The 72,089-nt window shown below is 43.3% G+C and overlaps 3 protein-coding genes across 7 annotated transcripts; 2 read left to right on the plus strand and 1 right to left on the minus strand.

The window, feature by feature from the left end:
• Positions 1-4,897: 4,897 nt before the first annotated feature.
• Positions 4,898-27,081, plus strand: LOC133136807 (beta-galactoside-binding lectin-like). 5 transcript variants are annotated; one of them, XM_061254559.1, is made up of 6 exons: positions 4,898-5,344; positions 7,986-8,046; positions 10,356-10,464; positions 25,962-26,041; positions 26,153-26,324; positions 26,707-27,081. In XM_061254559.1, the coding sequence occupies exons 3-6, from the start codon at positions 10,462-10,464 to the stop codon at positions 26,851-26,853; spliced, it is 402 nt and encodes a 133-aa protein (XP_061110543.1). In that variant the 5' UTR covers positions 4,898-5,344; positions 7,986-8,046; positions 10,356-10,461; the 3' UTR covers positions 26,854-27,081. The 5 variants fall into 5 exon arrangements, with proteins under 5 accessions (XP_061110543.1, XP_061110541.1, XP_061110544.1 ...); XM_061254557.1 differs by lacking the exon at positions 7,986-8,046; XM_061254561.1 differs by lacking the exon at positions 10,356-10,464 and having other exon boundaries at positions 5,330-5,344.
• A 6,573-nt stretch (positions 27,082-33,654) lies between these two features.
• On the plus strand, positions 33,655-34,790 carry LOC133136714 (galactose-binding lectin l-1-like). Its single transcript, XM_061254376.1, has 4 exons — positions 33,655-33,660; positions 33,760-33,830; positions 33,949-34,120; positions 34,647-34,790. The coding sequence occupies exons 1-4, from the start codon at positions 33,655-33,657 to the stop codon at positions 34,788-34,790; spliced, it is 393 nt and encodes a 130-aa protein (XP_061110360.1).
• Positions 34,791-59,384: 24,594 nt separating this feature from the next.
• Positions 59,385-65,421, minus strand: LOC133136715 (NXPE family member 2-like). The gene is made up of 3 exons (XM_061254377.1): positions 64,814-65,421; positions 60,618-60,757; positions 59,385-59,917 (listed from the first exon to the last, which is right to left on the minus strand). The coding sequence occupies exons 1-3, from the start codon at positions 65,419-65,421 to the stop codon at positions 59,385-59,387; spliced, it is 1,281 nt and encodes a 426-aa protein (XP_061110361.1).
• Positions 65,422-72,089: the final 6,668 nt, after the last annotated feature.

The following is a 72,089-nucleotide window of genomic DNA, read 5'->3' on the forward strand; positions in this document are numbered from 1 at the left end:
TAGTTGCAGTAGAGGGGACTGCAAGAATTATTTTTTCGGGTACTGTTCTGATTAAAAATGACAGGTATGTGTTTATAATGGAATCATTTAGCCAATTGTTTCCAGGATTTCACAGAAAGGACTGTAGAATATTAAAGATATGGGTATATAGAGTAAATGTATACCCCCTTTCATTTTGAAACAATGTATAGTTTTTGAGTTATCAGCTATGCAAATGAGCTGCTTGTGAATTGACAGTCAATAGCAATGTATTACATTATTGGCATTTAGCAGACGCTCTTATCCAGAGCGACGTACAACAAAGTGCAAACCCATAACCAGGGATAAGTTCGCTGAAAGACCCTAGAGGGAAGTACAATTTCAACTGCTACCTGTACAACAAAGATAAGGACGAGGGCCTTTTATTTTTATTTATTTTTATTTTGAGAACAAATTAACAAACAAACAGAGCAAAAGTGACCAAAGTGAACTATCCAAACACTGCTTACCTAGCCAACTAAAAATACCGATACACAAAGCACATCATAGAGACAACAATTAAGGTTCACAGGGAGGTAGGGAGGGATGGGGAGAGGTGCTGCTTGAAGAGGTGCGTCTTCAGCTTGCGCTTGAAGGTGGGGAGAGATTCTACAGTTCTGACCTCAACGGGGAGTTCGTTCCACCACCGTGGAGCCAGAACAGACAGTAGTCGTGAGCGTGAGGTGGAGGTTCGGAGAGGGGGAGGTGCCAAGCGGCCTGTGGAGGCTGAACGAAGAGGTCTGGCAGGGGTGTAGGGTCTGATGATTTTTTGTAGATAAGCTGGGGAAGACCCTTTAACTGCTTGGAAGGCTAGCACCAATGTTTTGAATTTGATGCGAGCCATGACAGGCAGCCAGTGGAGGGAAGTAAGCAGGGGGGTGACGTGTGAGTATTTGGGAAGGTTGAAGACCAGATGAGCTGCTGCATTCTGGATGAGTTGGAGGGGTCTGATGGCAGACGCTGGGAGGCCAGCCAAGAGGGAATTGCAGTAGTCCAGGCGGGACAGAACCATCGCTTGGACCAGGAGCTGGGTCGAGTAGGGGGTGAGAAAGGGGCGGATTCTCTGTATGTTGTATAGGAAGAACCTGCAAGACCGGGTCACCGCTGCAATGTTCTCGGAAAGGGACTGTCTGCTGTCCATCACCACGCCGAGGTTCCTTGCACTGGGTGACGGCGTGAGTGTGGTATCCCCGAGGGAAATGGAGAGATCCAGATGGGGAGAGGTTTTAGCAGGGATGAATATCATTTCAGTCTTGCCTGGGTTGAGCTTTAGATGGTGGTTGTCCATCCAGCTCTGGATGTCCCTCAGGCAAGCAGAGATACGGGCTGAAACCTGCGTATCAGACGGCGAGAACGAGGCGAAGAGTTAGGTATCGTCCGCGTAGCAGTGGTAGGATAGCCCATGTGCAGTGATCACAGGGCCAAGGGAGTGAGTGTAAAGAGAAAAAAGAAGCGGGCCTAGGACTGAGCCCTGGGGAACTCCTGTGGCGAGGGGCCGAGGTGTCGATACCGAACCAGCCCAGGCAACCTGGAAGGAGCGACCAGAGAGGTAGGACTCAATCCAGTCCAGGGCTGTGCCACAGATGCCGGTTGCTGAGAGGGCAGATAGGAGGATGGAGTGATCCAGAGTGTCGAAGGCAGCAGAGAGATCTAGGAGAATGAGGACAGAGGAGAGGGAGGCTGCTCGTGCGGCATGGAGTGACTCACTGACGGAGAGCAGCGCGGTCTCTGTCGAGTGGCCCGATCTGAAGCCAGACTGATGGGGGTCTAGAACGTATGGCCACCCCACACTAGAAACACAGCAACAATTGCTCGGACCAGGATTTCACAGAAAGGACTGTAGAATATTAAAGATAAGGGTATATAGAGTAAATGTATACCCCCTTTCATTTTGAAACAATTTATAGTTTTTGAGTTATCAGCTATGCAAATGAGCTGGGTGGCAACTATACGTAAGTCGCTTTTGATTCAAATGACTAAAATGTAAATGTAAATGTACCTTCTACTGGCTAATTCCAGCATGATAATGTCACAAAGCAAAAGGCATGTGAAACTGGTTTAATGAACTTGACAATGAGTCCAATTGTGAGGGAGGGGCTGGGTGGAGAGCCAGAAGCGACCGAGGGTGAAACCCTCCTAAACGCGGGCGTGCTCGTCACTAAATACCCGGGGTAACAGGAAATGAGGAATACGCAGACACTAGAAGGATTTTTTAAGGAAACAGAAAAGAAGCCAAAAACGGCTAAGCGAAAATTAAACTACCCTTTAACAAACAGGGCGAATGACCCAACCAAAAGCAGTGCCAAACAATTATGCACCGGCGGTCACAGACCAAGGAGAGAAAATAAAAATACAACCTAGCGATTAACTAGGCAAGAAAATAAAACCTCGAGTCGCAGCTCGGGACCAAAACACAAACCAAAATACATACCGGAGGACAACGTCCTCCAACCACCGGCTCACATGAGCCCAAAAGAAACAAAACCCTTGAGGAACCCAGCGAAAGAAACACCAGCTGAACACCTTCCTTACCTTCTCTGAATTTCTCTCTAGTTATAGAGACTAGAGACCACACACTAACACGATACCTGACTCTCAGTGGCAGAGTCTACCTGTGCGTTACCGGCTTAGCGCAATCGCGAACGGTTGAACACCAAAGCACTGAAGAATAGTCAGTGCCGGTCTTAAATACCCTTAAGGGAGATAATTCCCCTGGCGCTAACGAGGAACAGGTAGAGCCAATGATCTCAGGCCCTCTGGTGGTCACAGTGGGAATAACCTCCCACCATGACACCAATGTTCTTCAGTGAGGCAAAATCTCAAAGGGATGTTTTCAACACCTTGTGGAATCCAAAAAAGCAAAACAGGAATCTAGGGGGTGGAAATATAGGTTGAGAGACTTATAATAAAATAAGAATCATGAGCTATATTGGCAACTCTCAGTTCCAACCAGTAAGGGGTGGTGTAGTACCCTCAACACCCCTACTTCCAGCACCTAGTAGCACCTAGTTTTGGTGGCCACAACTAGAGCACAACTAGAGCACCAGAATAAATAAAGAGGACAAGGGGCCATGTAGGCCATAAGAACATAAGAATGAGAATAGGCCTTTTAGCACATCTAGGTGTACAGAGTATTTGTCTAAGTGACAACCCTTGGACTCTTCACCTAGTGAACGTTTACAACACCATACGTCAGATTTCTGTCTCAATTATCAGGATTTACTCATAATTTAACATAATGTCAACACCATAATTACTTTTTGATGGATTCACTTGTTTTACAGAAAACATTCTATGGCAACGTATGGCCTCCCCACACTAGAAACACAGCAACAATTGCTCGGAACAGGATTTTGCAGAAAGGACTGTAGAATATTAAAGATATGGGTCCAGCTAACAAATGTATACCCCCTTTCATTTTGAAACAATTTGTAGTTTTTGAGTTATCAGCTATGCAAATGAGCTGGGTGGCTACTGACAGTCAATAGCAACGTATGGCCTCCCCACACTAGAAACACAGCAACAATTGCTCGGAACAGGATTTTGCAGAAAGGACTGTTTCATATTAAAGATATGGGTCCAGCTAACAAATGTATACCCCCTTTCATTTTGAAACAATTTCTAGTTTTTGAGTTATGAGCTATGCAAATGAGCTGGGTGGCAACTGACAGTCATTAGCAACGTATGGCCACCCCACACTAGAAACACAGCAAAAATTGCTCGGAACAGGATTTTGCAGAAAGGACTGTAGAATATTAAAGACAAGGGTCCAGCTAACAAATGTATACCCCCTTTCATTTTGAAACAATTTATAGTTTTTGAGTTATCAGCTATGCAAATGAGCTGCTTGTGAATTGACAGTCAATAGCAACGTATGGCCACCCCACACTAGAAACACAGCAACAATTGCTCGGAACAGGATTTTGCAGAAAGGACTGTAGAATATTAAAGATATGGGTCCAACTAACAAATGTATACCCCCTTTCATTTTGAAACAATTTATAGTTTTTGAGTTATCAGCTATGCAAATGAGCTGCTTGTGAATTGACAGTCAATAGCAACGTATGGCCACCCCACACTAGAAACACAGCAACAATTGCTCGGAACAGGATTTTGCAGAAAGGACTGTTTCATATTAAAGATATGGGTCCAGCTAACAAATGTATACCCCCTTTCATTTTGAAACAATTCATAGTTTTTGAGTTATGAGCTATGCAAATGAGCTGGGTGGCAACTGACAGTCAATAGCAACGTATGGCCACCCCACACTAGAAACACAGCAACAATTGCTCGGAACAGGATTTTGCAGAAAGGACTGTTTCATATTAAAGATATGGGTCCAGCTAACAAATGTATACCCCCTTTCATTTTGAAACAATTTATAGTTTTTGAGTTATGGGCTATGCAAATGAGCTGGTCGTGAATTGACAGTCAATGGCATTGCATGCCCTTACCACACTGTAAATACAGCAACAATTGCTCGGAACATGATTTTAGATAATAAATGTATAATTTTATATATATTATACATAGATTTAATGTATGCCCCTTCATATTTGGCTACATTTTTTTCAAACAGTAAGCAGGTATGCAAATGAGCAGTTATTGAACCGACAGGGTCAAGCAATTTATGCTTGGCCTACAATATAGTCACTAGTCAAATAGCAAGCTAGTTGCTTGCTGACTTTTATAAGTTCTATCAGCAATGAATTTAAACAATGGTAATCATGTGAGGAAGCGCAGCAAACGCGGTAACTATGTTCTCATTATTTAACGTTACTCAGCAGCTCTTATTTTGACGGAAAATCACAGAAAGTTGAAACCGGAACTTCTGTACAGGAAGTCTAATTGTTGCCAACTTCACGGAGCTGTCATCTGTCACTGCGCCGGAAGATGCTGAGACGAAAATGCTAAATCGTGACGCCACAACTTCAATAATAGTTACTTTTATTGTATTTTGTTTTGTATGTGTATAATGATACACGGCACTATTTTATGTTAGTAGCATGATCCGCCATGCAAGATATGTTGTACATGCGCATTGATATGTATGTGTGCTGTTGCCCTTGAACCAGTAAATGGTTAAAGTGATGTCCATGGTTCCTGCGTCTTTTTATTTTAATATATAACTGTTGTAGTGTTGGCAGAACACAACAGAACTGGCGACGAGATTAGTAACGTGCCCCGACAGTGCAATATCACACAGAAACGTGTAGTGTTATCTCCTGAAAATCACGTTGTTGTCCACCCCGCATCGGTGCTAGCTAGCTAGCCTAACGTTACGCCACGGATTGGAAAAGCCAGCTACGGTCGGAGGAAGGAGCACGTGAGTTAAGTTGGAAACTGAATAAAGTGATAACATTAAAAGTGTGGAAATGGCTGGACGTCTAGGACAAATGGACTGTTTTGACAGTACTGTAGAGGATTGGTCTACTTACATTGAGACACTTGAGCAATACTGTGTAGCCAATGATGTGACGGCTGAAAAGAAAGTCGCTGTGCATTTAAGTGTAATGGGGGCTAAAACTCATAATTTGCTCCGTAGCCTTACAGCTCCGGCAAAGCCATCAGAAATGACTTTAACGCAGAATGTAGAGTTACTAAAGGGGCATTTGAATCCGAAACCGCTTGTGATTGCCGAACGTTTCCGATTTCATAAGAGAGATCAGCACAAGAATGAGTCTATTGCGGAGTATATTGCAGAGCTACGCAGGCTGGCTGAACATTGTGAATTCGGAGCGGGGTTATCGGATGCGCTCAGGGATAGACTCGTCTGCGGGCTGCACAACGAGAACACACAGAAACGGCTCTTGACAAAGAAAGATCTTACGCTAGAGGTCGCGTGCGACATTGCCGTGTCAATGGAAACGGTCGCAAAAGATACAGTCAAATTGCAAAAGAAAAATGTGGGGGAATGCTCTTTGAATAAGGTGGAGAGAGATTCTGTCACAGCCAGGACCGCTGTCTTACACCGTGCGTGTAGGGCCCGACATTGTCTGGCGCAGCATTGACTGGATGCGACAACTAAGGCTACCACAGCTAAGTCAGTCGCACACCAAGACACCAAGACACCATGAGTATACTCTTAGAACACCAGAGGAACTTGGTGCTGATGACACTGATCCTGCAGAGACTGTTGAACCTCATCTGAGGGCCGCTGGCTCTGGTTCTGAAGAACCCGTACGTTACCTTGAGAGAAATTGTAGAGCACCTCAGAGGCTTGATTTGTAGCTGGTTATGATTGACTAACTTACCTTTGGCAGGATCCACAGTTCATCAAAAAAAAAAAAAACAATGTTAAAGAAGGACAATGTTGTAACAAATTGTTTATTAGGGATTCATAGAGTGTCTTATTTCAGTTAGTTATTGAATATTGTACTGCCCTAGTGATGTTAGCCTTTAGCCACATCAATGCTGGAAGGGAGGAATTGTTATGTATGTGTATAATGATACACGGCACTATTTTATGTTAGTAGCATAATCCGCCATGCAAGATATGCTGTACATGCGCATTGATATGTATGTGTGCTGTTGCCCTTGAACCAGTCTGCCACAGTGCCTAGTAAATGGTTAAAGTGATGTCCGTGTCACGTTTCATGTTTGTCATGTCATGTTTTATGTTTAGTCATTGTCTTAGTTACGTTATTGTCATGTCACATATTATGTTAGTCTAGCCTCGCCATGTTTTTATGTTTTATTTCTTGTTACGTTTCATTGTCAAGTTATGGTATGTTTCATGTTTAGTCCTTGTTACCATTTATTTCTTAGTCTTGCCATGTCATGTTATGTAGTTTATTGTCATTGTTTTGCAAATGTTGTCACAATTTATGTTCCATGTTATGTTGTACTGTTCATAGATTTAGCATACACTTTTTTGTGTCTTTCTGCAAACCTTGCATTCCTGCTTTCTCTCTCTCCCTTTCTGTCACTCACGCCCTAATTGTGTCAATTTCCCTTGTCTATTTACGAAATCTACTAATGCTAGATCAGGATTGGGTAATACTAACATACTAATCATGTGTTCATGTTACCTTACATTTCTTGTGCATGTCATTTACTAATTTACTAATACTAGGGCAGGATAGGTTTATTACTAACGATTACTAATTACCTCGTTAACTTGTCAATCCTCCACACCTGATTTCCATTCTCTTGCTGCTCTCAAGCTAATTGTCTACACCTGTCTTCGCCTTCATAAAAGCTCAGTTTCATGTCATGTCTGTGTGAAATTGTTTGCCTCCTGTTCGTCAGTGCAGTCTCTTGAGCGGTATACCAAGCCATTGTCTACCCGTTACGATCCAAGCCTGTTATTGACCATCGCTTATTGGTTTCTGGTTTGTTGACCATCGCCTGCCTGTACCATGTCTTTGCCTGCTGTCTTTGTGCTTTTGCCCCGCGGAGCAGACTTCGGTCTTGACTCTTGCGCCGTCATCGACCCTGAGCCTGCCTACCGCCCGCCTGTACTTCTGCCCTGCTGACAGCTTTCCTGGCTACTGGACTTCTTGCATGGTGTACCGATTACGAGACCGCCTTCTCCCTTGGTACTGCACTTTGGTTTTCTGGCTGGATTTTACGTGTTTGAACATTGCTTGTTTTTGACTACGCTCCCTGGATATTCCCCAAATAAAGCCCTGACGGGACTTTACTACACTACGGTTTCTGAGTCCTGCATTTTGGGTCCAAACCCCCCACGCACCCGTCTCAGTCCGTGGTTCCTGCGTCTTTTTATTTTAATGTATAACTGTTGTAGTGTTGGCAGAACACAACATATTTGTTGAACTATCAGGGAGGGGCTTGAACCTAGTTGTCTACTCCATTAGCACCGAACTATCCAAGACACCGATTAATACTTTATAAAGTTTGCAGCAAATGCAACAAGTGTACATAACAAAAATACGATTTTGAAGAAATAAACTTGTTATACTCTTAATTCTCTTATATATTGTGGTGGCCCGATCGAGGATCAGTACACAACTGAAGGAGAGCGGGCTGTGCGACGGCGCCAGGAGCTGGGGAAAGTAATTCACGGTGAATATTTCCCGCATACCTATTTAAGGGACCGGCACCTTGGAGAGAGCCGCGCAGGAAAGAATCAGTGCCAAGGTTAGCACCACCGGAACGTGTGCGGAATGCACGTCACTAACCTCTCTAATCAACCAGGGACAGCTGCACCGAGTTGGAGGGGAGATCAACACCCTACAAAAGGGCGAACTCGGGAGCAGAGCGGGGCTCAGGGGCGAACGAGAGGAGACAGGCAGAGCCAGGCAGAGCCAGGCAGAGCCAGGCAGAGCCAGGCAGAGCCAGGCAGAGCCAGGCAGAGCCAGGCAGAGCCAGGCAGAGCCAGGCAGAGCCAGGCAGAGCCAGGCAGAGCCAGGCAGAGCCAGGCAGAGCCAGGCAGAGCCAGGCAGAGCCAGGCAGAGCCAGGCAGAGCCAGGCAGAGCCAGGCAGAGCCAGGCAGAGCCAGGCAGAGCCAGGCAGAGCCAGGCAGAGCCAGGCAGAGCCAGGCAGAGCCAGGCAGAGCCAGGCAGAGCCAGGCAGAGCCAGGCAGAGCCAGGCAGAGCCAGGCAGAGCCAGGCAGAGCCAGGCAGAGCCAGGCAGAGCCAGGCAGAGCCAGGCAGAGCCAGGCAGAGCCAGGCAGAGCCAGGCAGAGCCAGGCAGAGCCAGGCAGAGCCAGGCAGAGCCAGGCAGAGCCAGGCAGAGCCAGGCAGAGCCAGGCAGAGCCAGGCAGAGCCAGGCAGAGCCAGGCAGAGCCAGGCAGAGCCAGGCAGAGCCAGGCAGAGCCAGGCAGAGCCAGGCAGAGCCAGGCAGAGCCAGGCAGAGCCAGGCAGAGCCAGGCAGAGCCAGGCAGAGCCAGGCAGAGCCAGGCAGAGCCAGGCAGAGCCAGGCAGAGCCAGGCAGAGCCAGGCAGAGCCAGGCAGAGCCAGGCAGAGCCAGGCAGAGCCAGGCAGAGCCAGGCAGAGCCAGGCAGAGCCAGGCAGAGCCAGGCAGAGCCAGGCAGAGCCAGGCAGAGCCAGGCAGAGCCAGGCAGAGCCAGGCAGAGCCAGGCAGAGCCAGGCAGAGCCAGGGCGAGTGAAAGTCACATGCGCCCATCAATCCGGCTAGAAGCCAATTAACCTGTTCGTTTAAATTCTAGACGCCTAGGTGGGGGAAGAGGATTTCCGAGGCCGGGAAACCACGAGGAGTTCGCATGAAGTCCGCCTTCGTTTGCCGTTTACCGTTTTTTGAAATCCCTAATTTTTTGAGCACTGCCTTATTTTCTAGTTTTCCTTTTTTGTTCTTTTTGTGACTTATTCCCGTGTTTTGAGAAGGGAATTTTTTCGTTTGATCTGGACACTCAAGAAGTGCCCTGAAGGCACGAGCACAAGAAAAAAAAATATATATATTTCACCAATTTTACTCTCTACCAGCGGGTTACCACAATATAAATATATATATATATATATATATATATATATACATACATAAAATGAAGAAAAGGACTGGCCAAGAGTAATACCTGTCAAAGTCAAATAAATAACGTGACTGTTTGAGATATTTATTCTCCCTCTGAGTGTGCTGCGCAAGCAGCGTGAGGGTCTGAATATTATTATTACTATTATTCTCTATTTCCTAATCTTAAAAGAGGTTAATAAATACAAACAATAAGCATGTTTTTATGTCATCTCTGACCCTTGTACAAGCAGAAGAATATCCTAACGGATGAATGCATTAATTAATGAGCCAATCAGTGCGCACATTTTCATTCTGAATCGAGATGCGTGACGTGATGAACAAATAATGTTTTCGAGCTGACCAGCAAAAATCCTCGTATTAGAATTCAAAGGCTGAATGAAAAGCATCAGTTGGATAAAGGTGCTTTGGATAAAGTCACTATATATAAATGCCAGCCATTTACCATTTATTATGTTCAAGGGGGAAATTGCTTTTTCAAATGACTGATATGAGGGCTTAATAATGTTTCTCATGAATAAATTAGTTTTATGTTTTTTGTTTTATATTTTGTCTAATGATCTGAAACCATTCAGCGTGACACACATGCAATAATAGAGGAAATCAGGACGAGGGCAAATACTTTTTCACGGCACTGTAGTGAGCAGGACAGGGGAGTTTGTATAGATCCGACTCTGCCCCTGGAGATCTACTTCAGGTTTTCACTCCAACCCTAACAAAGCACGAAAGGTTGGACCAAGTATTCATCACTGTGCCAAGTGTTAAAGCCGTGTTCAACTAGTGAACCTGTATAAGACCATACATCAGATTTCTGTCTCAATTATCAGGATTTACTGATTATTTAACATAATTGCAACACCATATCTATGGATTTACTTGTTTTACAGAAAACCACATCACCATGAACATCCACAAGAGGAGCCCTGCTTTGTGAGATGGAAGCATAATTATCCAAAGAAGACTTGCATTCGGTTCTCATTTTTCTGAACAACCATGGTAAATGGTATTGTATGTATTTTTTGTAATTTGAGAAGGCAGCAACTACATGTTTCTGTAATCCAAAAAGGAAAGTAAGGCAAAATATGAGGTTGAGGAATGGCGGAGAGCCAGGCGCGACTAAGGGTAATCCCTAGTAAGCGGGCACGCGAACGTGTCCGCCACTAAACCCCGGAAGGTCGAGGAAACAAAACAACTCGGAGACGGCTCCAATCAAATAAAGAAAATAGCCCCAAAAAACGGCTAATGAAAATAAAGCAACCCTTAAAAACCAGGGCGAATAACCCAACCAAAATGAGGGCTAAAAAGCGAGCCCTGTAACCCCGGACCGGGATCGCCAAAATAAAAGTACAACCTAGTATAAAAGACTAGGTAAACAAAATAAACAACCGTGAGTCGCAGCTCCGGAAAACGCACAAACCAAAAAACATACCGGGGACAACGTCCCTCACCCACAGACTCACACGAGCCGAAAACAAAAGAGAAAAAAAACTAGAGAACCTACAGGAAGGTGAAGGTGTCATTTAACAGTGAGTCTACCGTGTGCTTACCAGCTTGGTGGTAGAGCGAACAGTGACACCAAAGCGTCGACCGACGGTCAAAGAGGGTTCTAATGAGCACCAGGTGAAAATAATAAACCCCTGGTGACCACAACCGGTACTACCTCCCAACCCTGATACAAAATTGATATTTGATCATGCGATTTAATCATATAAAAATTAATACAGCATTATGAGGACACTGGATATCAGAAATATAACATCAATAATAATAATAATAATAATAATAAATCAAATTATTTTATTATACCACTTCAGCTGAATGTGGGACAGCTACATGCTACTTTAAATTACACAGTTACACAGCATGGAAGAAGGGTCAGGGTTTTGTACCACCGGGTCATGCAGTCAATAAAATATATTCTTTCTTTTTTTCACAGAGTACTGAACCAGCACCTCTTACCCCAGTGCCTGTAAAATACAGAAGCAGCTTTTTGATCAAGACAGTACTTTTCATTTTAATTGTTGTTTTTTATTTTTACGTTTATTTTTCTGGAACTTACAAGTGGACAACCCTTACGGTAATATCCGTTTAATTTCTCACTGTGGGCTTAGTTTGGAAATTGCACCTTGTCATACGGAAAACAGAATATGAGAACTATATCACTGTCAAAGCTCATTGTCAGAAGCTCATTCTGAAAACATTCTGCCCATACTGTCTTCATATGTAAAATCATGCTGATGAGTAAAAAAATCTAACATACACAGGTAGGATGAATACAGAGAAAATTCCAGTCTGTTGGCTGTTAATATACCTCATACAAGTTAATGAGAATGAGTTGCAGTTCTCCATTCAGCATCAGAATATGTACCTGAGATAATAGGCTCCATTTTCCAGAATCACAAGATGCATGGGCATAGGCAAGGGGAAGGTGTGTAGGAACACTGGGTAAGACTTTTGAATGTAGATATTTTTATGACCAGGAAACATGCACTGCAGGTGGAAATGGGCAGGATTATGATGAAACTATTATCAGTGGGTGTGCTGCAGCTGTATTCCGTCAATATAGCAATAAACAATAAAGCAGAACAAATACAATCAATCTGCGGTTCTAACCCAGACAAGCCCCCAGTCTGTTACGACCCAAAGTCCGCCTGAATTACAACAATCAGGTGGAAGTGCATAGCTATATTGGAAAGCCACTTCAACAATGAAATAACAAAAACCACACCCTGAAAGAAGATCCAGTTGAGCCACTAGTTATGTTTTAAAAGGTGAGCAGGTGTTTATTAAACCGTAAAGTAGATAGTGAGGTCTATCCTAAAGATTTTACAAGGTAAGCATATGTACAAGCTCAGCACAGATTGAAGGGTCTCACCGGGTGGTATCAGTGAGGAGCTGGTAGTCGATAGTTGGAATTGGGGTAGTCCTTACAACCTGCCCTCTTAACCTAAATAATTTCAGTGAAGTCTCGGGGCAGAAGTTGGTGGATGTTGGACAAAGGAATAATGGTGGTCTAATTTAAAAAATGACATAGCGCTCGTGGCAGGCTCCACCCTCAGTCATCCCTCACGGTTGGCCCGGTGGTATCCCATGGTGTCACATACGTCTCCTGAAGAGGGTCATCAGGAAGAGGCATGCATCTTGTCTCCAGCGTGTCTCCACAACACGACCATGGCATCATTACCTCCTCCTGTAGGCTAGTCAGGACCATGATGTTGTTATGTCCGCCTGTAGGGTAATCAGGACCATGATGTCGCTATGTCCGCCTGTAGGGTTGTAAGGCGGAAATTATTCTGTCACTCAGTGTACTGGTCAGCTTGCTGACCTCCTCTGATATGGTGGCAATATGTTGTAAAGTAATTTAACTCTCCCCCCAGGAGCATACATCTTTAGCCCCTACTTCCTCGGCACCCATACAGGCAGGAGCCTGTGGGGGAAAAACTCATGCATTGTTCCCAAAACAGATGTCTTCTTGAACCCCCTGTAAATCACCCCCTCCTCTCACATTTATTTCGGGGCTCAGACCTTAAACCTCATCATGGCATGGCCTTCTCTCTCCCTCTCACATCTCCCTCATTCCTCAGTCACTGAAATGGTGTATATGGCATAAAGATGTTTCATGACAATCCCAGATCAGAACATAGTAATGTTTGGTATTATTCTGATTGTTTCAGTGCAACTGGTGCAATGGTCTAATTTCTACAACAGTATACCGAGGACATCATAACCATTCAGGAACCTAGGTAAAACTGTGCTGAAATCTGTCCCTGTGAAAGCCATTGGCCTCACCCCCTGACCAGGCTCTAAAATTCCAAATGCTTATAAATGCCAGATGGTTCATTGTGGACCCAGTTAAGATCAAAGGCCTGATTTTGGATTTAAGGAGACTAAACCAAGCAATCTGGGAAAATCGTAACTGACTTTCCACACCTTGCATATTCTGTGTGTGTGTGTGACAAGCCTATCAGTTACTGACCGGCTCAATGGCTCCTACCATGTGCGCTTCCACTTGTTCTGGCCTGGAGACATACTGGTGTCTGTGATTCTCTTAGCCAGTTGGGATCCTCAGGAGGATCCATGCGCACAACTATGATAAGATCATATACACCGGAGTCTTCTTTAGTGGTAACAAAATGGAGGGATCTCGGTGTGGCGTCCGGCTCAAATCAGAGAAGCCCCTCTGCGAGTACAGGAAGAAGGAAGATGCGGAGTACTACGCCTGCATCCCACCCAAAACCCTTCCCTGCAGCACCCTGAGGACCATGCGGTCAGGAAGTGCCCCAATTTCTAACATGACCAAGGATGAGCATTTGCTCTTGAGCCGATAAGTCATGGTCTGTGGACAATGCAAACTGTTAGAGAAGTGGTTCCAAAACTCGGTCCTGGGCACCCCTGTGTACACTGGTTCTCATTTCAACCACAATCACAGTTTCAGAATTGTAACAAATGGTTCATTATTTTAAGTACACTTAAGTACATTTAAAGAAAGCTTTGCCTACTCAACATCCAGTGTACTCAGGTGTGCTGAATAGTAGGCCATTGCGCTGGTTCAGACACATGGTAAGAGTTCAGATACAGATTCCTTGAAGCCAATCCTGGGTTATTTCTAAATGGATGTTTTTAACAACCATAAAATGTAGGCTATATAAGCTCAAACAATCTCGCCCAAACTAATTCAGACATATGTACTTAATGTAGTAGGTAACACTAACGATACCGTAGGATAGCCTCCTTCTGTCTTTGTAAGCTTCTTCTGCTACTCTCGACGGAGGCGGTCGCATTTTCTTTCTCTCCCTGCCCTTATCTCTCCTGCTTTGCTCTTGTCCTTGTGTAGTCTCTGTCTGAACCTGTTACTCTGAGCCTCTCTCTGCATCTCTTTCCGAAAACTGAAATTATGGATCTGATCAGCTGGCCTCTCAATGCAATTGATCAAATTTTCTTGACGAGAAAACTGGGTAAGGGAGAACCCGCCTGCCCCGACGGAACGCATGCAGCCGGATACATGAGGGACTCGTATGAGGTATCGAGGGTCGTGTGTCTGTCCATCCTTTCCGTGGAGGATATTGAAGACGTCTACATAATTGGGATTATGATAACAGGTTTCCTGCTGTTTGGATCTGGCGGGTTCCTGGTTTATCGCAAAGTTCGAAAGGCGGTGGCAGCAGTTTTGGCAATTAAGAAGCTGCCCGTCTTTGAGGGAATGTGTCGGATCATGAACACTCAGACTCAAGCGATAGGTGAACTGCATCGCCTCACTAGCAAGATGGATAACGACTTGGAGAAGTGGATTGGAAGGACTCGGAATGGGCTATCACATTCGGCTAATTTGGACCGAGAGAACCAGTGAGACTTTAAGGCAGGCAGAAAACTGCAGAGTCGGCCTAACCCAAACAAGCTTATCTTCATTGGCTCCCCCGCTTCGGCCTTGGACAGCCGATTTCTACTCTCCTGGATGGTATGCAGACAGCTGCTCAGCCCATCCCCCAAACCCCACCCCTCTCCTCCCTACTCCTCCTGTGGACTTCACCTCTTGGGACCCAAGGTTGTCTCCAATCCTCACCACCGATAGAGAACACTGTTGGCCAGGGCGGTGACGAAGTACAGAGGCTCATACATACATATACACAAAGACACACGCACACACACCCTTGGATTCAATGCCTTAGTCGGCCCCCTCGAGTCTTTCCCTATCATAGAGCAGTCTGCTGGGGAGTTGAGCGTTGCGCCATGTGGCTGCGCGCTCCCCCTAGTGTCTGAGCTGTGACACCTCCCCTCCCTGACCTTTCCCAATACCAAAATGTGCATGTCTCGAGTTTTCTTGTTGTGATGTTTAATTGTTTGCTTATGTGCCAAGGTTTTTTTTCCTAATCCCACACTGGGCCCCGCTAAAGGAGCCCAGTTTGGGGAGTATTTTTTTCCCTCATCTCCCTCCATTGTTTCTTTCTTATCTAATGATAGTTCTCCTGCTCCTGTCTCCCTCCCCATGTTGGCCACAAAATGGCCTCTGTATGTTTCTTGGACAGGATGAAACTGTCAACTGTAATTTCTTTGCTCTGTACTGTGCAATGACAATAAAGCTATTCTATTCTATTCTATTCCATTCTATTCTAATGTTAATTAACTTAGTCCCTCATAATTGACATCCATCCATCCATCCATCATCACCCGCTTATCCGGAGTCGGGTCGCGGGGGCAGTAGGCAAAGCCGGGTATTCCAGGCGTCCCTCTCCCCAGCAACGCATTCTAGCTCCTCCTGGGGGATCCCGAGGCGTTCCCTGGCCAGGAGAGATATATAATCTCTCCAGCAGGCTCTGGGTCTCCCTCGGGGTCTCCGCCCAGTTGGACGAGCCCGGAAAACCTCCAAAGGGAGGCGCCCGGGAGGCATCCTGATCAGATGCCCGAACCACCTCAATTGGCTCCTTTCGACGCGAAGGAGCAGCAGCTCTACTCCGAGCTCCCTCCGGATGTCCGAGCTCCTCACCCTATCTCTAAGGCTGAGCCCGGCCACCCTACGGAGGAAGCTCATTTCGGCCGCTTGTATATGCGATCTCGTTCTTTCGGTCACTACCCAAAGCTCGTGACCATAGGTGAGGGTTGGGACGTAGATTGACCAGTAAATCGAGAGCTTCGCCTTCCGGCTCAGCTCCTTCTTCACCACAACGGTCCGGTGCAACGCCCGCATTACTGCTGACGCTGCACCGATCCGCCTGTCGATCTCACGCTCCCTTCTACCCTCACTCGTGAACAAGACCCCGAGATACTTGAACTCCTTCACTTGGGGCAAAGACTCGTTCCCAACCCGGAGGGAGCTATCCACCGTTTTCCGGCAGAGAACCATGGCCTCGGACTTGGAGGTGCTGACTCTCATCCCGGCCGCTTCACACTCGGCTGCAAACCGCTCCAGTGCGTGCTGAAGGTCACAGTCCGATGAAGCCAGCAGAACCACATCATCCGCAAAAAGCAGAGATGCGATTCTGAGGTCACCAAACCGGACACTCTCCTCACCTCGGCTGCGCCTTCAGATCCTGTCCATGAATACCACAAACAGGACCAGTGACAAGGGGCAACCATGGCGGAGTCCAACACCCACCGGAAACGTGCTTGACTTTGTGCCAAGAATGCGGACACAGCTCTCACTTTGGTTATACAGGGACCTGATGGCTCGTAACAACAGCCCCGGTACCCCATACTCCCGCAGTACACCCCACAGGGTTCCCCGGGGGACACGGTCGAAAGCCTTCTCCAAGTCCACAAAGCACATGTGGACTGGATGGGCAAACTCCCATGACCCCGCCAGCAACCCTGCCAAGGTAAAGAGCTGGTCCACTGTTCCACGGCCAGGACGGAAGCCACATTGCTCCTCCTGAATCCGAGGTTCGACCGTCGGTCGGAGCCTCCTTTCCAGTACCCTAGAGTAAGCTTTCCCAGGGAGGCTGAGGAGTGTGATACCCCGGTAATTGGAGCACACCCTCCGGTCCCCCTTCTTGAAAATGGGGACCACCACCCCGGTCTGCCACTCTACAGGTACTGTCCCCGATCTCCACGCGACACTGAAGAGGCGTGTCAGCCAAGACAGCCCAACAATGTCCAGAGCCTTCAGCATCTCAGGGCGAATCTCATCTACACCCGGCGACTTGCCACTGAGGAGCTTTTTGACTACCTCAGCAACTTCCGCCAGGGATATAGGTGCAGATTCCCCCGAGTCTTCAGGCTCTGCCTCTTCCACAGAGGACGTGTTGTTCGGGTTCAGGAGCTCCTCGAAGTGCTCTTTCCACCGCCCAACAATATCCCCAGTCCGGGTCAGCAGTTCTCCTCCCCTGCTGAAAACAGCCTGAGACGAGCCCTGCTTTCCCTTTCTGAGTCGTCGGATGGTTTGCCAGAACTTCCTCGAGGCCAACCGAAAGTCCTTCTCCATAGCCTCCCCGAACTCCTCCCATACCCGGGTTTTTGCTTCAGCGACTGCCGAAGCTGCAGCCCTTCTGGCCACCCGGTACCTGTCTGCTGCTTCAGGGGACCCCCGGGCCAGCCAAGCCCGAAAGGCCTCCTTCTTCAGCTTGACGGCCTCCCTCACCGCTGGTGTCCACCAGTGGGTTCTTGGGTTGCCGCCCCGACAGGCACCGATGACCTTCTGGCCACAGCTCCTGCTTGCCGCCTCTGCAATGGAGGCTTTGAACATGGCCCACTCGGACTCCATGTCCCCAGCTTCCCCCAGGATGCGTGAGAAGTTCTTCCGGAGGTGGGAGTTGAAGACCTCGCAAACAGGGGCCTCCGCCAGACGTTCCCAGTTCACCCTCACTACACGTTTGGGTTTACCGGGTCTGTCAGGCAGCCTCCCCGGCCACTTGATCCAACTCACCACCAGGTGGTGATCAGTTGACAGCTCTGCTCCTCTCTTCACCCGAGTGTCCAAGACATACGGCCGCAGGTCTGATGATACGACCACAAAGTCGATCATCGATCTTTGGCCTAAGGTGCTCTGGTACCAAGTACACTTATGAGCTACCCTATGCTCGAACATGCATGAGCATAAGCACAGATGACAGTCAGAGCCTTCCCCCCAGCGACACGTAGTCGCAGAGAGGCGACCCTCTCGTTCCCCGGGTGGAACTCCAACACAGTGGCGCTCAGCCGGTGGCTTGTGAGTATCCCCACACCCGCCCGGCGCCTCTCACCTTGAGCAACTCCAGAAAAGAACAGAGTCCAGCCCCTCTCCAGGAGTTTGGTTCCGGAACCAGTACTGTGCGTGGAGGTGAGCCCAACTATATCTAGTTGGTACCGCTCCGCCTCCCGCACTAGCTCCGGTTCCTTCCCCACCAGAGAGGTGACGTTCCACGTCCCCAGAACCAGTCTGCGACGCCGAGGATCAGCACGCCCGGATCCCCGCCTTTGCCTACTGCCCGTTGGGCAAAGCACCCGACTCCGATGCCGACCCCTGCAGGTGGTGAGCCCACAGGGCGGCGACCCCACGTGACCAGTTCGGGCTGTGCCCGGCCGGGCCCCATGGGATAAGGCCCGGCCACCAGACGCTCGCCGACGAGCTCCCCTCCTGGGTCTGGCTCCAGCAGGGGGCCCCGGTTTCCCTTTTCCGGGCGAGGTAACTGGGTCTTTGTTTGGCCGTGTCATGGGAGTCTTTGAATCGCTCTTAGTCCGGCCCCTCCCCGGGACCAATTTGCCTTGGGAGACCCTACTGGGGGCTAACAGTGCCCCCGACAACCTAGCTCCCAGGATCACCGGGACACACAAACCCCTCCACCACGTTAAGGTGGCGATTCCTCGGAGGGGTCATAATTGACATAATCAACTAAAAGGCAACGCAAAGTATTTCTTCCTGCATGACATTCAAATGAAACACACTGTCATAGAGTGAAGCCTGCGTAGGAATCGATGTGAAACAATGTTATTAGTGAGCTGGTAAGGGAAAACCAAAGTTTCGGAAAGTTATCTTTTCTGCACAATAGTTATTTGGGAAAATTTTAAAACAAACAAACAAAAAAAAAAACGTTTTGCAACTATTTGGGAATATACCATTTACTGACTTTTGCTGATTAGCTACTAATGTAGCTAGTAGTATTCAGTTAACGATTGGTATCATTTCTGCCGTTGGGTCAGTGCAGAATGCGGACAGTTTGTGTGGTAATACACTTAAACACCGGCAGTTATTATTTACGTTGGCATCGTGAACTTGGAACACTTGGAGGTGGGAAGTTGGGAAATTACTACCTCCGATGGTAAATGGAGGACGCTGCTTGACTTGAATCGTGGAGAAACGCATTAATTCACATCAGAAATTCCCCGCATTCCCCCATCATCCCGGCTGGAATGTAAGGTGCTTCTTCTTCTTCTGCTTCTGTATTTAGGCCTGAGAATCTGTTCTACACATTTGGACAAACACCATAAGTATTTGCCTGACGGTTAAGGTGCGTCTTCAAGTGCTTCATGCAGGTCTGCTTCTGTATTCACGAGATGTGCCCTGAAGGCACGAACAAGAAAATAAAAATAATTTTTATTCACCAATTTCTCTCTCTCTCTCTCTCTCTCTCTCTCTCTCTCTCTCTCTCTCTCTCTCTCTCTCTCTCTCTCTCTCTCAGAAATGAATGAATTATTTTACATTTTAAGGCTTTTTTGAAACTCAACAGAGAGCTATACAATTTAAACTCGTATATTGTTTCCTGCATTAGTGTGCGAGTACAAAAGAGCAAATTTGAGATTTCCAAACATTCATTTCCCCAAAAATGCTATGTTACACTGACATTTTTGCATTTTGTTAAATAAAGATAGGAACTAATACTAATTAAGTAGGCTAATAGACCACATTTCAGATAATACCTCGAACAAGGCTGTCTGGGATTACCCGGAGACGGTAGGGCTACGACCTACCAGTTGATTTATAATATATTCTTATCATTTCTTATAATATATAATTATTTCTTATACTGCAGAACAGTGTATACACTGATACAGTTTTAAAAGCTAAGAGTGTCACAAGAAAATATAGATATGATGAAACTTTGCATAGTAGCCGATATACGACATTCCTGAAACGATCTGGGAAAGAGGTGCATGACAAACAATAATAATCTTCCGAGAGTCCCTTCATAAAGGATGGTAGGCTACCAAGTCACCAATGACCGTAGTTTAGGGGCTGAAACCAATCAATCCGTCACTTTCTGCTTTGAAATACCCTTTGTACCTTTACTTATACTTACTCTTTTGTAAGTCGGACTATTCTTTGCGCGTCTTTTATATAATAGGTGAAAAAGAAAGAATCGGTCTTGGATTCCTCCTCACCCCATGAGATTCGACATTTGACATTTATAGTTATTCATGGTGATATGGAAACGGGTAAGTTACTTTGGCAATTAAATTAATGTTTAACTAATGAAATATGGAATAATGATCCCATCCACACATGAGTCCATTGAGAGTCACTCAATTGTCTACTCGTGTAAAAAACGTATTGATTAATAATTGTCAAAACCTAGGTTCGCAATCAATGGTAATGTGTGCGCTGTTATATTACTGTCAACACTGTGTTTGAAATGTATTTTTAATAGTGGAAATGGAGTGAAAACAGATACAAATTAAAGTGAACAAGTGAAGACATTAGACTGTTCAAACTGCTCACACCTTGAAGTGTGGGTTTTTAAATGATTACTACATCACTAGTGGCCAGACGCCAAAAGGGAATAGAAAGAGTAGCATACTACATTGCAAACAAAAATGCGTCAGCGTTCCAGGAGAGGTGCGTAAACTCGTTTCTTAAATAAAGAGATGGGGAAACTGCGTTTGCGTGGATTTAACCTCCACTACACCCCTGCTTACATTACTTTTATCAGATTATTTCACCCAGAGCAATTTTATAAGTTTGGTTGCTGTAACTTTGCATGGGAGAGTTTGGTGAATGACGATTTCTGTTTCAATCGCACAAGTGAGTACCAGTCAAAAGCGTATGCATCAGCTGTGTTATAGTCATAATAATTATTTGACATGATGTTTAATACTGCTCTTTACTATGTAATGATTACAGTACGTCAAAAAACATTGTACACATTGCTGATTAGCCTAATGCCCTCGTCCTCTGGTAGAGATATGGCGCCCCCTACTGAGACAGGAGGGGAATGCCTGTGTTTGAGAGCTGCTGGTTTGAAACCTTATGCTCTTCCATTCAAGTGTATCAAATAGGAAGTTACAGCAATGCAACTGATAGAATTCACCAAACCTTTATGAAGAATGACATTCTGCGCCACTTGTTGAGTTGGATTGAATAGGCCTATCCACCCTCATTCAGACCCCCAACTACAGAATATAATTATTCATCAGCTGGAATAAAAGGCCATTGGTTTTTTAGTAAAGCACATCCTTGTCATTTGGACAGATTTAAAACCTCAACCTGGTCAGGCTCATTGTGTAGTAGGCTATGAGAGTATACTAACTGTTTTGAGTTCATACTGTGGAATGCAAAAGTATTTGCCCCCTTCCTATGATTGTATATTTGTCACACTGGGTTCAGATCTTTAGACACACACTTATATCACATTTATGCATTCATCCATACATGCAGTGAGCCAGTGGCAGCATGCATTCATCCATACATGCAGTGAGCCAGTGGCAGCAGCTAGTTAGGATGGGCCCCGGTGCAAGACTTTTTCATGGGCCCTTCCTCGGACAAAAAATACTATGGCTTTTATTTGTCTCATGAGTTACTTTGGTTAGTGGGACACAGGCTACATCGTTTGTGATATTTTAGAACATTTATATTAATCAAGTCAGAACCATGGACCAACATGGACGGTCATAGAATCAAATCAACAAGTCAACAAATCAACTAATGATAGTTGGGATGTTTACATAACTAAAGCTTAGGCCGATGCTACTCATGTGTCAGTATCAGAGGAAAAGCACAACACAATAAATTCACTGAACGTATTGTTCACTGTGTTCTCATGCCTGATTCACTGGATGCATTTTTTACAATAAAATATGAATTAATGTATGAAAATCAGTTACTTTCTTAGCTTTTGTTTCAGCCTTCAACTTGTCATTATTATTGTTATTAGCAGTATATTTCTATGTATTTCAGGTACTTATTCTTAATTATGGACGTCCTCCAGTTGATAAAACTAAACGGACCGATTTGGTCGCTTCCTCTTTGTTAAGGGATACAATTTATACTTTCTATATCATTAGGTTTTTTTAAAACAGCCCCCTGACTTAACATTGGTGGAACGCTAGGTTCACAGCAGAAAACCAGTCCAACAATTGAAAAAAACATATCCACAGTAACTTCAGGAGAATTAGCAGCTTCCTAGGCTAATTTGAATACAATACGAGTGAAGTACATTTACGGACGTATGACGAATGTTAATTAATGATTACAAGATTGAGCAGTTCTCACATTAACGTCCTTAACGTTCTCACAGTGATTACGATGGGCAACTGCCACTGAAAACAGGGTAGCATTTGAGCGATTTTTTTTTCCAAAAAGCCGTACAGTTTACGTAGTTTTGCTACCTTCTCCTCCTGGTCCCTTTTATCCTTTCTTTTCTGCAACCCACTTTTGTGCTTTTTAGGGCATTTTCACAACAGGCAGCTAAATGGCGCTCAATATTTTACACATTAGAGTAGTTAATATCAACACAGGATCAAGACAGTTCACATTGGAAAACAACAAACATATTTCCCAGCAGCACTCTTGGCATATCAGAAAATAACACCAACACCAAATGAATTAGCCTGCCTCCCGCCATTTCATTGAATAGTTGATACATTATAGCCCTTTTTCTGTAAATTAGACGCACGGTATGATCACATATTGTCGATGGAAAGCGTAATACCCATGACTGAGACGAGTTTGCTTATTTAAGGATATATAACCACACCACCAGTCTTAAAGCAAACAGTGTTGTATTATTTTCTGGTGAGTGGGTAAGATGTCATTAAAAATCGGACGTACTCGATTTATTTTTAAAAAGCAAACTCGTCTGGTTCCTCAGTGGTGGAATGACTTGCCTACCACTGTCAGGATAGCAGAATCCCTCCCCTATTTCGACGTAGACTCAAAACACACCTTTTCAAACTCTACCTTAGTCCTCCCTCCTGATTTCCCCCCTTTCTGATATCCCTCCTTGAGGAAATTAAATTGCACTTATGATGACGACTATATGTTTAGAACAACATTCCATGTGTATTTTCCGAGTTATGGATGTGATGCTTTGACTTGTGGAAGAACCTATGCACTTGTAAGTCGCTTTGGATTAAAAGTGTCTGCCAAATGACAAAAATGTAAATGTAAAGGTAAATGTAAATTTGTTGACTTGTTAATTTGATTCTATGACCATCCATGTTGGTCCATGGTTCTGACTTGATTAATACAAATGTTCTAAAGTTTTGCAAACGATGTAGCCTGTGTCCCACTCACCAAAGTAACTTGTGGCTTTGGGGTGGGATCAGCATATGTTCGACACCATCATTTGCTTCATTTGCTTCGACCTCCAAAGCTCCAGAGGAGCTTTTGTTTTTTTCCAGATTTTTCCCTTTTTCTCCCAATTTGGTAGCCAATTGTACCTCGTCTGATTCAATTGGAGGTAGTCGTATTAGATGTACCGCCCGTACCCCGTCCTTCGGCGGCCCGAATGAGAGCGACAAGCCTTCTTCAAGCCGTCTCGTGCCTGTTGCCGTGATTCTGAGGCGCTTATTGTGCGGTGCTTAATAACCCTGCCAAGTCCCTCCCTCTGGAGCAGCGAGCCAATTATTGCTGCCCCACGTGAGCCGGCCAAACTTGGCTTTTGGCAGGACGGAGAATCGAACCCCGGTCCCCGGTGTGCAACTGCAGCAAACTGCATATGTAGATGTGTGTGTATATGTTGTGGTGCCTCGGGGTGGATCCTGAAGGCAGTGGGTGGGCCCAGCTGGAAACCAGACACAGGAATCGGCAATATCCAGAAAAAAATCTATCTTTTTTTTTTTTCGTCAGGGTATTTCTGATAGCGCCCCCCCTCAGGGCAAGGGTAGGGAAAAACGGGAGAAAATAACTTGGGTTCTTCCCAGTCCGGGGTATTCTTCAGGGCCTCCTTCCTCCTTCCCTCCTGGACCGCGTCAGGGCTGGGGGAAGCACAAAGGGATAGGGTGATTTGAAGGCGCTTTATTATCCTCACGTGTCCGTTGGTAAAGGTGGGGTCTCCCTTAGGATCAATCCTCCAGGTCAGTATGGCAGCCAGTCCTTCCTCTCTCTGCCTCTTCCTTCCTCAGAATAGGCGCCAACTGACACCGTTTGCAGCCTCGACCGCGCCTTAAATACCTTCCCTGCTCATTAGGGAAACAGGCTGCAGCTGAGTCAGTAGTTTTCCACAGTGCTCACTCACGTGCGCTGTCCAGGGTCCTGGACTGCAGGTAGAGGAATCTCTCTCCAGGGTGCTGATCTCCCCATCACCTCTCTAGGAAGATACACCCCTTCGCATACCATTCCCAATGCATGACGTTTGCGTGGCTGCGTTGTGCGGGTCCTGCTTTTTCCAGCCCTTTTGCTCCCTTCCCCCTGTTCTTGCCCCCTTATACCCGAGCCCATGCCCTTGTGGCATTCTGCCGACCTTGGGTGCGATTCCTCCTCATTATTTTTCATCATAACAAGCACATGAGCGCACCCAACAATGGAAGCGTGTTCTGCTTTATCTCCGCACGTATGCCTATATGATGTAAGCTGTGGCAGAGCACTCACCCCTCCCTTACATTTTTGCTGGTTATCTGTCACAAGCACATTTTATTCTTTTAAGCAGTTTTCTAACTATATATGCATTGTACATATCTGGATACATATATCCTAGGTTACATTATATTTTTCTCCCACATCATGAATATGTGTTTTTATTTTGCGTTTTTTTTCAATTGCATTAACATTTAATTTTGCTTTGATCACTGAACGAAATAATTCCTGGTTCTTGTCTTTTTTGGGTGCTTTTCCTGCACTAGAAAGCAGAATGACTTACGATGCACTTTATAAGTGACACAGCCAACTGTCACCATTCATCATGAACTGTAGTATTTACTGTCAGACAAGTTAAATATTGGGAATCTCATTCACTTCAAAAGAAGTTTTAAAGGGCCAAATTGTTAATGAATTCTTCAACCTCATCCTCGGACAGTACGTACTGACCAGTACTGACCATGTAATAGTTTACAATATGTTTAAAAACATATGTTAAAAATTAATGTTGCATTATTTTTACCAAGCAAGCCACATTTGCATATATAATGCAGCCTCAATGCCTCATGGGTGCATGGCATGCATTCAGAATATGAAGCAATAATATTACAAATATTTACATTTCCAGTCAGAGTTCTTGTGAAGTGAAGAAATAACAGTTGAGGAGTTATGAAATCCTCAAACAGGCGAGCCATAACTGGCCCCACCTTTTGGTTTTTGGTTTTGGTTTTATGACTCAGAAAAATAGAAACGAGAGAATACTGCAAATGATACGCAGAGGAGGCCTCTAATTACTTTGATTTTAGTAAATTCAAGTTTGTTTTATCATTGAAATGATCTTTACATGACATTTAGTAAAAGGATACTTCCCCATTCTGATGGCTGATGTCAACATTAACTCCTAGCCTGTATCTACATGATGTATACATTACACTACTGCCACACAATTGGCTGATTAGATAATTGCATTAATAATTGATACAGTTAAGAGAGAAGTTACTCAGTTAATTGTGTAATAGTTAACAAAGCAAGGTCCCCGTGTCTCATTGTATTGCTCGCCCCAACTCTGAACATGCAGCAGACTGGTATGACAGGTCAGCCTGCCTGCTGAGAAAATTGTCTTCGTTCTGAACAAATTGTGAGATTGCCGACTTTCTGATGTCTACTGCCTTAGAGAAGTGAAAGAGTCAGTGTACCGAATGCAGATAAATTTGCACAACTTCACAAAATCACAAAAGGAATGTTTTAGGTTTTGACCATACATGTCCTATTTTTGGTTCTTTGTTTTAAACAGACAGTGGAGTTGCAAAACCTTTCCTTCAAGCAAGGAATGGAACTGCGAGTCACCGGTGTCCCTGAACCCCATGCGGTTAGGTGAGTCACTGCTGCCTCTGACTCTACGAGACCTCTTGATGCTGCTGCTTAATCTCTTGATGTCTTCATCCATGGTCATCCATCCCTTGTGTGGCTCTCTTTCCCTCCCAGTTTCACAATCAATGTGGGTGAATCTGAGTGCAACATTGCGCTCCACATCAACCCTCGCTTTCAAGGCTGTGGCCCAGGTGTCATCGTCCTGAACACCATGAAGGATGGGTCCTGGGGTACTGAAGTGAGAGATGAAAGAAACTTTCCTTTCCGGCAGGGCGAGGAGTTTGAGGTGAGGCCTCAGACAGGGAGACTTCCAGTCCTCTGTACTTGTGTTCCATGGATCAGCCTGTAACTTGGCACCACTTGTGAGACAGTTCACCAAGGAATCTTTAGCCACCATTCCTTCATAGTCCTGTATGTAAGAGAAATGTATCCTTTAGGGGGGAGGGGCTGAGATTCTGTACCCTCACAGGAAAGCTTAATGGGAAATATTCCAGCCAATTCATTCAGTATGAAGTACATTTAATCATTATATAATTATATCATTTGGCTTGTTATTTCATTGTTTTTCACTGCAGTCATAGTGTGTTAAATGTGAACCTGACGGTGTTGACCTTCTTCTTTGGTAAGATAACTCTGTGCTCCTGACCTTCTCTCCTTCCCTCTTCCAGGTGTCCATCACCTTTGCCAATGACAAGTTTTACATTAGCCTGCACGACGGCCACATGCTGGAGTTCCCCAACCGCCTGGAACAGCCCCAGTACAGTAAAATCTGGTTTACAGCAGACGTCAGAATCACCGGCATATATGTCAAATAGAGACCCACCAGGAGGTGTTAGATATACCCTTTCTGGCTCCTGCTTGGCTGCTCTGCTTCTGCTTCCTGGTGCCTTCATACAGCTGTGCCACGAGTGCTACGATCTCCCAGAGATCAGTGCCTTTAATCTTGTGCTTCTCTGCGACATTTAGACCCTCTGGTGTCTGTCCAAACCCACTGCGTATGATAAACAATCCAGCTTCAACAATAAATCTCTATCATGAGTAAATCTGTGTGTGGCTTTTCATTGGGGGAAGAGGGGTCCAGTTCTTTCTCCAGATCTTATGACTATAAAGGTCACAAATTCACTCTACAATCACAACTTGATTAAAATTCACAGGATTTTCTAGGCTAGTGAGTGGTGTTTCTCACAAATGCTTAATACCAATTACATTTCAGACATTACGCATTACATCACACATTAATTTAAACTGACATTTCAATTATGATTTAAACCCTTCAATTAAACCACTTTTGGTTGTTCTCTCTATCTCTCTCAATTCAGTTTAATACAAAATGATGTGTGTGTTTTTGTGAATCCCTAACATGTTAGTTTGGGCAAAATGTGTGTGCTTTTGTCTGTGTGTTGTGCTTCTGCAGTCACAACTACAGTCATATTGCCAAAGCAACACATATAATACAATATACTATATTTACAAACAGACTTTGTCCCTCCCAGAGATGGTAGCAATAATGAGGCACACATTCGTTTTCTGAGGAATTATGATTACAGCAGCCAACAAAGGGCCATTATTACCTCAACAAACAATGCTTTTATTTGCTACGCTGGAGGTGAACAACAAGCAATGTGATATGAAACTTATAAATACTCAGAGTGTCAGTTGCTCATGTGGGGCTTTGAACATGCTGCTTATCTTGAGCTGTAAACCAACTCCTCTTCTGCAGAATAAAGAAACTGACCATTTACACACAGTCCCTGCCTCTTACTTTGCCACTGGAATCTAACAGTAATACAACATAACAACCCGATCAAATAGTAACTTGAAATATTACATTACATTATAGGCATATGGCAGACGCTCTTATCCAGAGTGATGTACAAAGTGCATACCCATAACCTGGGACAAGTGGGCTGAAAGACCCTAGTGGGAAGTACAATTTCAAGTGCTATGAATTAGGACTTGGGCCTTGCAGATTAATCTGACAATGGAAAATATCTATAAAACCGTTTTTATACAAAACAACGTGAAAGAATGTTACACGTGTACAAACAAGAATAAACAGCTTACATAGCCAAGAAAACAATCCTTGTGAACACAAGTGGAGTAATAATTAGACACACATTAGTTTTCTGAGAAATTATTACTTTGCAGTGGTTCTCTGTTCTCTAACCATGAAACTCCAAATGTTCCTCAGACCTGACCAAGAAATGACGGATCAGTTCATGGCCACAAGCCCACCCAGGCCAGGAGCCAGCAAAGGCCCCACCCCATGGACTCCCAGGAGCTGGGATCCCTGGGAAAGCTAAGCCCACCTCTGGGAAAGACCTCACTGTGCAGTTTGGAGCCAATCGTGCCTCATCACCATCTCACTGACCATCACTGCCTTCAAGACATGCAGAGTTCTACAAAAGGATCAACAAAAAACAACAGTTTTCCTCAGAAGTCATCCTTCTCCACTCAGGGTGATCAGATTAATCGCTTTCCAAACCTCAGAAGGTATTATCAGAGCCACAAAAATAATGAAAGGGCCTCTTCTGTGTTGGTACTGACATGGGCACTTCCCCCTGGGCACTTACCAAACATATATATCTCTTCAGTTAAAACATATGTACATGTGAGGTAATCAACATGAATCATTTGAATAATCAAAATGTGTAACCAATAGAGAAATCTGTGTGATTGAAGTGTTTCATTAATTCTCACGTATTACTTTTCATTTAAGACTGATATATGTTGTTTCACAATAATGATGTGAATGGTAAATGGTTGGCATTTATATAGCGCCTTTATCCAAAGCGCTGTACAATTGATGTTTCTCATTCACCCATTCATACACACACTCACACACCGACACACCGACGGCGATTGGCTGCCATGCAAGGTGCCGACCAGCTCATCAGGAGCATTTGTGGGTTAGGCGTCTTGCTCAGGGACACTTCGACACAGCCCGGGCAGGGGATCGAACCGGCAACCCTCCGACTGCCAGACGACTGCTCTTACTGCCTGAGCCATGTCACCCCCATACCCATGTACCCAGACAGACCGTGCACGAGCAGCATGCATGCTTTGGTCATTACATTACATTAATGGCATTTGGCAGACACTCTTATCCAGAATGACATACAACAAAGTGCATACCCATAACCAGGGATTAGTGCGATGAAAGGCCCTAGAGGGAAGGACAATTTCAACTGCTACCTGCACAACAAAGATAAGGACCAGGGCCTATTTGATCATCATTTTTTTAATTTTTCAAAAAATATTTTTTTTACCGCAGCATGCAAATGTATTTTAACTAGCCAAACACTGCTTAGATAGCCAAACTAAAACTTCCTGATACACAGAAAGTAAATCACAGAAAGACAACAATTAAGGTTCACAGGGAGGTAGGAAGGGACAGGGAGAGGTGCTGCTTGAAGAGGTGCGTCTTCAGTTTGCGCTTGAAGATTGGAAGAGATTCTACAGTTCTGACCTCAACGGGGAGTTCGTTCCACCACCGTGGAGCCAGAACAGACAGTAGTCGTGAGTGTGAGGTGGAAGTTCGGAGAGTGGGAGGTGCCAAGCGGCCTGTGGAGGCTGAACGAAGAGGTCTGGCAGGGGTGTAGGGTCTGATGATTTTTTGGAGGTAAGCTGGGGAAGACCCCTTAACTGCTTGGAAGGCTAGCACCAATGTTTTGAATTTGATGCGAGCCATGACAGGCAGCCAGTGGAGGGAAGTAAGCAGGGGGGTGACGTGTGAGTATTTGGGAAGGTTGAAGACCAGACAAGCTGCTGCATTCTGGATAAGTTGGAGGGGTCTGATGGTGGACACTGGGAGGCCAGCCTAGAGGGAATTGCAGTAGTCCAGGCGGCAGAGAGATCTAGAAGAATGAGGACAGAGGAGAGGGAGGCTGCTCGTGCGGCATGGAGTGACTCACTGACAGAGAGGAGCATGGTCTCTGTCGAGTGGCCCGATCTGAAGCCAGACTGATGGGGGTCTAGCAAGTTCTTGTTAGAAAAGAAAGAAGAAAGTTGACTAGAAGCGACTCGTTCTATGGTTTTAGATAGAAAAGGAAGAAGAGATATTGGGCGGTAGTTCTGGATGATCGAGGAATCCAGAGTAGGCTTTTTTAGCAGTGGGGTGATGTGGGCCCTCTTGAAGAATTATGAAAAACCAGCCAGAAAACAGGGAGCAGTTGACAAGAATGTCAGGGTCAAACTGGGTAATATCCTGACCTTATCCTGACCTCTCTCGAAATACTGAGCTAATGCAGACAAAAAGGGGGAAGTTGGTCAAGGCTGTTGTTGAGAAAGATCTTAAAATAGAGACAGACCTCTGTTTGAACTTCTGCCTCTGTGAATCAGCAGTAAGCCTAGGGGAATGGGTGGTGTCATGGATAACGGCAATACTACCTCACTTAGGATGGATCTTGAGCCCTCCTCATATTCTCTCTCATCAAACTGGGTCTAAGAAGGGCCATATTAACCAAACCTGTCTCTGCTTTGAAAGTGACCCCATACCAAAAGCGTGTGCTGCAGCTGAAGGCTCAGCTACACCAGGCCGTGCTCTGAGCGGAGCGGGGGGAAACCTTGTGGCCTAAACCACAACAGACAGGGGAAGTGAAATTCATGAGCAAGGCCCTTAACCCTGCATTGCCCCAGGGGAAGATTGTTTCCTGCTTAGTCTAAGCAACTGTACGTTGCTCTGGATAAGAGCCTCTGCCAAAGTGAGTCCAGTGTGTCCTAGAGGTCCAGTGAGTGACAGAGTGTTCCAGAGTGACAGTGTGTTCCAGAGTGTTCCAGTGTGTTCCTGAATGACAGTGTGTTCCAGAGTGTTCCAGTGTGTTCCAGTGTGTTCCTGAATGACAGTGTGTTGCAAAGTGTTCCAGTGTGCTCCTGAATGACAGTGTGTTGCAGAGTGTTCCAGTGTGTTCCAGAGTGTTCCTGAATGACAGTGTGTTCCAGAGTGTTCCAGTGTGTTCCAGAGTGTTCCTGAATGACAGTGTGTTCCAGAGTGTTCCAGTGTGTTCCAGAGTGACAGTGTGTTCCAGAGGTCCAGTGTGTTCCAGAGTGACAGTGTGTTCCAGAGTGACAGTGTGTTCCAGAGTGTTCCAGAGTGACAGTGTGTTCCAGAATGTTCCAGAGTGACAGTGTGTTCCAGAGTGTTCCAGAGTGACAGTAACTGCAGACGCCTGCTGGAGAGGGGTGCAGGTGAACCTGCTGGAGTTGGACGTCCCTCGTGAAGCCTGTCTCATGCAGAAAGACAGTCTCTAGTGAAGCCTGTCTCATGAAGAAAGACAGTCTCTAGTGAAGCCTATCTCATGAAGAAAGACAGTCTCTAGTGAAGCCTGTCTCATGCAGAAAGACAGTCTCCAGTGAAGCCTGTCTCATGCAGAAAGACAGTCTCTAGTGAAGCCTGTCTCATGAAGAAAGACAGTCTCTAGTGAAGCCTGTCTCATCCAGAAAGATAGTCTCTAGTGAAGCCTGTCTCATCCAGAAAGACAGTCTCTAGTGAAGCCTGTCTCATCCAGGAACGATAGTCCCGAGTGAAGCCTGTCTCATGAAGAAAGACAGTCCCTAGAGAAGCTTGTCTCATCCAGGAACGATAGTCCATAGTGAAGCCTGTCTCATGAAGAAAGACAGTCCCTAGTGAAGCCTGTTTCATGCAGAAAGACAGTCTCCAGTGAAGCCTGTCTCATTCAGGAAAGACAGTCCCTAGTGAAGCCTGTCTCATCCAGGAACGATCGTCCATAGTGAAGCCTGTCTCATCCAGAATGACAGTCTCTAGTGTAGCCTGTCTCATCCAGAAAGATAGTTCCACGGTGGTTTTGTACATAATCCACCAAGGCTCATGTACAAATGTACTCACACTGAATGAATCAGCTGGAATATTTCCAAGAACCTCTGTACCTCTGTTCTACGGATTGGTAAGATTTGGTCATTTAAATTGAGATTCAATGGAGGTGCTTCTATGTTATACAGTTGAAGTAATGTTAGTCAATCATAACCGATAAAGGAGGCATCAAACACTGTTCTAAGTATTGTGAAAGAGTTATCAAGTCCCCCTTCTTTGTGCTTGTTTGCATACATGTTTTGTTTGGTTTGGCTTTGTTTCCCTGCAAGTTAGTCTTGATTACGATTTGATTTGTTAGAACTTGCAAAGTCCTGCCTAAATCAGTTACTCACGAACACATAAATACAAACATCACGCCTTATTTTTGTATCATAATCAAGCACATGAGCGCACCCAACAATGGGAGAGTGTTCTGCTCTATCTCCGCACGTATGCCTATATGATGTAAGCTGTGGCAGAGCACTCAGCCCTGTGTGTGTGTATGGTGTGTGTGTGTGTGTGTGTGTGTGTGTGTGTGCACTCACCCCTCCCTGGTTATTTGTCACAAGCACATTTTATTATTTTAAGCAGTTTTCTAACTATGTGCATTGTACATATCTGGATACATATATCCTAGGTTACATTATATTTTTCTCCCACATCATGAATATGTGTTTTTAGAATGTGTTTTTTTTTCAATTACATTGACATTTAAGTTTGCTTTGATCACTGAATGAAATGATTTCTGGTTCTTGTCTTTTTTGGGTGCTTTTCCTGCGCTAGAAAGCAGAACGACTTACGGTGCACTTTATAAGTGACACAGCCAACTGTCACCATTCATCATGAACTGTAGTATTTACTGTCAGACAAGTTAGATATTGTGAATCTCTTTCACTCATTCAATAAGTTTTAAAGGGCCAAATTGTTAATTAATTATTCAACCTCATCTTCGGACAGTACGTACTGACCAGTACTGACCATGTAATAGTTTACAATATGTTTAAAAACATATGTTAAAAATTAATGTTGCATTATTTTTATCAAGCAAGCCGCATTTGCATATATTATGCAGCCTCAATGCCTCATAGTTCTTGTGAAGTGAAGAAATAATAGTTGAGAAGTTATGAAATCCCCAAACAGGGGAGTCATAACTGGCCCCACCTTTACCTCCAGAGAGAATATAAGGCCAGGAACCCAGAGAGAGAGGCACTCAGAACAACTCTGATCTTCAGCTCTTCAGCAACCTGTGACCTTCACCTGTGAGCACACCCAGCCGCCTACCTGAACAGGTGAGATCCAGGACAGAGGAGCCTGCCTTACGATGCAACTTTTTTTGCAATGAGTTATACACGGTTGATATTTTACTAAAATTTTATTTACAAATTATATGTTTTAAGAGTCCTTGAAGGGTTTCCATAACTGCCACAGTTAAAAGGAAGGAAATGCCTGGCTTGTTTGTTTTGCTAGTTTAATATGAAACAAATCTAGTCTTGCTTCATTTAACAATGCTGTCATGTGAATACACCACATTGCATATTTCAGCAGCAATTCACTCAGACACAAACTTACCTTAGAAACACATCCACTTTACTAAAACACCCACGCGTTAATATGTCAACTTTGATTCTATAAGTAAATACAGGCACAACTGCCTTATTTTTGGCCAGTTTGATTGGCTAGAGCTTGCCAAATCCCGCCTTGCTACTAGTCTCACAAACACATAAATATGCGCATGACAGCTTACGGTTTACATTGTGTTGTAATCAGAGCTGCACTACTGTGACGACTCAGCAACTGAACCGCCAAGATGACTGTAAGTGATGAACAAATTATTTTATTTCATATTATATATAATATTTTATATTCTGTTTATGGTTTGACCATTTTTTTTGTCCTCCTCTGTTTTAAACAGCATGCTGAGGTGAAAAACATACCCCTTAATGCAGCAAAGCAACTGACTATCAACGGTGTCCCCAATGATAGGTGAGTCACAGCTGCCTCTGACTCTATGAGACCTCTTTATGCTGCTGCTAAATCTCTTGATGTCTTCATCCATGGTCATCCATCATCCATCCCTTGTGTGTCTCTCTTTCTCTCCCAGTTTCACCATCAATGTGGGCAAATCCAAAGACGTCATTGGACTGAAATATGAAGTACACTTCGGCAAGGGCACTGACCAACCTCTCATCATCATGAGTTGCATAAGGGATGACGTAGTCATCAATAAGTACACGGAGACTTCATTCCCTTTCGAAAAGACCGAGCCTTTTGAGGTGAGTCCTAGGACAGGGAGACACTGAGTTGGAGGTGAGTCCTAGGACAGGGAGACACTGAGTTGGAGGTGAGTCCTAGGACAGGGAGACACTGAGTTGGAGGTGAGTCCTAGGACAGGGAGACACTGAGTTGGAGGTGAGTCCTAGGACAGGGAGACACTGAGTTGGAGGTGAATCCTAGGACAGGGAGACACTGAGTTGGATGTGCTGAAAGGACACTTGCTCCAGTCCTCTGTACCTGTGCTCCATGTACCAGCCTATAACTTGGTATCTGTGTCATGGGGGGGCATGGGGGGGTAATGCCTCCACAAATGCCCTACAAGCATAGATTGCAATCATAATTTCTCCAATTTAAATATTGATCGAATAAATAAATCAGCGATAAATAATTACATTATTATACATTTCATCCTATGTTATGCTCTTTATTGTTGGATAACTTATCTCTCCTGCCTTCTCACCCCAGCTCCCTACCTTATCAATGTCACCTACAGTAATACCCATGATCTCTGCTTCTCTCTTCCAGATGACCATTTCCTTCAACAGTGACAACTTCCAAATTAAAATAAGTTCCAAGTACACGCACTTCGGGAATAGCCTGAATGAGAAATATTATGACTACATATGGTTTGATGGACAAGTGTCAATCGAAGGCATAAGTATCATCTGAAGACCCACCAGGAGGACCAGACGTCCCCCTTCTTGCTCCTGATTGGCTGCTCTGCTTCTGCTTCCTGGTGCCTTAATACAGCTGCGCTATGAGTGCACTTTGTCCCTCCCAGAGATCAGTGCCTTTAATCTTGTGCTTCTCTGTGACATTTAGACCGTCTGGTGTCTGTCCAAACCCACTGCATATGTTAATCAATCCAGCTTCAATAATAAATCTCTATCATGAGTAAATCTGTGTGTGGCTGTTCATTGGGGGGAGAGGGGTCCAGTTCTTTCTCCAGATCTTATGACTAGAAGGGTCACAAATTCACTCTTCAGTCACTACTTAAATTTCACAGGATTTTCTAGGCTCGTGAGTGATATTTCTCATGAATGATTAATACCAATTAAATTCCAGACTTTATGTTTTTCATCACACATTAATTTTAACTGCCAATTAAACCATTTTGGTTGTTCTTCTATCTCTCCAATTCAGTTAAATTCAAAATGCTGTGTGTGTTTGTGTGAATCCCCAACAAGTTAGTTTCGGCAGAATGTGTGTGTATTTGTCTGCGTTGTGTTTCTGCAGTCACAACTACAGCTATATTGTCAAAGTAACACATACAATATACTATATATAGAAACACACAGAAAAATGTAACACACTGTAGGTTGCATTTTTTCATATTATATGAATGATTGTTGTCAAAAATGAAATCTGAATAAATGTAACAATAAAAGCACAAAACACGCTTCACGGTTCCACTTGCATTTCCGCACACAATGTGAACAGCTGAGACCACGCCTAGTAAAAAACTGACATCCGAAAACTTTGATGAATCCCACATTATTTGTGTAAATGCATTTCTGAAGGATTTGGGGTCAATTTCGCTCAGCTCACGTTTGATAAATGAAGCCCATTGTGTGTGTAGTGTACACTCTTATAGTGTCATTATATTTTACCTATACTGTCCCTCAAGTTTGGTGGTTTGATCTCCAGTGCAGCCACAATAAGATCCGCACAACTATTGGGCCCTTAACCCTGCATTGCTCCAGGGGAGGATTTTCTCCTGCTTAGTCTAATCAACTGTGAGTTGCTTTGGATAAAAGCGTCAGCCAAATGACATGCAATTTGTTTCTTCAATTACTGGACTGGGTTTCTGCTGTAAACCCAGCGTTCCACTAATGTTAAGTCAGGGGGCTGTTTTTAAAAACCTTATGATATAGAAAGTATAAATTGTATCGCTTAACAAAGAGGAAGCAACCAAATAGGTCCGTTTAGTTTTATCAACTGGAGGAGGAGTTACATCCATAATAAGAATAAGTACCTGCAATAAATAAAAATACTGTTATTTTTCTACAATAATAATGACAAGTTGAAGGCTAAAACAAAAGCTAAGAAAGTAACTGATTTTCATACATTAATTCATATTTTATTGTAAAAAAATGTATCCGGTGAATTAGGCATAAGAACACAGTGAACAATACATTCAGTGAATTTATTGTGTTGTGCTTTTCCTCTGATACTGACACATGAGTAGCATAGGCCTAAGCTTTAGTTATGTAAACATCCCAACTATCATTAGTTGATTTGTTGACTTGTTGATTTGATTCTATGACCGTCCATGTTGGTCCATGGTTCTGACTTGATTAATATAAATGTTCTAAAGAATTACAAACAATGTAGCCTGTGTCCCACTAACCAAAGTAACTCATGAGCCAAATGAAATCCAAAGTATTGTCTTTAAAATATCTGTCAAATAGTGTGTATGTGTATGAGGTTTTATATCTGTCCAAATGACAAGGATGTGCTTTACTAAAAAAACAATGGTCTTTTATTCCAGCTGATGAATAATTATATTCTGTAGTTGGGGGTCTGATTGAGGGTGGATAGGCCTATTCAATCCAACTCAACAAGTGGCACAGAATGTCATTCTATGTCATTCTACATAAAAGTTTGGTGAATTCTATCAGTTGCATTGCTGTAACTTCCTATTTGATACACTTGAATGGAAGAGCATAAGGTTTCAAACCAGCTGCTCTCAAACACAGGCATTCCACTCCTGTCTCAGTAGGGGGCGCCATATCTCTACCAGAGGACGAGGGCATTAGGATGATCAGCAATGTGTACAATGTTTTTTGATATACTGTAATCATTACATTGTGAAGAGCAGTATTAAACATCATGTCAAATAATTATTATGACTATAACACAGCTGATGCATACGCTTTTGACTGGTACTCACTTGTGCGATTGAAAAAGAAATCCTCACCTTTACGCACTTCTCCTGGAACGTTAACGCATTTTGCTTGCAATGTAGTATGCTGCTCTTTCTATTCCCTTTTGGCGTCTGGGCACTAGTGCTGGGCTCGAACGAACAAACAAATCTTTTTCAACCAATTTTTCAAATGAACAAACTGAGTCTTGTCTCTTCCGTCAGAGCCGTTCGTTTGGCCCTCTGAGCGCCGTTTTAAGTCTCTACTGTAAATCCATGACATTGTTGCGAGCAAAGATCGTATTGTGAGCAGCCACCGAGGACGTGCTCGTATCCATCAGTGCACGAGCCGTTTCAGTTGTATGATGATATATTTCAATTGTGATTTTCATTCTTAGAATCAGTGAGCAATACTTTTCTTTTTAAAAGCAGTCATTGTGCGTTACATTAAGCGACCAGGGTTACATTTACATTTTTGTCATTTGGCTGACGCTTTTAATCCAAAGCGATTTACAAGTGCATAGGTTCTACCATAAGTCAAAGCATCACGTCCAGAACTAGCAAAATACACATGAAATGCTGTTCTAAACATAGTCGTCATCATAAGTGCAAATTTCTTTTTTTTTTTTTTTTGGGGGGGGGGGGGGTTAGACAAGGATAGGGATATCAGAAAGGGGGGGCAGGGGAAATCAGGAGGGAGGACTAAGGTAGAGTTTGAAAAGGTGGGTTTTGAGTCTGCGTCGAAATAGGGGGAGGGATTCTGCTGTTCTGACAGTGGTAGGCAAGTCATTCCACCACTGAGGAACCAGAACGGAAAACAGGCGTGAACGTGCAGCTCGACCGCCAGGTGCACGTAGAGAGGGAACTCGGGTTACGACTAATTACAAGGCTAGTGCGTGGTTACAAGCGGTAATTCGCAGATATTTCATTTTCATCTCCGTTTTTAAGATCGGAAAAATCAGCCTATAGGCTAGTTACATAAGTGCCACGAACACTTAGTTCTTGAGGACACACGGACACACGGACTACCCATTATTTGAAAAAAATGTTGCTTGCTCCTAAGTGGCACAAATTCAGCCCATGTGACACATACTATGGCAAGTTAGTTTAGTTACTGTGTGACTAAATGCAGAAGTTCACACATCTTCAGTGAAGCTCAAATGCATTGAAATATAAAAATGGTAGAAAATCGTGGCAAAATCATGTTTGACTTGATGTTATCCATGCTGTTTCTGTAAGGACAGCACAGTACATATATTCAAACCCAGGACCTCCTTGCTGTGAGGCGGCAGTCCCCCGCCCCCCTTTCTGATATCCCTATCCCTCTTGTCTAGATATGTTTAGAAGAGCACTTCATGTGTATTTTCCTAGTTATGGATGTGATGCTTTGACTTGTGGAAGAACCTATGCACTTGTAAATCGCTTTGGATTAAAAGCGTCTGCAAAATGAAAAAAATGTAAATGTAATGCTACCCACTGCACCATCCGTGCCGCCTGACACAGAAACAGTGGGGTTTAAATACACAGGTAACAAGAGGGGAATACAATCAGGTGTGCAATACAATCAGGAAGTGGGACACAGGTGAAACGAATGACAGTGAATGAATGAACTGACAGACAGAGTAAGCACAGAGGATAACAAGAAACTAAAATGTTAAGGTCTTAGACAAAACGGATAACAGAAAATATAGCTTATGACACCACTTTTGGTTGTTCTCTCTATCTTTCTCAATTCAGTTCAATTCAAAATGCTGTGTGTGTGTGTGTGTGTGAAGCCCTAACATGTTTGTTTGGGTAAGATGTTTGTCTGTTTGTCTGTGTGTTGTGTGTGCATCTGTGTGTTTGCATGTATATATGCATGACTGGGTCAATCATTGTCCTTCAGAGTATGGTAAGAGAACACAAATGGTACTGCTAGGATGCAGAAATCTTTATTTTCCCCTTATCCACATCAGGTGTTATTGAAAATAGCATTTTTGGCTAAATTTGAGGTAGAATTAAATTTGGGACATTTTATCACAAAGTTTCATTTGTGCTTTCTTTACATTGTTGAACTGCTTTCTTTACATTGTTGTACATTGTTCTGTCTTCTGGCAGCCATGATTCTTTGTGCCTGCTGGTCTCGTCAAGGTGGTTCTATGCTTTTGGTTGGACTGTGGTCAGTTCACTACAGTGTACTGTCTTTAGGGCTGTTGGGGCCATATCCACCAGAGGGTAGCAGAACCCACTTTATTATGCACTTGTGAACTGTTTTTTTCTGAGAATTTGCTCATTAAAGTCTCCCCATGCTCTACTCTGTGAAATCACACACAGCACTGACCTGTAGAATATCACACACAGCCCTGACCTGTAGAATATCTTCCTCTTCCTCTTCCTCTTCCTGCCTACATGTTTGCAAAGTTCTCACAAAAGAGGTGACCTTACCTGAGGTCTATTTGCAGGGCTTAGCAGGTGCGATTCTTGGATTTTTTTTACTGGGGTGGCCAAGGGGGGTCCAAGAGTTCAGTGTGAGTGTGTGAGTGTGTGAGTGTGAGTGTGTGTGAGTGTGAGTGTGTGTGAGTGTGTGTGTGAGTGTGTGAGTGTGTGAGTGTGAGTGTGAGTGTGTGTGAGTGTGTGAGTGTGTGTGAGTGTGTGTGTGTGTGTGAGTGTGAGTGTGAGTGTGTGAGTGTGTGAGTGTGAGTGTGAGTGTGTGAGTGTGTGTGAGTGTGTGAGTGTGTGTGAGTGTGTGTGAGTGTGTGTGTGTGTGAGTGTGTGAGTGTGAGTGTGAGTGTGTGTGAGTGTGTGAGTGTGTGTGAGTGTGTGTGTGTGTGTGAGTGTGAGTGTGTGTGTGAGTGTGTGTGTGAGTGTGTGAGTGTGTGTGTGAGTGTGAGTGTGTGAGTGTGTGTGAGTGTGTGAGTGTGTGTGAGTGTGTGTGAGTGTGTGTGTGAGTGTGTGTGTGAGTGTGTGTGTGTGTGAGTGTGTGAGTGTGTGAGTGTGTGTGTGAGTGTGTGTGTGTGTGAGTGTGTGAGTGTGTGAGTGTGAGTGTGAGTGTGTGTGAGTGTGTGTGTGAGTGTGTGAGTGTGTGTGTGAGTGTGTGAGTGTGTGTGTGTGTGAGTGTGTGAGTGTGTGAGTGTGAGTGTGAGTGTGTGTGAGTGTGTGAGTGTGTGAGTGTGTGTGAGTGTGTGTGTGAGTGTGTGAGTGTGTGTGTGAGTGTGTGTGAGTGTGAGTGTGAGTGTGTGTGAGTGTGTGTGTGAGTGTGTGTGAGTGTGTGTGTAGAAACAGTGAGAAATCTTTCAGTTTTTGCCTTGGCTCTTCTGGGTCACAGCGCGGAAGGCTTCCACGGTGTTGCCAATGTTGGCGTTGCCGCCAATGGTGTTGTTGGTGTTGTTGGTGTTGGTGTTTCTGCTATCTGTGCTGTTATGTCCCCCCATCTCAGCTGCTGTTGGAGAGAGAGAAATCGAGGGGAGAGAGACGAAGCAAGACATATTGTAAAAGCACAACCAAACAGAAAGGGAATGATGTCTGGGTATGTGCATGTGAAGCTTATATGTGCATATGTGTGTGTGCATGTGTTTCTTGTGTGTGCATGTGTGCTTGTGTGCGTTTTCTCTGCTCAGACAAACAGCAATCTAACAAATAATTCACTGTTTTACAGTTTGGAGGATATGGCGGTGCTGTTGTCACTCCCAAGAAAGCGAGGAAGGTCAGAAGAGCCAAAATCACCTCAGGGAGCAAAAGGCTGCTCAGCAAACTTCATCAAGGTTCTTGGTGAGAGGGATTTTTTATTTTATAAATTCACTCTCTTTTTGTGCAGAAACGTAAAAAAAAAAAAAAAATTGTGTAGCCCTGTAGCTAAAAGAAGACATCACATGCGCTTTGCTAAACTAACCAGGTCACATTTTAGCTGATGTAGCAACACAAACAAGTCAGACATTTCCTTCCTTTTAACTGTGGCAGTTATGGAAAGCCTTCAAAGACTTCAAAGACCCTTTGTAAATACAATTTTTGTGAAATATCAACCGTTTATAACTCATTGCAAAAAAAGGAATATCATAACAAAGTAATATTTTTCTACCAGTTGATGAATACTTTTTATGTCCTAGGACTCACCTCCAACTCAGTGTCTCCCTGTCCTAGGACTCACCTCAAACTCAGTGTCTCCCTGTCCTAGGACTCACCTCCAACTCAGTGTCTCCCTGTCCTAGGACTCACCTCCAACTCAGTGTCTCCCTGTCCGAGGACTCACCTCAAACTCAGTGTCTCCCTGTCCGAGGACTCACCTCCAACTCAGTGTCTCCCTGTCCTAGGACTCACCTCCAACTCAGTGTCTCCCTGTCCTAGGACTCACCACAAACGGCTTCTTCGGCTGGAAAGGAACTGAAGTATCCATCTGCTTATCAATGACTTTGCCATCCCTTATGCACCTCACGTTGATGACAGATTGGTCAGTGCCCTGGCTGAAGTGCACATTATATTGCAGTGCAATGATGTCTCTGGATTTGCCCACATTGATGGTGAAACTGGGAGAGAAAGAGAGACACACAAGTGATGGATGATGGATGACCATGGATGAAGACATCAAGAGATTTAGCAGCAGCATAAAGAGGTCTCATAGAGTCAGAGGCAGCTGTGACTCACCTATCTTCACGGGCACCCTTGATAACCAGTTTAATTGTTGAATAAAGGGGTATGTTTATCACCTCATCATCCTGTTTAAAACAGAGGTGGACAAAAAACAGAAAAATATATGGTCAAAACATAAAGAGATAGATAAATTATGCATCCAGTCAGTGGCAGCAGCATTTTTTTTCTTGTCCCTTCCCCTAACAAAAAATGGCAACCAAGATGCAGGAATGTGCACATAAATGCATGTAACCTACGCATGCGTGCACACACACACACACACACACACACACACACACTATTTGACAGACATTTTAAAGAAAATACTTTTGATTTTATTTGGCTCATGAGTTACTTTGGTTATTAGGACACAGGCTACATCGTTTGCGATACTTTAGAACATTTGTATTAATCAAGTCAGAACCATGGACCAACATGGACGGTCATAGAATCAAATCAACTAGTCAACAAATCAACTAATGATAGTTGGGATGTTTACATAACTAAAGCTTAGGCCTATGCTACTCGTGTGTCAGTATCAGAGAAAAAGCACAACACAATAAATTCACTGAATATATTTTTCACAATAAAATATGAATTAATGTATGAAAATCAGTTACTTTCTCAGCTTTTGTTTTAGCCTTCAACATTATTATTGTAAAAAAAATAACAGTATATTTCTATGTATTGCATTGTATGTATTTCTTAATTATGGACGTCCTCCAGTTGATAAAACTAAACGGACCTATTTGATCGCTTCCTCTTTGTTAAGGGATACAATTTATACTTTCTATATCATTAGGTTTTTTTAAAACAGCCCCCTGACTTAACGCTAGGTTCACAGCAGAAAATCAGTCCAACAATTGAAAAAACAAATCTAATTCACGGTAACTTCAGGAGAATTAGCAGCTTCCAAGGCTAATTTGAATGCAATGCGAGTGAAGTACATTTACGGACTCATGACGAATGTTAATTAATGATTACAAGATTGAGCAGTTCTCACATTAACGTCCTTAACGTTCTCACAGTGATTGCGCTGGGCAACTGCCACTGAAAACAGGGTAGCATTTGAGCGATTATTTTTCCAAAAAGCCGGCCAGTTTACGTAGTTTTGCTACCTTTTCCTCCTGGTCCCTTTTATCCTTTCTTTTCTGCGACCCACTTTTGTGCTTCAAGGGCATTTTCACACCAGGCAGCTAAATGGCGCTCAATATTTTACACATTAGAGTAGTTAATATCAACACAGGATTAAGAAAGCAGCACTCTTGGCATATCAGAAAATAACACCAACACCAAATGAATTAGCCTGCCTCCCGCCATTTCATTGAATAGTTGATACATTATAGCCCTTTTTCTGTAAATCAGACGCACGGTATGAATTTTGCATGATCACATGTTATAGATGGAAAGCGTAATACCCATGACTGAGACGAGTTTGCTTATTTAAGGATATGTAACCACACACCAGTCTTAAAGCAAACAGTATCGTATTATTTTCCGGTGAGAGGGTAAGATGTCATTAAAAATCGGACGTACTGAGTAGATACGTAGGCGCTCCGCGCGTAAGCCACTGTTCATTCTTATCAGTGGAGAAAGGAGGGGGGGCCGCGCCCTGTGCTTGGCAAGCGCAAGCTCGCTGATTCGAATCCGACCCCGGCCCTGGCCCTGAAATTGCCGAGTTATGTGTATGTAGAATTCAAGAGCCAAATAGTATAGGAACTATTTCTGTACTGGCAGAAACTATATGTACATGTATAGGCATGACATCAGTAATAGCTGCTTTATGTACATGTCTAGGCATTATATCATTAACTGCATTGGAACTGTATAGGCACTATATCAGTAACTGGCTCTATCTGTACACGTATAGGCATTATATCATTAACTGCATTGGTACTATGAATATGCAGAATGTCAGAAATTCTAATTGTAAATGTGCATAATTTGAATGTCAGGAATTTGTAATGAATATGCAGATTGTCAGAAATGTTAATTGTAAATGCACATAATTTGAATGTCAGAAATTGTAATGTGTAGAATTTTTAATGAACGGTCACTTCAAATGCAGAATGTCAGAAAATGTAACTTGTCAGAATAATGCAGAGAGACAGAAATTAATTACACAGAGATGTAGTAATTGTGAACATCAATGCAATGTATTAACTAACTGAAATAAAAAAGACAAAATTAAAAAAGACAAAGAGTTTGCCTTTCACTGACTCTATTGATGACTTTTTTAGTTACTTTTGTTAGATAAAACAGCGATTGCAGTACACAATCCAAAACACATTTGGCAGGGATAATTGGCTTGGGACAGTGACTACCTGCCTCCCTGCGTGTGTCGTGAGCCACGGACCCCTTGCCGAGCTCAGACCTCACGTTCCCACGAGCAGTACCCCACGAGGAGGTGTCTCGGGGACGAACTCAAGTACTCCGAACGTCCTGGAGCCCTGGTAAGTTCTACTGAACTTCCAGCCCAGTCTCGAAGTGAAGGGTGTGATGCAAATCTGGTAATCGATGTCCTGTATTCAATGTATTCCTCTAAAGACTCTTTATCACATATGATTATAGTAAGATATACTTTATTATAATCAATCAAAAGAATAGAGTTGTACAGATTACAGTGTACATATCATCTTTTGCAGTTTGCTAATCACATGGAAGTTACATATACCCCTCTTAGCTCTTTCTAAATTACCTTTCCACCACGATGTTTAAAAATCAAGGTACACCCTTCCTATATCCATCCTCTTTGGCCTTAGCCTTATCCTATAGCTCCCCCTTCTTGACGTTTAAAAAGAAACTATTCCTATAATATTATATTTATCTAAATATGATAATTTCTCTACATTTTTCTACTTTATATAGTATCCTAATAAGAAATAAAAGATATATAAAAGTAAACTTATAATATGTTACTTTTCCTACTTCTACAAGTAATATAGATTATAATTACCACTCCAGCTTTGTTATAATTGTTCTGCGTGGCTCTTTCTTCACCTGAGTCCGCACCGCGTACGTCACTCCTCTCTCCATATCCATATCCTGGAGTGGCGCGCAGAGGGAGCGCGCCACTCCAGCTTGACTGTCTTGCGTTGCTCTCTCTTCAACAGCTCGTAGATATCTTCTGAAGCCAAATTCTGGGATCCTGCTCTAAGGTCTAAAAACTTATCCCTTATATATCTTTTTTGCATACAAAAGTGTACCTTTTTTGATAAGAAATGCCCCCATTATGTCAAGCGGGAAGACATTTATCTTTTATATAACCTGTTTTTTAATGATCATATTAATTATTTCTGTTTTTCCAATTGCCATTTTCTCATACCTCAAAAGAACTGTCCCCAATATTTTATGTCATGGGCCCCTCTGGTTTGGGAATTTCCCCCATCTTAATATATGAGTGGAAAAACACTAGCCCTTATGTTGTTTTTAATGAACCTATTCATCACTGGTGTCTGTGTCAGTTTCATAATCTCTCCTTGACTTCCTCCAAACTTTGATTTCATGCAAGCCAGACGTTAAAGCCTGCCACCATCTCAACACCCTCTTCAGGTGCCCCTCTCCGCGGCGCCTTAAGGGATTTACAAAGGACATCCAGCCAATAGCTGAGTGTAAATCATCCGCCATTAATCATTAATTTTCTTTCGGTATTGACATCCCTTCCGTTTTCCTTATTTTTGTTTTTCTTTAGCCAGGCATTGTGCCCCTCCCCTGTAGGGTTGGGGTATTCTCAGTCAGAACTTTAACCTTGCTCCTTAAAACCCTAAATCTAAGTCCCCCGACTTCAGACTCCTCTACTGACAAGCATGGCTGCTCATTCTCTGAACCACATATTTTTCTTCTTACGGGCGTTCTTACTACCACCTCGATGGCGTGTGCGAGGGGTTAACAATGCATTCCTTTCTAACCCATCCCCCGTCAATCTCTCATCAGGGGGGCCTAGGGCCGGGTCCTCGACACCTGCCTGCCTGTCTAGACAGTCAGTGATGCAGGAGAAGGAAGGACATTAAAAGCTTTGAAGCTTTGACTTGTACGCATGAGAAGGAAGGAAATCATTCTCACTTTCAAAGACTCAAATCAAGTATTGTTAAAATCAGAAACAAAAGACAAGCATTTCCTTTCAGAAGCATTTCCTTTCCAATTACTAGTTTACTTTGTTGGATAAAACAACGATTGCAATACGCAATGATCCAAACATTGATGCACAGGCTGCTTCACTGTAATACAATTGTGTTTTAAAAACGTACTTAATTATGCTACTTTAGACAAGCAGAGTCATAGAGTAACAGCACTATACAAACTGGGAAACATTGATGCACACCACTGGGAGCTTTACTGTGTCCATATAAAAAAAGTGTCCATTACAAATGCAGCCGAGGGCACACTTTTGACATTTCAGTGTTCCCATTGCAGGACCGGCTTTTGTCTGGTGCTTCACCTCAGTCCAAGGACTGCAGGCAATGTAGCTCTGAGGGTCTTCAGCACACGCAAACATCTACACCTCGCCATGGTACCGGTCCAAGTAGAGGGCAGATCACAGAACTATATACAATAAAAGCGTCCTCCACCCAGCCAGTGGATCAGCGTCCATGAGTGTCCTTCATGCCAACCACTCCTGCACCGACTTGCTGGCAGCAGTGGAGCAGAACGCGATGTTGCCCAAACGGCTATGGCCAAATTGCCGCTGTTTCGGCTGTCCGCACTTTAGGCAGATGTACTCCTCCGCCACGCTGTCGTCCGTGGGACTACCGGCGGTATTGTAGCAGCGGGCACAGTGGTGGCAGGCCAGGGCTGGGCTGGGCTGGGCTGGGCTGGGCTGGGCTGGGCTGGGACGGAGGCCGACAGGATGGGCGCGTGGGGCGTTCCTTCCTCGCTGGGTGGCCTGGCGCGATCGGTCTTCTGGGGTGACAAAGACGAAGGCCGCTTGTCCGGTCGCCTCTTCACCCTGAAGGAGCCGCCGTGGTGGAGGCAGCTGCTGGTAAGCAATGGCAGGGACGCGGGTACCCACCACGTCCTGCTGAAGCACAGCTCTCTCCCACGCCTTCTGCCTCCGGGAGAACCTGAGAGCGATAAACACCACATGTTAGCCTGTCAGTCAGCAGAAAGTTACACATCGCAGGGTTACGGCATACAAGTTCTGCATCGTGCCACCACTTACCACTGGGAGAGAGTGCGCTGGTTCAGCTCAATGAGGCTGTGGCTTGGGCCTGTCCCTCCTCTTCTCCGCCGGCGGTGGCTGGAGGTGGGGGCGGGGGGAGGCGGTGGTGGGAGGTGGAGGCGGGGGGAGTGGGTGGTGGGAGGTGGAGGCGGTGGTGGGAGGTGGGAGGTGGGAGGTGGGGGCGGGGGGAGTGGGTGTGGGACCTCTACGACAGCAGGATCGCCTTTGCAGAGACGTACCAAAAAAATAAAAATAACTATGATTACAAGCAGCTCAGCCCAAATAAGTGCCATAGTTATTATGATTGTCGGTGATGTACATTAGAAAGTGCATCGACAGTAATGCCATAAATTTGCCCAGTGCCAGTATACCAAGGGGTGCAGGAAAAGATGGGTGTGATCAAAAATAAAGATGAGCCTCTAAGACAGGAAATGAAAAAGTTGCAGTTACGCGCGGGGTGAAAGCCACAGCTAGGCAGCGATGGATGGATGACATACATAATGTGTTTATACGCCCGGAAAGTTCATTCATCCATTCATTCTGTGTATTAACGTTAACGAGTTCGGTGCCGTTTAAGTCATACAAACGTATTAAACAGCCCGAAAAACGGCTCGAAAGCCAACCGGCTAGCCCGCTCTGACCATCGCGAACACGAAAATATAAATCATTCTTCCGATTTTAATATAAATTTCATTAGAAAACGCATTGAAAGCTTACCTTTCACTGATGCGAGAGCAATGGCCGACGCGCTGATTTGAGTCAAAACGGAGGAAGAGCTACAATTGGCCGGCTAAACACGTGATGAATTTGGAAGCCCCCGCGCGGGAGCCGCGGGAATGACGTCCTTACTGTGCGGATTCCTTAACTTTTCCCATTCATTTTCAACGGAAGTTCTTATCACTTCGGATGCGATATATTCTTGGCCGCACGTTGATATCGCGGCGCTGTTCCGAGATAAACGAATGACGTCCTTACAGCCCGGATTCCTTAACTATTCGAAATCGCCTGGCGCGAATCATTTCCATGGGCTCCTTTTGGTAAGTCTATCTAGATAATTATTTCACTATTAACGGGTCCTCGAATGATATTTATGTTGTTGAGGTATTCCCGATGTATTATTGTATTTTGAATGTTCCAATTGTTCGTTTTTTTATGTGGGAAAATTACAGGTAAACGGGATAATGTCTCTGCATGTCTGTTTCTCAACGTCGTAGCCAGCTACATTAACATGCTATCACATTACGGTTTTAAAATGTGACCGTCATTAATAGTATTGACAATTCGTATACACGTTTGATTCGTGAAGGTTTAGACATAAAATGTATTATTGTTGCTCTTATTTCATTGCCAATTGTTTATTGACATAGGCCTAACTTACTGCCATTCAGACATCTTGGTATATGTTCCTTTATTTTCCATTAATATATTGTTATTATTGTTGTTGTTGTTGTTGTTAACTTGCCCATATTATGTAGTTGGCCAGCTAAGTACTTAAATAATAGAGCAGTTTCCACAATTATTATATTATACAATATTTACACCCATGTTACCTTAAATTATATGAATGTACAGTAAATACATATACTTATTGTTCTGTTTTTTCTTTGTTTAGTACAATAATGACTGTAATGCCAGGCATTAATTAGGCACACAGTATAATTAGTACAGGTCTCTTGGTTACTTTCATACATTTCATAACTAATGTTACTTTTATATCTCCAGGTGATCAGCATGTGGAGGCGTGTATATTTTCTCCCCGGTAGGCTGCAGATGTACTTCCGAAGAGGTCTGTGAAGTCCTTGGCAAAATCGGAACAATACCAGTACTTCAGGAGACCCAGCCTTCACCTTCCCTCCTGCCCTGGCTATTCCAACTGCCCCAGTCCCAAGCCCAGTCTCCTTTAATACCTATGCATATCCACCATGCTAATATTGTTACAAACAACAATATATAGTTATTCATTGATATTTTTGTTGCTGTTGTTGTGTTTATATGTTCATAAGAATTGTAATATGCAATGCCCTCCGTAATGCTTGGGACAAAAACATTAATTTAGCTCAGTACACCACAATTTTATATTCATAAACAAACGATTCAAAGTGCAAGTTCTCATATTTTATTAAAGGGTATTTTTATGCATTCTGGTTTCACCATGTAGACATGACAGCACTTTTTATACATAATCCCCCATTTCAGGGCACCATAATGTTTGGGACATATTTATGTGATGTAAATTACAGTCATGTTTACTGCATATTTTCTGTATGCATGACTGGTTGAAGTCTGTGACCCACTGAGACATGACTGTGGGATTCTGTGGACAGTAGTCTCTGACACATCCACGCCTGCCTCCTGAAGGGTGTTTCTGATCGGTTGGACACATGTTTGGGGATTTTTCTTCATTATGATGAGAATTCTTCAGCTGTAGAGGTCTTACTTGGCCTGCCATGCCCTATGTCCCATTACATGTTCTCTCTCCTTAATGCTGTTCCAAACAGTTGATTTTGTTACACCTAAGGTTTGGCATAACAAAACAGACGTCTCATAATGGCTTCCTTGACATTCATTGGAACAACTCTGGCCCTCATGTTTAATGACAATAATACAACCAAAGGCAAGAAAAAGCCTAGAAAAATATTATGTTTATTGTTACTATATATAAAACACACTGTAATTTCAATATGGTGAAACCAAAGTCTGTAAACATGCCCTTCGTGCATTTTTGATTACAAATCTAAAATTGTGGAGAACAGAGCCAAATAAAAAAATGTCTTTGTCCTAAACATTACAGATAGCACTGTATATAACATTGTAATCTTTTTTTGTGTATGTAATAAATTGCAATAATTGATCTAATGTCAGTAGTGATGTAATGTCAGTTCTACATCTAAGTAGGCGTACAGGTGTTCCTAATAAAGTTCTCAGTGAGTGGATATTTTGGCAATTGTCTGTATCTGTGTGCATGGACAGTAGACAAGTTGTAAATATTGTTCTCCTTCAGTTGCCATAAAAACTTTAACCCAACATCCAACCAGCTGCCTGCCTTTCATTTTATTTCCTGCTTGAGATTATTAATTTGAATGTAAAGTTTGTCAGGATTAGAAGATATTAAATTATGTACTTCATTATCTGTCACGACCTGGCTCATTGGCCGTGACAAAGACGGAGACGCACACTGTTTAAAAAACAAGGTCAAATTTATTTGAAATAACCAGTTAACAAAAATATGTAGTGTGAAAGTCAGTTGCATCAGTAGTGTGAGTGAGTGGATGTGTGAAAAGTATGCTGAAGCAATGTTGTCTGATGCAAACCCAAAAAGAACCAACAGGTACGTGGGAAGAGAGTTCCCTCCTTCAGGCAAGAGTCAGGTACATTTTAACATCTGGTCACAGGTGCTCCCAATTGCGCAAACGACCTGGTGCTCCGCCAACAAGGCACCTGTGAAGTAACGCCAGAATAAGTAGCACAGAGCAGGGGGCCGTAACATATCCCTAATTTTAACAATTTGAAACAATAAAATTAAAAAAACATTTACAGAGTTACAATAACAGCCATTAAAAACAATGTACTTAAAACAAATTGCATGTCCCATATTGTTCAGAGTGAACAGTGGGGGACAGAGCCAAATACCTCAATTGTATTTGAGATAACTATTAAGTAGAATGATGGCAGAAAGGATTTCCTATCCATAGTGAAATGGAGCTGGAGATATAATGACACAACAAACATGATTATGGGACAATTCTACAAGTAAATAGTTTCCATTATTTATGTCATGGTTTGGCAAAGGGCGGATTCGAGCCGTAGTGACCATCGTAGGGCTCTACACCTACACACGGCTGGCCGGCGCGCGCAAAGCACCCGTCGTGTTCGTTGAGATCCCCATTTAAAACTAGCTTTCATAATAGTGTGTGTCTTTATATCCTTAAATAAGCAAATTCGTCTCAGTCATGGTTATTACACTTTCTATGTACAATATATGATCAAGCTAAATTCATACGTCCATGCGTCTATTTTACAGAAAATTGGCTATAATGTATAAACTATTCAATGAAATGACGGGAGGCAGGCTAATTCTTTTGGTGTTGGTATTATTTTCTGATATGCCAAGAGTGCTGCTGGGAAAATATGTTCGCTGTTTTCCAATGTGAACTGTCTTGATCCTGTGTTGATATTAGCTAGGCTTGTGTGTAAAATATTGAGCGCCATTTAGCTGCCTGGTGTGAAAATGCCCTAAAAAGCACAAAAGTGGGTCGCAGAAAAGAAAGGATAAAAAGGAGCAGGAGGAAAAGGTAGCAAAACTACGTAAACTGGACGGCTTTTTGGAAAAATTGTCGCTCAAATGCTACCCTGTTTTCAGTGGCAGTTGCCCATCGCAATCACTGTGAGAACGTTAAGGACGTTAATGTGAGAACTGCTCAATCTTGTAATCATTAATTAACATTAGTCATGAGTCCGTAAATGTACTTCACTCGCATTGCATTCAAATTAGCCTTGGAAGCTGCTAATTCTCCCAGCAGTTACCGTGAATTAGATTTTTTATTTTTGGACTGGTTTTCTTCTGTAAACCTAGCGTTCCACCAATGTTAAGCCAGGGGGCTGTTATGATATAGAAAGTATAAATTATATCCCTTAACAAAGAGGAAGCGACCAAATAGGTCCGTTTAGTTTTATCAACTGGAGGAGGAGTTACGTCCATAATGAGTTCAATAATAATGACAGTTGAAAGATAAAACAAAGCTAAGAAAACAACTGTTTTTCATACATTAATTCATATTTTATTGTAAAAACTGCACTATGTGAATTAGACAAAACTGAGTGAAAGCATTGTGTTGTGCTTTTCCTCTGATACTGACACGAGTAGCATAGGCCTAAGCTTTAGTTATGTAAACATCCCAAATATCGTTTACGTGCGCATTCCTGCATCTTGTTTGGCATTTTTTGTCAGAGGAAGGGACAATTAAAAATAATCTTACACCAGGGCCCATCCTAAATTTCTGCTGCCACTGACTGAATGCATAATTGATCTCTTCATGTTTTGACCATATATGTTTCTGTTTTTTTTCTACCTCTGTTTTAAACAGGATGATAAACATACCCCTTTATTCAACAATGAAACTGGTTATCAAGGGTGTCCCCGAAGATAGGTGAGTCACAGCTGCCTCTGACTCTATGAGACCTCTTTATGCTGCTGCTAAATCTTTTGACGTCACCATCAATGTGGGCAAATCCAAAGACATCATTGCACTGCAATATAACGTGCACTTCAGCCAGGGCCTTGACCAATCTGTCATCCTGAGGTGTATAAAGGATGGCATAGTCATCGATACGCACATGGATACTAATCTCCCTTTTCACGTAAAGAAGCCGTTTGTGGCGAGTCCTAGGACAGGGAGACACTGAGTTGGAGGTGCTAAAAGGACACTTGGTCCAGTCCTCTGTACCTGTCTTCCATGTATCAGCCTGTAACTTGGTATCTTTGTCATAGGGGGGCATGGGGAGTAATGCTTCCACAAATGCCCTACAAGCATAGATTGCAATCATAATTTCTCCCAATTTCTATCTTGATTATTTTAAATGTGTACAGAATTGTTGTCATTCATGCGATGTTCATAACATTTGTGAAGTCAAGTGAATCGCTGTCTGGGATGGGTGTCACAGGGTCTGCACTTGCTTGGTTTTCCTCCTACCTCTCTGGTCGTTCCTACCAGATGACTTGGAGGGGCTCAGTCTCTGACCCCCACCCCCTACAAACTGGAGTCCCGCAGGGCTCAGTTCTTGGTCCTCTCCTCTTCTCGCTATACACCATGTCTCTTGGTTCTGTTATATCTTCCCATGACTTTTCTTACATGGGTTTGGAAGAATCCATGCACTTGTGAGTTGGTTTGGATTAAAAGCGTCTGCCAAATGACTAAAATGTAAATGCAAGTGCCTTCTGTGTGGGAGAGAGCAGACTGGAATGGGTGCTGACACAGAGTACACTGGGAGGGAGCGTCGCTCCAAGCCAACTTTCACACACCCTGATACTATTTGTTTGATAACTAAGGCATTTCAAAGTTGTTAAATAAAAACTCCTACAGGAAACAATGAACAGGACTGGCAAATGAAAACTGTTAATTATCATTGTGTGGATATGGAGAAGGCTGATGATTGTTTTCTCTGTAGTATCTTGCGGCATGAGTGTGGGGTGCCGGGGTAGTGAACAGCACACTGTTAAGGTATATAAATACAAATGTGCATCAATCAACATACATTCACAAAAACATTTATGAATATTTTGGTGCCTCAGAGTGGATCCTGAGGTGTAGTGGGTGGGCCCAGCTGCAAACCAGACACGGGAGTCAGCAATTATCAAATTAGAAAATATTTCTCTTTTTTTTTTCTCTTTTCTTTTTTTTCAGGGTATTGGTGATAGCGCCCCCCCTCAGGGCAAGGGTAGGGAAAAGTGGAGAAATAAAAGGGGCCGTTCAGGCAAAATCAACTCAGGTTCTTCCTGCTCCAGAACCTCCATCCCCCTTCCCTCTTGGACCGTGTCAGGGCTGGGGGGAAGCACAGAGGTAGAGTAAGTATGACGGGGCTTTATTAGGCTCAAGTGGCCGGCGTCTGTTTCCAGGTCTTTGGGGTTGCCGTTCGTAAAAGGTAGGGTCTCCTTCAGGGTCAGTACGGCAGGGCATAGACGGTCCTTCCTCTCTCTGCCTTTCACACTCTCACACGCTCAGGAATGGAACCGACTGACTCTGTTTGCAGCCTCGACCGCGCCTTAAATACCATTCCCTGCTCATTAGGAAACAGGCTGCAGCTGAGTCAGTACTTTTCCACAGTGCTCACTCACGAGCGCTGTCCGGGGTACTGGACTGCAGGTAGAGGGATCTCTCTCCAAGGTGCTGATCTCCCCGTCACCTCTCGAGGAAGATACGCTCCTTCCCACACCTCTCCCAATGCGCGACGTCTGTGCGGTTGACCTGCACGGGCCCCTCCAGGGTTCTCCACCCACGTGGCACAACATGCAGGAGCAGGGGTGCCACAGTGTGTATGTGTGTGTGAGCATGTGTGTGTATTCGAAAGAGAATTAGGAGTGAGGGGCTCTGTGTTTGTAGACTAAGTGCTGTAATACTAAATCAGTGAATGTACGTTCTGGTGATGTCTAAATACTGCTCTGCAGATTTTTCTCATATTGCTCAATAGATGTCTCTCTGTGCAACCTACTTATTCAAGGTTTTATACATGATTGAAATATTGACTTAAACTGCATTAGATGTTTTTGGCAGTTGTCTGTGACAATATTTGTCTGTGCGTAGGTGTGAGCCAGTTTTATTAACAGTTATATGTACGCATTGTTACATAATGTACCCCATTGTTAATAGATGCAGTAAAAGGCCATGGGTAACATCCACCAGTTTTTCAGCATTCTACAGTTAAATACCCTGCTTACTGAAAGTATGCCTTCGTCATCTCTTTGTTCCGACAGCTAGTAATGGACCAAGCCCTCCAGGAATAGAGGTGCCTGTGTAGGTTTTGGGTGAGACAAGGAGACTTGTCAACCCCATTTTATTTATATAGCTCCTTTCTGGAATCAGGCTCCTTGTTTATTACATTTAAACATAGAGACTGATAAACATTACAGCAATTTAACCGCTTAAGGTAAAATGCATGGAATGCCCCTTCCCAGCTCAGCCCCAAATGTATTCAAAGCCTATAATAACATGACATAACATAAGGTAGTGGTGAGAACAGGCCATTCAGCCCAGCAATGCTCGCCTTTTCCTATCCCTAAGTGTACCTACTGCCTAATTTGCCTAAAAGCTAAATAGAATCTAACACCGTTTCAAGCCTGGTCTTGAAAACCCCCAGTGTTTCTGCCTCCACTACATGCACTGGCAAGCTATTCCACACATTGACCACTTGCTGTGTGAAAAAATACTTCCTAATATCTGTACGGAAATTCAAATTTCCATTTGTGTCCTCTCGTTCTGTTAACCAAACTCCACCTGAAGAATCCCCTATAATTCACTTTGTTAATCCCTTTAATGAATTTAAAAGCCTCAATCAAATCCCCCCTAAGGACCCCAGAACATATCATGAATACCACAAAGTGATTATCCTTGGATTATCTCTCAAGGATTGAATTAAATAACAGAATTCTGGTGACACATTGGATGTGAAATGGGGCAGTCCCCTGAGCTGCCTGAAATGCCAACACTAGGGCCTTGAAGCGGATGTGTGTGGGAATAGGCAGCCAATGAGGCCAGGTGCTGGTCAGGTGGGCTAGTACATTATCTGTTGTTGCAGTCATAATGGACGCATGCTCACAATAAATTACATATCTTGGTATATGGCTTTTGGTTCTCTGGTTTTGATATCAACATTTCAGTTGAAAGACTCAAGACGTGACATGCAATCAATTTAAATACCTTCAGACCATTTTCTAAGTTGCCCTTTATCTCAAAGATTCTATAAAATGCTAGCTCCAAACAATTACTAGCCTTTAGAAGATGTGATGGTGAACTGCATATCCAATTAATGAACCGAAATACTGCAAGAAGAGCTGCTTCATCTATTGTAAGCATGCACAATGAATAACTCTATTTAATAAATGATAAAACTTTGTCCAGCAAATATTGAATTTATTTGGACATTTTAAATCACCTTAACAAATTGCACTCCCAGTGTAACGAGGAGGTGCGGAGAGCCAAGCGTGACTAAGGGTGAGCCTAAGTGAGCGAACACACAAAAGTGTCCGCCACCCAGACCCCGGGGAAATAGCAGAGACCGGGGTACAATCGGAGACAGCTCCGCACAAATAAGAGCCCCAAATAACGGCTCAGAAATTAAAGCTACCCATTAAAACCAGGGCGAAGAAATAACGAAAAACAGAGTGCATAAACGTGCGCACTCAACCCCCGAAACGGGGGGAAACCCAAAATAAACGTACAACCTAGTGTAAAATACTAGGCACAGAAAATAAAACGCCAGGAGTCGCAGCTCCGGAAAAAGTAAAAAAAGTACATACCCGGGACACCGTCCCGTACCCACAGACTCACACGAGCCGAAAAATAAAAGTAAACCAAGAAACTCAAACCCTAGGAAGGTGTTCGAATAAGGCACACTGCCAGCGAGCAGAACCCCTTCCTTACCTAAATTAATAATTCTCTTTTTTGCGAATAGAAAGAACCAAAACCCAGCACAATACCTGACTCAATTACCAGAGTCTACCGTGTGCGTATACCAGTTTGGGTGACAGAGCGTAAGTGTACACCGACGCAACGACTGAAGGGGAATGAGAGCTTAAATACTCTCCCCCTGGTGGTCACAGCCGGTACTCCTTCCCAACCCTGACACCCAGGGATTTACTGTGCACAACTTCATTTCTTTCTTTTTTTACATCTGGGTACAATTAAAAAAGGAAAGATTTATTCAATATTCATTCATTTAAATGACCAGATTTCATACTTTACAGTTTCTACCAATTGCTTACACACTTGTTGCGGAATTTGGCTCATTGTGTCAAAAGCCAAATAAGACACAACACTTGGAGATAAACATCTCACTTCTATGGCAAAATGAAACATTTCAATCAAAACCTAACAATCCTTTTTCAATCCTATCAATCCTTACAATGATTTTTCATTTTTGCAACACAATGATACACACATTCATCATTTGAATTACTCTTTCAAAGCAACAGCAACACACTGATGTACCTCACACAAAACACTGCTGTCTTTACTACTTTGTATACCTTTTACATTTTCTCATACAGGCTTCTGTGAGAGATTGTCCCAGTACAGTCTCTACTCAAATTTCAATGAGTACAAAAATAGAAAGGCACATATACAGCTTATTTATTTATTTTATAAAATATTTTTTGCCATTGCAGGTTTTTACAACAACAAAACAAAACAGAAAGAAAAGTAGAAGTACAATACAGTAATCATTACAATATGTTACTGTAAACCAGAAATAATGACATATTATTGTAAGGGATTGTAAGGGATGGGGTGAATGGTTTACAGATCCTGCCTTCTGTTAGGATCTGGCCACATCACAAGCAATGTCATCCCTGGCAACGAGGAAAATATGGCTCCCAAAATGGCACCTGCCGAGGTCACATAATGCTCTGTCTGCATGTATCTATGCAGTGGCAGAAGGACACAATCTACTGCCATTACTGTATTAGAGTATAGTGCACTGACACTTACTTGCACATAGCAAAGCTCTTTACTGCCATTACTGTATTAGAGTATAGTGCACTGACACTTACTTGCACATAGTGAAGCTCTTTGACTCTAACACAGTTTCTCTCAAATGGAGCCCTGTAAAGCTGTTTCATGTGTAATTTGGTGTTGACTCAATATGCGGCAGAGTGTCGGTATACTGACACGGTTCATATCATGGAATGTTGTGTGATCTGCGATGATTTGCTCTCGCAGTTCCTGTTCATGGGTGAACAGACATTGCCTTCCACCCTCAGGAGGTCGTAACAATTCAAATAAATTAAATTATTATTTGTATAGAGCTTTTTACAAAGGGCCTTTGTTGCAAAGCAGCTTTACAGAGAACCTGGGCCCCAAGAGTACACCTAGGGCAACAGTGGCAAGGAAAAACTCCCTGGAAACAGGAAGAATCACAGCAAGAGGGAGAGGCATGAGGGTAGGCTTGCGACAGTCACTACCAGACTTATGCTTAACACATTATTGGCATTTGGCAGCACTACCAACAATGATCCACTGACAGCACTGACCGCCAAGTCCACCAGAGACTAACTTATGCCAGCCACCCACTCCTGCCCCTCAACTATAGGACAGACTAAAGAGATACGTTTTTAGCCTAGCTTTAAATAAGGTGATAGTGTGCAAATTCCTCTCTGAAAGGGCTCCAGCTAATTCAAAATGCAGTAGCTCGTATTCTTACTAGAACAAGGAGATTTGAGCACATCAGCCCAGTGTTTGCTTCATTTCACTGGCTGCCTGTTAAATTCCGAATAGATTACAAAATACTACTTCTGACTTTTAAAGCCTTACATGGGCTTGCCCCTCTGTATGTAAACAATTTACTTAATCCTTATACTCCCTCATGAGTAATCCATTCACAGGGTGCAGGCCTCCTTGTCATTCCTAGAATAACTAAAAGTTCCATAGGTGTCAGAGACTTTTCCTATTGTGCTCCTTTCCTGTGGAACAAATCGCCTGCTCATTTTCGGGGTGCAGACAGTAATCTAATCTTGAGGTGTAACAAAAGCATGCACAAGTTTTTCTGAATCATTTAGGGACAGTGCCTTCCGAAATTTTGGAGATATTCCTCAAGTGATAAAAAGCAACCCAAGAGATGTTTTTAATATGTGCATCAAACGCAAGATCTGGATCAAAAGTAACACCAAGGTAATTGCATTACATGTGCATCACAGCACTATACCTATTTTTTTGGTTCACTGAGGAGCACAGACCTAATATTGTAGGCCTACATTGTATTGTACTGTGATGCAGAATGATGTGCAACAATTCAATAGGTACAGTCTTGTGTAGAAAGTTGAAGACATACCAGTTCTCCAGTCTAAATGTCTGTATTATGGATGCTACTGTGTAGTGACTCAGGTTGGGCTGGACTCTCTGCCCGGCCTCCCTCATCATGATTTATGACACGGTCCACCAAAGTGGCCCTAATATTGTCGAAAATATGTCTCCATCTATATTCTGGTCCCCTTCTCTGTTCTTGTCTTTGTCCTCCTCCTTCTCCTCTCTATCTCTAAAATGCCAATAATGTATCTCTTCATCTTCCTTTTCCTCTTGCTCTCACTGCCTCCATGTTTGCAAAGTTCTCACAAAAGAGGTTACCTTACCTGAGGTCTATTTGTACTGCTAAGGCTCAGACTGATTGCTGTTCAATTAATTAACATGTATGTGTGTGTGAGTGGGTGTTGCCAAGTTCAGGTGTGTTTGGCTAATGATTGCAAGAGATTGAATTCATGAAAGTGTCTAATGTAAGAAACAGTGTGTAGTGTTTTGCAAGAAGCGTGTTGCAGAATTGCAAACAAATTGCAAATGAGAAAATGTGTTCGTATTTTTGGTGCCTTTGTTTAAGGCATGGTTACTAAAATAAAGGTTTTTATGCTTTTGTCTGAGCATTCAATTTTAGTGTGTAAGCTATCGGAAAAAAAACAGTAAGCAATCAAAACCTCTGTGATTTCACCCGAGACCCCATAACTGAACAAAACTGTAATAATAGTGTACTTGAGAAAACAAATTTCCATCACCTGACACAATGAAGTCATACAATGTTAATGGAGTGTGATCAGTGGTGCGTCACCACCTGACACAATTAAATCATACAGTGTTAATGGAGTGTGATCTGCAGTGAGAGAAATAATCAGAGAGGACTCCTCCTGACCTCAGTAGGAATGGCTACTGGTGAGAGATCAATACATTTGGCTGAATTCAGGGGCTTGAAAAATCCCGGAATATGAAATATAAATAAAAACCCACTTAAGAATTAAAACACCAACTATCACTGTAAGAGACACAATTAAAAACCTAAAAATGGCAACACACAGTGTCCTGTTTCACAAGCCCCTGAGCTTTGAACATAATCTGTGCAGAAATGGATTTTGAAAGCCCAGCTATATAGTTCCTTTCAGAAAGCACCTCTATGCATCATGACAGAGGTGTGACAGAGCCAGAGATATCTCATTGTAAACAACAATGGTGTTAGGGTGGATTGCGAAGGTGTTAGCTGCTGTTGTAATGTCCCAGGCATCTACCAGCACCACCTTCAGGTCCCTGAATACCTTCCTCTGAGCCAGGTTCTGCACATAGCCAAACCAGTCACTCAGGTGGGTCATCGTTGAACCAAATTCCCTGTTGTTCTCCAGCTTGATGACAACGAGGGTCTGGGGGCTACGTTCCTGGAGCCTCAGGATGGCCTTCCGCATGTTGATCAGCCTCTGGATGAAGATCTCCAGGGGAAAGGGCCTGAAATGCTGTCCCACTCCAATGACCACCACATCACCAACAGCTACTCTGTCTACTTCTGCGGAAATGTACCCGCACAGATCTTTAACCACGTTGTAGCCAGTGACAGAAGGATGGCCGTGCATTTTCCACTGGACAGTGATGTTCTTTTCAGGGTCCACAGCCCGGGCAAAGTAATGTGTATCATACGGTTTCACATATTTCAGACCTGAAACAGCAAAACACTGAATGGTTAATTAGGTAATCCTGGTGTCCCTTTTAAAAATTGTGCCACACACTGTCATTCTGGACAATTTGAATCTGTCACTATACAGAAAATGTGGTCAAGAAAGAAGCTATGACATCATTCAGAAACATGTATCCCATTTAAATACATTCAGGCCAATTTCTAAGTTGCCCTTTATGCAAAAGATTCTATAAAATGCTAGTTCCAGACAATTACAAGCCGTTAATGAGTAGAAATGAAGACAAATCCTGTCTGGCTTCTGCTCAATGGAAAGGAATGAAATTGCCTTAATTAAAGTAGCCTTCTACAAAATGCTGATGCTGGAAATTCCTCCATTTTAGTTTTATTAGATCTCAGTGCTGCCTTTGAAACAGCTGAACCTGCCATTTTAATGGACCACCTTAGAACATGCATTTGTATCGATCTTCAGCTCTAATTATTGTGGAGTGCCTCAAGGGTCCATTTTAGGGACAGCTTTGGTCTCTCTTTGAAGCACAAATAGTAGATATAACACAAAAGTAGTCACTATGTGAATAATTTTATGTTACTTTCAAAAAATCTGTAACACAGAAAGTTGGTTAATATCATTACAAAACAAATATTTTATGCAGGCATTTTATCGCTGGCCTACAAGTGTTCACCCAAATGATCGTGTTTATGTGATATTGTAGATTGCCATTACCTCTCAGCATTCTCATGAGTGTCTCTTGCCACTGACGCACAGTGGAGTCGCCTATGAGTTTCAGCTTCTTGTCCTTCAGGCATCTGCTAATGGCGTCTGCACTGAATAAGCTGCCAGTCTGGCAGGAGGAGGAAGACCATCTGTTTTTAAAGAAGTAGCCGGTCGGTAAAGGGGACTTCATTCCAAATCCCACCATGCACTTTTCAGTTGGTCTTTGGTTTCCCGCTGAGGGAATGAAAAAGATGGAGAAAGAAAGAGCAAAGGAAGAGATTCACAGTGTTAGGAAGGTTGATAAAGTTGTGGCTCAAAGAATGACACCATTATCTCTTTTCAAACCTGACAAAAAAATTGGATTTTGAGCTGGCCTCTCAGATCCCAAGAGTGAAATAGTTTTCAGTGTCCTAAAGTCACACCATTATTAACTCATTACTGCCTCTGACTGAATGAAGAAATCTTTCCACACTCCTGACAATCTGTGATTGCTGCCATGTAGTGGCAACATTATGGACAAAACTTTCCGGTAATTGTCACGTTTCAGGTCTGTCTCGCCATGTTTTATATTTTTTCATTTTGTCTTAGTCTTGTATTGTCTTATCATGTTTTACGTTAGTCTAGGTTTGTTATGTTGTTTAGTTTATTTCTTGTTACGATTTATTTTCTCGTCATGTCTAGTTATGTTTCGTTACGATTATATTACCTTGTTATGTTGAGTGGTTATCGTCTTAGTTTCGTTTTGTGTTATGTTTTGATTTATGTTTATTGTTACGGAGACTGGTTACTGTTTTCAACAAACACTTTTACATGGCTTTCCGCCTTTCTCTCTCTCTCTTTCTGTCATTCACACCCTAATTGTTTCCATTTGTCTATTTACTAAAACTACTAACGCTAGATCAGGATTGGATAGAACTAACAAACTAATCATGTGTTCATGTTACCTTACGTTTCTCGTGCATTTACTAATTTACTAATGCTAGGGCAGGATAGGTTTATTACTAACGATTACTAATTACCTTGTTTAACTTGTCATCCATCGCACCTGTTTTCTATTTCCTTGCTGCGCTCTAACTAATTGTCTACACCTGTCTACACCTGCATTTATATCCCAGTCGCGCTACTGTCCACTGCGAAATTGTCTACCTCTAGTTTACTATGCAACTCTTGAGCATTTTTACTGATTGATTCACGTTAAGATCCAAGCCTGTTTTACCGACCATCATTTATTGATTTCTGTTTCGTTGACCATTGTTTGTTTTTTGACCACGTCTTCGCCTACCGTTTTGTACCTTTGCCTCGTTGATTGTTTCATGGTTTCGACTTCTGCATCGCCCTCGACTACGACTCTGCCTGCCGTCCACCTGTACTTCTGCCCCGCTGACGGCTCTCCTGCTACCGGACCTTCCTGCACGTCTACCGACTACGAGTTTGCCTCTTCCCTCAGCACCGTGCTTTTTGTTTGTTTACTTTTTGTTTGGCTGGATCTACGTGTATGGACATTGCTTGTGTTGACTACGCTCCTGGGATTCGCCCTGACGGGACTTTATCTAACCATTGTTTCTGAGTCGTGCATTTTGGGTCCAACCCCCACGCACCCGTCTCAGTAACATTTGTGAGAACATTTTCACTAGTCTGGGTTCACGGGCAGCTCTGTTAAAATGAAGCAGGTAACTGGCAGTTGGCAAACATCCACAGTGTGGTCACATCGATCCAGGGGAATCAGAAAAGGAACAGTGAGAATAGCAGGAGAAAATGAGACCGACTGCTTCAGACATAAGGGGACATACCGGGGCAATTGACGACTTTCACGGAAGCAAAACTGTTTCTCATTGCAATTCCAGTGTTTTTCCTTCAAATGAAAGGTGGGAAAGATTTTGAAGTTTAGCTCAGTACACATCAGTACACATTCTCATGAATATTTAAAAAATGAGTACAGCTAGAGAATTTAATTTCAATTTCAACCAACAGGACAGGAAATATAGATAATCAAAGACAGTGTTATAAATTATATAAATATAAATTATAAATGTAAATTGTCACTTTTCTTGGCAGCTGCACTTCAGTAAACATCTGAGTGTTCAGAACCTGGGCCAAAGTTACAGTCACTTGGCAGACGCTGCTGTCCAGGGTGACGTATAATAAAGTGCAAATAAAGATTGTCATTTATTTGTCTTTTAATATTTGCAACAAATGTTCACAAGGGTGTCTAGGACAGTGATACAGACACAAAGTACTATTTGTTTTATTATACCATGCCATTAGTTAGCTCACATTAAGCCTTCAAGGGTTTTGAGCACACTAACATTACAAATCAGGAACCAGTCGCATTTATTACTGGTTTCAAAAGACGAATCAAGGATCAACAAGCATCTTGTTGGGTAAAGGTCGCTGTACCTGTTAATTGCAGAGTAACCATGAATTCATTAAGAAATATCAGGTAAACCATCATTTATTAGCTAATATGCTGACTTAATTATTAGATATTGTACCACTGTCACAGTGCTTACAAACTGCACTGCATCTCCTCCAAGATAGATAATAGATGCCTGTATACATGTTTTCTGAGGCCAGTTATGAGACTTAGGGTTTTTCCTTACAAAGATAGGAACCTCTAAAAATCACAATTTTGTAATGTTCCTGAGTTCTGTCTGTTTAATTTTGTTATTCTCTGAATTTATTATTTTAAATAATGTCTGGTCCTCTGTTTATTTATTCATATTTCTTTGCTTCCCCTGTGATGTCTGTGTCTCAGTGTAATCTGAGCTTGGTTCATTTCCCTGTCTACGTGATTCACTATTCGGGTGGTTTCGGAATTTTCCGGGTTCCCACGATTCCTTCTCAGTTTCATTTCACTTACTTCCTGCTTTTCCTCCATTGATGTTTGTAGATAGCACTAATCTACTAATAACTACTAACATATAATTTGTACAGTACTAATTATATTAGCACACTAATATGTTTGTCTAACTAACATTATCATCATCATCATCATCATCAATGGCATTTGATTAGACGTACAGTTGATTAGACTAAGCAGGAGACAATCCTCTCCTGGAGCAATGCAGGATTAAGGGCCTTGCTCAAGGGCCCAACGGCTGTGCAGATCTTACTGTGGCTACAGCGGGGATCGAACCACCGACCTTGCAGCTCTCAGTCATCCCAGTCATGTACCTTAAGGACTACGCCCTACGCACTACGGCACAAACTACTAGTTTAGAGTATTTATAGTTTCATCACATAACTAACAGACTAACTCTCTACTTCTATACTGCTCGATAACTCCGCCTCCCTGTTCTATCCCTAAATTGCTGGCCTTGATTCAGCGAAGTGTTCGCACCTGCTCTCCCCTATCACTACGTTCCTTAACTCTGTGCAATTGTCCACTCCCTAGTCCGGAGCCGTTTCTATTTCATGTGTGTCTTCGTGCATCCCTCGTTATTGTATTATTGCCCTTTCATGTTTTTCACCTGGTGTTTATTTGTTAGACCGCCCTCACTCCCAAGCCCCACCTAGGTTGTCTCATTCCCCTGTGTAGTTATACCTGTCCTTCTCAGTTGTTCTTTGCTAGTTCGTCTCTCCCAGTTTTTCGAGTTCCAAGCCCTTGTATTCCTTTCCCCGAGTTCTAGCCCCCTCCCCCGTTCCTTTGTCCTTGTTGCATTCTGTCTTGTTTCTCAGTTTTTGATATTTCTGGTTTTTAATTCTGCCTGGCTTTTGACTCTCTGTGTTTTTTGGATTTTGATTTGTTCTTTTTCTGGTTTGATCTTTATCTTTAGTTTTGAACTCGATTACGATCTGCCTGCCCCTTGTCAAATGAAGCCTGCCTTTTGCACATTACCCCTGCGTCTGCTATTGGTTCCTCTGTCCCCCACTCCTGACAATTATGTGCCACAACGCATTAGTCATCATGACACCCCACAACCCAGTTCTTGATCTCACTATCTCCCAAAACAAAGAAAAAGAAAGAACATCCAAGGGGTGTTGTGGTGCAATGTAATGCCCCATAGCAGTTTCTAACATAATGTGCTAAAGAAACTAACCCCTAAAAACAAGAAACGGCCCCATTTAAGAAAAATGTACCATTTGTTACAATTGTGGAACTGTGACTGTGGTTGAAATGAAAGCCAAGGTACACAGGGGTCCCCAGGACCGAGTTTTAGAACCACCCCTTTAACAGTTTGCATTGTCCACACACCACGACTTACTGGCTCAAGAGATCATACTCATCCTTGGTCATGTTAGGAATTGGGCCATTTCCTGACCGCATGGTCCTCAGGGTGCTGCAGGGAAGGGTTTTGGGTGGGATGCAGGCGTAGTACTCCGCATCTTCCTTCTTCCTGTACTCGCAGAGGGGCTTGTCCGATTTGAGCCGGACGCCACACCGAGATTGCTCCTTTTTTTTACCTCTATAGAAGGTTCCGATGTATATTATCTTATCATAGTTGTGCGCACTGATTCTCCTGAGGATCCCAACTGCCTCAGAGGAGTGCATGAGAATCACAGACACCAGTACGTCTCCAGGCCAGAACAGGTGGAAACTCACACGGTAGGAGCCATTGAGCAGGTCAGTGACTTGTCCTGATGCAGAAGCCTGGATTTCGGGAGAGTGGATCCGGGCCAGGATGAAGTCGCCTCCATGCGCTTTTGGGTTCCCCCTGTAGTCCTTCACGTTCACCTGCACGCTCAAGGTGTCCCCCACACAGTACTGGGCTCTGGGCTGCTCCAGGTTGACCACACTGTGTCGGCCACTGGAAGAGCTTTCGATAGAGCTGAAGTTACCAGCTTTTGGGAGATCGCCCAATATTGAACGCATTATGTCATCCACAGACTCCTGTTTGAGAATAATGAAAAACTCAAAGGTTGCTGAAATTTAGGTTCATCAGACGTTTAATCAGTCATCATAGACTTAATAATCTGACCCCAACCCCTCCTCACCACCCCCATTTCCTTATTATTGGTTGTCTGATTCATTGATAGAGGTCCCAATATGATGCAATGATGTTATATTCAGAGTGAGGTCTGCTCAGAACAGACAGAGAAGTCTCAAAAAATGTGCAACCTGCAAGCTGTTGGGGTACGGTTTACCCAATACAACCTGAGGGCAGAGAGAATTTAATTGAATTTGGTGTCTCTCTCTGTTCCTCTATACTCTGCACATACACACACATCACATGCATGGACACATCCTCACACACATACAGAAGCACACATCACATTTCAAACACACTGAACCATCCCAGTGAGCTTTCAAACCTAGAGGCCAAACTAAGAGAAACACTGACCGTAGTATCCCTGTCTCGTAAAACATCAGTTCAGCAGTGTCAGGGAAATGAGATTCTGTTTTAAATGGCAACTTCTTTAATGTTTGGCAGTGCATACAGAACATGTACATGTAAACAAGTTCATTAACATTTAAAACGCCTCACTTTTCCAAAGTAAACTAGAAATGTTTACTTTACTAGAACAGTTTACACAGTGTATACAGTGTATTACACACTTTGCATATGTTCTTACTTCTGTATGACAAGGTGGCTTTTACAAACTCAGCTCACAATAAGAAATTAAACTGCTATTACCATTATAGTTGCCCAGTTGTAAGTTCTAGAAAAATAAACATTAAAAAACCCAACGAAAAGTATTAATATAAGTAGTGTCTTGATCAACAAGCTGTTTCTCCATCTTCCCGGGACAGTGTGTACTGGTTGAGCACTCTGTGAAAATAAATAAAATATATACATTTTATTGATTGTGTGACTGATGGGAATTCATTTTCTCTTGACGCTCTCGACAAAAAAGCTTTTTTTTCCCATTAAAACAGATTATTTGATACAAAATGTCAAGAGAATTAACCTTGCCGTTTGTTTTATTCACACATATAAGTGTTTTTGTAAAGCATGCCCAAAGTGTTCAACAAGCTCACCAGAAAGGATTACTCTTTACTGGCTTTCTAACCAACCTGCATCATATTTAAAATGGGACTTTACTTCAAAATTAGGTTAACCAGAGCCCCTTTAGCCAGTACAATTACAGATTTATCTACAGCAATTCAAAATCCTGTAGTTATGCATGTCTGTATATTTATTCTGCTATGTGCAACAACAATATTCCTACACTGTCCATCACCTGAATATGAGACACTATACCTTGTTGGAAAGGGGAGGAAACTCCGAACAAGAAACTTGCCATGTTCTACCAAACCGGAAATATATAGGCAGGACATGGAATAAAAGCCAATGTGTTTATTCATGCAACTTCTGAATTGTATATTTTTGTTCTTATATTGGAACATGATTTTTTAACATAGAGAAATGGTATCAAGGATTGTTTGAATATGCCTTTTATTGTCTGAGTCTGTGGCAAGGTAAGCATGGCTCGGGGGAGGCTGGAGTTTGTTTGCCCTGCTTTGCAAATAAGACGCTGGTAAGCATCTACACTGCTGTTCTGTATTACAAAATAATGCAAAAGAAATAGTACATTTTATTAATGACAATAAATGAATTACCATGGTTGCTCAGAAGAATGAGTAAGAACTGAATGTAAGTTTTCTTTGGATAATTATGTGTCCATCTCACAAAACAGGGCACTTCTTGGGGATGTTCAGGTTGATATGGTTTTCTGTAAAACAGGTGAATCCATAAAAAAGTAATTATGGTGTTGAAATTATGCTGAATAATCAGTCAATCTTGATAATTGGGCCAGAATTGTGATGTATGGTCTAATTAACTCTAACTAATGAACTCACTTTGTGAAACCCAAAATCTTGAATGTATCCTAAAATGGCAAACTAATTGGGCTAACAGTTGTATTTAATTAAACTAATTTAATTGCATATTTCTGCCTTGCACAACAGTCCAGACATGTTGGGGTGCAGAGGCTTGATTAATAAAAGGCCACCCAGCCATTAGCTACTGTTTAGTTTAGCCTGCTGTAAATGTATGTGTTTCTGTTTGGAGTTCACCGTTATTATTTGAATATGCCTTTAGCTGTGCAGCTTATTTATGTGAATCTGTTCGCCGTTATCACGTATGTAACGTGTGGAGTTAATCACACACGTGTTTCACTCCTAACTACTAGCACAGTGTCCTCCACCCTCTTGTCTGGAGACAAAAAGGGTTACTGGTGAGCGCGCGTGCGCACACACACGCACACACATCCCTACCTTAGTCAGCATTGTTCTCCGTGATTAGATTAGTCCCTCTCTACTCTGTGTGTGTAGTTTTGTTTAAAATAAATTATTTCATTAAAAAAATTATTATTTAATAAATTATTTTATTAACCCTGGTGTGTTATGCCGGGGGGAACAGAGGAACCAAAAGCAGACAGGGGTGCAGAAAAATGGCAGATTTAATTCCAAAAGGGGCAGACAGAGCGGAGTCAAAAACAGGCCAGGGTCAAAAACCAGGGGGTCAGTCCAACAAAGCAGAGGTACAGATATCCACAATGCAAAGAAGAGTCCAGGGAAGCAGGCAGGGGTCAGAACCGGAAATCCAGATAAACAAGGGCAAGGGCAAGGGCAAGGACTCAGGGGCAAGGGCAAGGGCAAGGGAAAGGGAAAGGGCAAGGAAACAAGGAGGCTAGAACTGGGGGAAGGAATCAAGGGCTCAGACAAGAAAATGATAATAAACAATGATAAACTAACACACAGAACACAGGAACATAACAGTACCCCCTCCTCTAAGAAACGCTCTTGGCGTTTCATCAGATACCCATGGGGAGGAGGAGCAGGGAGGGTGGGAGGAACAAGAGAGAAACGGAGAGCACAAAGGAATAGGAATGATGAGGGCAGCTGTGAGGGGAAATGGGTAGGGTCTCGGACGGAAATGAGGGTCTCGGACAGAAACGAGGGTCTCGGACGGGAACAAAGGGTCTCAGAGGGTTCTCGTAGGGAACATGGGGTCTCGGAGGGTTCTCGTAGGGAACAAGGGGTCTCGGAGGGTTCTCGTAGGGAACAAGGGGTCTCGGAGGGTTCTCGGAGGGAACATGGGGTCTCAGGCGGGCACGAATCTCTTTCTTCTTGACCTGGAGGGGTCTGGAGCCCAAGTCAGCACCTGGGCCAGGGCCAGAGCCTGGGACTGGGCCAGACATGGCGCAGGGGCCAGACCAAGGTCCTGGAGAGGAAGCGACTCAGGGGCCCGAGACGGGGCTTCTCCGCCTGCTCCGCCCCAAGGTCCTCGGGCTGGTCCACGGCTCGGTGGGGGCGGGGCACTTTGGAGCCAACAAGACGCTCCACCGGCTCCGACACCGGGTCTACTGGCCGGGGCACCGCCTGGACGTCGAGCTCCATGTGCACTGCTGTGACGCCGGCACGGCCTGTAAAGGGCCTTCACACGGCCCCCGAGTGCACAGGGAGTAGCCATGTTGGCCTTGTTTGCCCGGGGCAGGGGTAAATTGGATGGAGTTATCTTCCCGCCCGTGTATAATGTGGTGTTCAAACAGGTTGTCTGATCTGCTATTAAAAAAAAATTGTCGCCCGACCAGTTTGGTCAGTCTGCCAATGTTGCTGTGAAGAGCATTACTGTTAGTCTGTTTTAATAAAACTAAGCTGCCAAGCGATTCGAAAACGCCATTATGTCTCTGCCTCAGTCTTTGGATTCAGCGCTCGCCACAGTATTTTTAATTAAATTTAATATGCACACAGACGACAGATACGGAAGCCGAAATCTTATGGCAACAATTGTATTAATTGAAATACTACATTTGTGGTTAGATATTTCAGATAATAGTACTTATTATTAAGTTATTTGGCGCTGTGAGGACTGAGACTTATACATTTCAAATAATCACTGTTTCGTAGAGCGTAAAAACCTTACATAATTATTATTATTATTATTATTATTATTATTATTATTATTATTATTATTACTATTATTATGATACTATAATGTTTTATACTTGTTAAACTGTGCGTGTGTCATATGTCGAATGTTTCCGCCCCGTAACAGAAAAGTTCCTCGCAATGAAAATAAAGTACTTTTAATTAAATTGAATACGCACACAGACGACAGATACATACCTTTTAGCAACAGCTTTTGGCAACAGCTGTTGCCACACCACTGTTAAAGTCTTCAAAAATATCAGTAGTATTATAATTCTTATTTTCCGTTTTTCTGTTCTTTTCTAATAGAGCATAGGCTACGATTTGGCATTAAACTATTTGATTATTGGCCCACCTAATTATGTTGCTCCACCAGCCCGTTATGTTCTTAACTCGCGATACAGACTTGACGAATGTCCAATACAATTCTTGATTCGGTAATCATTTAATAGCCCACACTGCAAGGTGTGAGCAGTTTGAGCATTCTAATGTGTTCGCTTGTTCACAAAACATAATCTTTATGTTTTCATTTCCACTATTAAACATACATTTCAAACACAGTGTTGACAGTAATATAATAGCCCACATGACCAGTGCGACCATACATTTAGACAATGTTCTAATTATTTAATCAATACGTGTTTTAAATTCGTAGAGGTTTGGGTGACTCTCAATGGACTCCAGTGTGGGATGGGATATGGGATAATTATTCCACATTTCAGTAAAAATAAATTTAATTGCAAAAGTAACTTACCCGTTTCCATAAAATGCGCGGATTATTTTCAAGACGGATTCTTTCTTTTTCACCTATTTTATAAAAGACGCGCGAAGAATAGTCCGATTTATAAAAGAGTAAATATAAGATTGGTTTCCACCTCCAAACTTCGTTCTCGGGTTTGCTATTTGTCTGTGACAATATTTGTCTGTGCATAGGTGTGAGCCAGTTTTATTAATTGTTATGTAAACTCTACCTTAGTCCTCCCTCCTGATTTCCCCTGCCCCTCCTTTCTGATATCCCTATCCTTGTCTAACCCCCCCCCCCCAAAAAAAAACAAAAAAAAAAACAAAAAAAAAGCACTTCTGATGACAACTATGTTTACAACAGCATTTCCTGTGTATTTTGCTAGTTTCTGGATGTGATGCTCTGACTTATGGTAGAACCTATGCACTTGTAAGTCACTTTGGATTAAAAGCGTCTGCCAAATGACTAAAATGTAAATGTAATGTGTCAGGAGCCTGATGGCTGGGCTGGATTTGCCAGACTTGGGTGAGGCTCGGTGTCCCACTGTTTATGCCAAGAGACTGCAAAGAAAAAGTTAATTTCACTCATGGAAATAAATCAATGTTGGCTGTACAGTCCCAGGGTACTGTATGGTTAATTATGCGTCCCTCTCAGAAAACAGGTCTCCTCTTGTACATGTCCATGGTGATGTGGTTTTCTGTAAAACAAGTGAATCCATCAAAAAGTAATTATGGTGTTGACATTATGTTAAATTATGAGTAAATCCTGATAATTGAGACAGAAATCTGACGTATGGTGTTGTAAACGTTCACTAGGTGAAGAGTCCAAGGGTTGTCACTTAGACAAATACTCTGTACACCTAGATGTGCTAAAAGGCCTATTCTCATTCTTATGTTCTTATGGCCTACATGGCCCCTTGTCCTCTTTATTTATTCTGGTGCTCTAGTTGTGCTCTAGTTGTGGCCACCAAAACTAGGTGCTACTAGGTGCTGGAAGTAGGGGTGTTGAGGGTACTACACCACCCCTTACTGGTTGGAACTGAGAGTTGCCAATATAGCTCATGATTCTTATTTTATTATAAGTCTCTCAACCTATATTTCCACCCCCTAGATTCCTGTTTTGCTTTTTTGGATTCCACAAGGTGTTGAAAACATCCCTTTGAGATTTTGCCTCACTGAAGAACATTGGTGTCATGGTGGGAGGTTATTCCCACTGTGACCACCAGAGGGCCTGAGATCATTGGCTCTACCTGTTCCTCGTTAGCGCCAGGGGAATTATCTCCCTTAAGGGTATTTAAGACCGGCACTGACTATTCTTCAGTGCTTTGGTGTTCAACCGTTCGCGATTGCGCTAAGCCGGTAACGCACAGGTAGACTCTGCCACTGAGAGTCAGGTATCGTGTTAGTGTGTGGTCTCTAGTCTCTATAACTAGAGAGAAATTCAGAGAAGGTAAGGAAGGTGTTCAGCTGGTGTTTCTTTCGCTGGGTTCCTCAAGGGTTTTGTTTCTTTTGGGCTCATGTGAGCCGGTGGTTGGAGGACGTTGTCCTCCGGTATGTATTTTGGTTTGTGTTTTGGTCCCGAGCTGCGACTCGAGGTTTTATTTTCTTGCCTAGTTAATCGCTAGGTTGTATTTTTATTTTCTCTCCTTGGTCTGTGACCGCCGGTGCATAATTGTTTGGCACTGCTTTTGGTTGGGTCATTCGCCCTGTTTGTTAAAGGGTAGTTTTATTTTCGCTTAGCCGTTTTTGGCTTCTTTTCTGTTTCCTTAAAAAATCCTTCTAGTGTCTGCGTATTCCTCATTTCCTGTTACCCCGGGTATTTAGTGACGAGCACGCCCGCGTTTAGGAGGGTTTCACCCTCGGTCGCTTCTGGCTCTCCACCCAGCCCCTCCCTCACAATTGGACTCATTGTCAAGTTCATTAAA

Source organism: Conger conger, chromosome 9 (genome assembly GCF_963514075.1).
Source record: "Conger conger chromosome 9, fConCon1.1, whole genome shotgun sequence".
NCBI classification, from domain to species: domain Eukaryota; kingdom Metazoa; phylum Chordata; class Actinopteri; order Anguilliformes; family Congridae; genus Conger; species Conger conger.

Excerpts from the sequence above, each read along its gene's own strand:
- LOC133136807 (XM_061254559.1), top strand. Across the intron at positions 26,042-26,152 it reads CCTGAACCCCATGCGGTTAG|TTTCACAATCAATGTGGGTG; the intron begins GTGAGTCACTGC and ends TTTCCCTCCCAG. Across the intron at positions 26,325-26,706 it reads GGCAGGGCGAGGAGTTTGAG|GTGTCCATCACCTTTGCCAA; the intron begins GTGAGGCCTCAG and ends TCCCTCTTCCAG.
- LOC133136715 (XM_061254377.1), bottom strand. The coding sequence starts at position 65,421 with ATGCGTTCAATATTGGGCGATCTCCCAAAAGCTGGTAACTTCAGCTCT. Across the intron at positions 60,758-64,813 it reads GAGTATGATCTCTTGAGCCA|ATGGTCTTCCTCCTCCTGCC; the intron begins GTAAGTCGTGGT and ends CTTTAAAAACAG. Across the intron at positions 59,918-60,617 it reads ACTCATGAGAATGCTGAGAG|GTCTGAAATATGTGAAACCG; the intron begins GTAATGGCAATC and ends TTGCTGTTTCAG.
- LOC133136714 (XM_061254376.1), top strand. Across the intron at positions 33,831-33,948 it reads AACGGTGTCCCCAATGATAG|TTTCACCATCAATGTGGGCA; the intron begins GTGAGTCACAGC and ends TTTCTCTCCCAG. Across the intron at positions 34,121-34,646 it reads AAAAGACCGAGCCTTTTGAG|ATGACCATTTCCTTCAACAG; the intron begins GTGAGTCCTAGG and ends TCTCTCTTCCAG.